This window comes from Triturus cristatus, chromosome 4_2 (genome assembly GCF_964204655.1).
Source record: "Triturus cristatus chromosome 4_2, aTriCri1.1, whole genome shotgun sequence".
Lineage (NCBI taxonomy): Eukaryota > Metazoa > Chordata > Amphibia > Caudata > Salamandridae > Triturus > Triturus cristatus.
Window position 1 is genome coordinate 207,611,664 of NC_140586.1, and position 72,089 is coordinate 207,683,752.

The following is a 72,089-nucleotide window of genomic DNA, read 5'->3' on the forward strand; positions in this document are numbered from 1 at the left end:
ACCATATACTCTTAAAGTGCCTTATAATCTTAAACGGTTATGGTAACTATGGTTTGGCTTTATCGAAACATGTCGTGTAAGGTGTCTAACACTGTGGAATAATACCCCCATACCATTTCTGAACATGAGGATATTATTCCCCCCTTCTAGAGGGAAAGACATGTTAAAATCATACTTTACTGTTAGCCTCTGACCAAAGCCTCAGCATCACAAAATGGATGCTGCTGCCACGACACAAGTCTGACCTCCTGCTGCTGGGAGTGATCCCAGCCAGGGAGGCCTGGACAATAGGTTTCCTGCTTGGGGAGGTGCTAGCACCTCCCCAGACAGCCTTTAGTGTATTGGGGCAGGGTGGTCTGAAAGGAATGAGACATGCCTGGGGCACACAAGGTGTTCCTTGCATAGTCCAGTTCAAACCGGCGCTGGGGCACTCCAGCCCCAGCTCTGGCGCGAAACTGGACAAAGAGAAGTGGGTGTAACCACCCCCTCCCAGGTCCCACCCATAAGGCGTGACCTAGCAGGTATCCCAGCCCCCCAGATTAGTATAAGAGTGGGAGTTGGGCCCAGGACTTTAGATTATCCTGAACCTGCAACTTGAACAGAAACTCTGGACCTTCGACATTCGACGAAAGAAGAAGACTGAAGAATCTCCCTTGTGGCCAAGGAGTGGCTACCCTGTGCAAACAGGAACCATCAAGAGACTACCCTTTGCTTTGCTAAAGTTCTACGAGGGACCGACTGCAGAGCCCGACCAGAGCCTTGACTTCCAGACTTCTCCGACCCTGATCCACATCCACAGCCGAGCTGAGATCCGTGGAGGCGACGAGAGACGTGGGACCGGCTACCTGGGAAAAGTGGCTAGTATCTTCAAGCGCAGCTTCTGAGGCACCCTCGAAGTTGTGCACTGGGGATTGAGAAGCCCCAACCCCAAGCACCATCTGCACCGAAGATCAGCCCCCCACACTCCACGAGTCCTGCGTGGGGCCCTTCTGCATTTTCCTGCTTGCCGCGTCTGTCCGGTTGCTTGCCCGCTGGCTAGTGGCCTTTGTGACGACGCATCCTGAAATCTTCACCGCTGGTTTGGCTCCTCCAGACTGGCTCCTGCTTCTTTGAAAAAGAGAAGCACCCCAGACCTTCCTGGTCTGCACCAGAAGCAAGTCCTCCGTTCTTCGTGGGTTCCGCTTGCCAAGGCTTGGTGAGTCCTAGTCCAACTTCGACGCCGCCGACAGCAAGAGCCTTCTTGGGACAGCTCGCCTCCTGGTCCTGGTCGTCCTCGACGTTCCCTGGTCCTCGTGGCTGCAGCGACAAGTTTCACCTTCACCTGCAATCTTCACGACATCGCCTGGTTCCTTCCTGGTTCCACGTGGTCACTGGCTAGTGACCTTGACTCTGTCCCTTCTACTTGCAGGTCTCCTCTCTTCTTGATCCCAGCCTTGGGATCCACCGGACACTCTTCACTGACTGCCTGTCAGAAACTTTCCTTCAGGCATCCATAGAAGTCCACGACGAAACCCGACGCAAGTTCAGACCTATGCATCCGCAGGCTGTGGGCTAGGTAACTTGGGTACTTCGGTGCTCACAAGGGTAGTGACTATCCTAGGGTCTAGTTTCCGAGTCTCGACTCTCTAGCTGCTTCAGAAGTGTCCTTAAACTGTTAATTTCTAACAACTTCTATTTCTATCGACTTTTACGCATTACGCGTGAGTGTTTCCACTCTGCACCTGAATCCCGTGGGCCTCCCACTTCCTAACTGTTGCTAGTGTAGTGTAGCCCCAGCGATTCCCTAGGCCTAGGCCTATCCTATTTCCGTGACAGTGGTCCTTATACCACTTACTTAGTATATGGTTTGCGTGGCCCCTAGGGCCTAACTGTATTACTTACCTGTGTGACTTAATGTATGCTTAAATAAGACTGTGTTGTACTTACCTCTAATCTCATAAAGAGTGCTGAGGGTTTGACTAGAATAAATACACTTTATTTTATATATATATATCTGTTGTGGTGTCCTTTCATTTGGTATTCAAGGGATTATATATGGTATCACAGCTGGCTTCACATGCCATTCAGAGTTTAGCCTAAGACTGCTCTTGTCCATGCTACCACTAGGATAGCTGGTCTATAAGGTTGACTTTACAACCAATCACCATAAGGGTATTTGGACTGATATAAGGTGTACACTAGAACTAGTGACATCATACATCAGGCCAACTTCTCACATTGGTGAGCAGCGGTTGGGATCTGAGCTTGCTGTTGTAATACCATTGTAATCTTGAGATACTAAATTGAAAGATCACACAGATATTGTCTAGGTACATATAACATAGATTATAATACTTAAGTCCTACTGGACCTAGTGGTTGTAGGTTGAAGGGAGTAACACACCCTGACTACAACTACCAGAGAGGTTTAGTAGAAACAACTAGTGTAGGTAGGTGCACACACCACACCCTCACTAGATCATGTCTCTGGGAAGAGATCAAGAAGATGCTCTCTCAGGAGGGGCAGATCTGCAGAAGACCTCCTCTAGATATGATACCCTAACTTTTCAGGAGATGAGACAATTGTGTACCTCCAGAAAGATAAAACAGGGTGCAAACCCTACCCTCCTTCAGCTAAGACAACTCCTAGAGGAGTATGATGCTCTTAAAGCCTCACAGGCAGGTACCCTAGGTACAAAGGAGGGTCTACCCACCACAGATGAGTCAGATGGGACTTCAGATGAAGAGGTAGACAGCCAGGGCCAAGTAGGAAGACTTAGCCAGGCTAACCTAAGCTTACATGGGAGTTTGCATGGGGTCCCCCCATACAGACCCCCAAGTGGGCTTACCCAGAGAAGCAGGAGGGACAGATCCCCTTCAAGGGAATCCATCCACTCCCATGTCTCTATCATCTCTAATGCTTCCTCTCATAGGGGAATGACTTCCCCTGAGAGAAAGGAGCATGAAGCCAGAATGAGGGAAGCTAATCTGAGGATTCAGAGGGAAGAACTTGCCCTTGCCAAAGAGAAGCTTGCTCTGGCCAGAGAACAAAAGTTAAGTGGGTCAGAACCCACTGGTGGCAGCAATATCCCTAAGGATAGAGGCAGGCACAATGATAATAGAAACCTGAGCAAGATTGTCCCTCCCTACAAGTATGGGGATGACATCCACAAATGGATAACTGCTTTGGAGAGAGCTTGCAAAGTACAGCAGGTACCCCAAAGTCAGTGGGCAGCTATCTTGTGGCTCTCCTTCTCTGAGAAAGGTAGAGACAAGCTCCTCACAGTTAGTGATGAGGATGCAGATAATTACACTGTCCTGAAGAGTGCTCTAATTGATGGGTTTGGCCTAACCACTGAACAATACAGGTTGTTGTTCAGGGATACCCAGAAGACACAGACTCAGGACTGGACTGACTTTGTAGATTGTGCCACTAAGGCTCTGGAAGGCTGGCTAATGGGAAGTAAGGTTAAGGACTATACAGGATTGTATAATTTGATCATGAGAGAACAAATCCTTAACAACTGTCAAAACCAGCTATTGCATCAACACCTGATTGATTCTGATCTGACTTCTCCCCAAGAATTGGGAAAGAAGGCAGATAGATGGGTCAGGACTAGAGTTAAGCAGAAAACCCAGAACCAGGGCGGTGATCAGAAAAAGGCAGACCAGAAGGGTAATGATCAGAAAAAAAAGACCAGAAGTCTTCACCGGGCCCCCAAAAGGCTCAGGGGGAGGGTGGTCCCAAAAAGGATAAAAAGAAAGAAGGCCAAAAGAAACCATGGTGCAACTATTGTAAGTCCAACTCACATTGGTTTAGTGAGTGCACCAAAAAGGATAAGCCCCCAGCCACCATTGCCCCTAAGGCAACTGTACCCCCTAGTTCAGCTGTAAGTGGTGGTTCCCAGCAAAAGGGTGTAGTAGGGTTAACCCTGGGAACTGAGGAGGATTCTGGCCTAGTCAGAATACCTACTCAGGCTGTTCTGATCTGTGATGCGGACTTAGCTTTGTCCTCTACTGTAGGCCCCAGTAACCTGGGCAAGTACAGACAGACTCCTTTTATCAACCAAAGAATGGCTCAGGCCTACAGGGACACTGGGGCTAGTGTCATAATGGTGACACCTGCTTTTGTGGACCCTGGACAGATCATACTAGGTGAGAATTACCTAGTGACCAACGCTAGCAATGCCACTACCTCCCATAGTGTGGCTATTGTTAACTTCTCCTGGGGAGGGGTAACTGGCCTCAAGAAAGTTGTTGTTAGTTCAGACCTTCCTGTAGAGTGTTTACTGGGCAATGATCTTGAAACTTCAGTTTGGTCTGAAGTGGAGTATAGGACCCATGCAGAAATGCTGGGGATAGATGCACATGTCCTTGCTGTGACCAGGTCACAGGCCAAAAAGTGCACCACTGAACAAGTGCTGGATCCTGAAACTATGGACCAGTCACAACCCAAGAGAAAGAGCAGTAGGGTTAAGGCTGTGCCTTCCCCCCTGCCTCAGGTGGTGGATCAGCCCTCCCAGGAGGATGATTCTGAGAGCCCTGAAGGAACTGTCCTAGAAGAACTTGAACCTGATCAGGTTGAGTTTCTTGGGACAGGGGGACCTTCAAGGGCAGATCTGAGGCAGGCTCAATTAGACTGCCCCTCTCTTGAACCCCTCAGACAGCTGGCTGCTGCTGAGGCTGCAGGGAATGCTCAAGGTACCCATAGAGTGTATTAGGATGAAGGGCTACTGTATTCAGAGGCTAGAGACCCCAAGCCTGGTGCTTCCAGGAGGTTGGTCATACCACTGAAGTTCAGAGGCTTCCTTCTTACCTTGGCCCATGATATTCCCCTTGCAGGACATTTAGGCCAGAACAAGACTTGGGACAGGCTTGTCCCTCACTTTCACTGGCCCCATATGTCAGAAGATACTAAGGAGTTTTGTCGCTCCTGTGTCACCTGCCAAGCCAGTGGCAAATCAGGTGGCACCACAAAGGCCCCCCTCATACCACTACCTGTGGTGGGGGTCCCCTTTGAAAGAGTGGGCATAGATATTGTAGGACCAATGGACCCACAAATAGCATCTGGGCACAGATTCATACTGGTGATAGTGGACCATGCCACCAGGTATCCAGAAGCTATTCCCCTGAGGACCACAACAGCTCCTGTTGTGGCAAGGGCCCTGCTTGGAGTATTCTCCAGAGTGGGCTTTCCAAAGGAGGTCATTTCTGACAGAGGTGCCAACTTCATGTCAGGATACTTGACTGCAATGTGGAAGGAGTGTGGTGTGAACTACAAGTTCACCACACCCTATCACCCACAGTGCAATGGGCTTGTTGAGAGATTCAACAAGACCCTAAAGGGAATGATAAAAGGGTTACCAGACAAGCTTAGGCGAAGATGGGACATCCTTTTACCCTGCCTTCTGTTTGCTTACAGAGAGGTCCCACAAAAGGGGGTTGGCTACAGCCCTTTTGAGCTTTTGTTTGGGCATCCTGTAAGAGGACCCCTGTGTTTGATAAGGGAAGGATGGGAGAGACCTCTCAGACAACCCAAACTTGACATAGTGGATTATGTATTTGGTCTCCGCTCCAGGATGGCAGAGTATATGAAGAAGGCTTCTAAAAACCTTGAGGCAAGCCAAGAACTCCAAAAAGCTTGGCATGACCAAAAGGCTGTGCTGACTGTTTACCAGCCAGGGCAGAAAGTGTGGGTGTTGGAGCCAGTGGCCCCAGCAGCACTCCAAGACAAATGGTCTGGACCCCACACTATTGTTGAGAAAAAGGGAGAAGTCACCTACTTGGTGGACCTTGGGACTCCCAGAAGCCCCCACAGGGTGCTTCATGTCAACAGATTGAAGGCATATGTTGACAGGGCAGACATGGGGCTACTCATGGCTACAGATGAGGGGCAGGAGGAAGAGAGTGACCCTCTCCCAGACCTGTTGATTCAGAACCCTGATGATGGCTCAGTTGATGGTGTGGTCTTTTCTGACAGCCTCACTGTCCATCAGCAACAGGACTGCAGGCAAGTTCTGCAGTCCTACAGACATATGTTCTCTCTGACCCCAAGTCAGACAAACTGGTGCACCCATGAGGTGGACACTGGTGACAGTCTGCCTGTGAAGAGTAAAATCTACTGGCAACCTGACCATGTCAGGGACTGCATAAAAGTTGAGGTACAAAAGATGTTGGAGCTGGGAGTCATTGAACCTTCAGAGAGCCCTTGGGCAAGTCCTGTAGTCCTTGTGCCAAAGCCTCACATCCAAGATGGTAAGAGAGAGATGAGGTTTTGCGTGGATTACAGAGGTCTCAATGCTGTCACTAGGACAGATGCCCACCCAATACCTAGGGCAGATGAGCTCATTGACAGACTGGCAGCTGCTAAGTTTTTGAGCACATTTGACCTAACAGCAGGCTACTGGCAAATCAGACTAGCTGAGAATGCAAAGGCCAAAACTGCTTTCTCGACCCCAGAAGGACATTATCAATTTGTGGTAATGCCCTTTGGTTTGAAGAATGCACCTGCCACTTTCCAAAGGTTGGTGAATCAAGTCCTTACTGGGTTGGATGATTATTGTGCAGCTTATCTTGATGATATTGCTGTCTTTAGCTCCACCTGGGAGGATCACCTGGTCCACCTGAGGAATGTTTTAGAGGCCCTGCAAAAGGCAGGCCTCACTATCAAGGCCACTAAGTGCCAGATAGGGCAGAGCAAGGTTGTATACCTGGGCCACCTAGTTGGTGGGGGTCAGGTTCAACCACTGGAGAGCAAGATCCAGACCATAAAGGACTGGACTCCTCCAACTACCCAGACTCAGGTCAGAGCTTTCTTGGGCCTGACTGGGTACTACAGAAAGTTTGTTAAGAACTATGGGTCCATTGTGACACCACTTAATGACTTGACCTCCAAGAAGATGCCAAAGAAAGTTCAGTGGACAGTAAGCTGTCAAAAAGCATTTGATGACCTGAAGCAGGCCATGTGCAGTGCACCTATTCTGAAAAGTCCAGACTACTCCAAAAAGTTCATTGTCCAGACAGATGCTTCTGAGTTAGGTGTGGGAGCTGTTCTTTCACAACTGAATGTAGATGGTCAAGACCAGCCCATTGCTTTTATAAGTAGAAGGCTGACCCCTAGAGAGAAACGTTGGTCAGCTATTGAGAGCGAGGCCTTTGCTGTGGTTTGGGCCCTGAAGAAGCTGAGGCCATACTTGTTTGGCACTCACTTCAAGATTCAGACAGACCATAAGCCCCTCTTGTGGCTAAATCAGATGAAGGGTGAAAATCCCAAACTTCTTAGGTGGTCCATTTCCCTACAGGGGATGGACTTCACAGTGGAACATAGACCTGGGACTGACCATGCCAATGCAGATGGACTCTCCAGATATTTCCACTTAGAACATGAAGACTCAACTGGTCAAGGTTAGTTTAATGTCCCTAAGTTTGGGGGGGGGGGGGGTTGTGTAGGAGAGTAGGGCCTGCTTTCTATGTTCACCCCCACTTTTTGCTTTTGCTTTACTGGTTTTCGACTTAGATGTGGCTGTGGGCCTGCTAATCAGACCCACAGCCCTGCTGTTCTCTCTCTAAATTGATACTATGTACTTTAGGTGCATAACCCATTTGGATAGGATCACCTTATTGGCCCCTGTACAGTGTACCCTAGGTACCCAGGGCATAGGTGTACCCTAGGCCTACCAGGGGCTGCAGCATGTATTATGCCACCCCTGGCCTGGCCTTCCATTATGACACAACTGGCTGATCACTCAGCTGGGGCAAGGTCGTGTAATCACCCCTTGCTTAGGTGTAGTATTCCTATACCTACCTTACATATAGACACATGTGTACCTATCAGCCACTCCTATGGCAGGCCTTAACAATCCTGGAGGCAGAGTGCTTGGTAACATGTGAGATGGGGCTCTAGCATGAGCTGAGCCTGTCTGCAGCTTTCGGAACCATGTCCTTATAGCTGTTCTATGATATAGCCTACCATATACTCTTAAAGTACCTTATAATCTTAAACGGTTATGGTAACTATGGTTTGGCTTTATCGAAACATGTCGTGTAAGGTGTCTAACACTGTGGAATAATACCCCCATACCATTTCTGAACATGAGGATATTATTCCCCCCTTCTAGAGGGAAAGACATGTTAAAATCATACTTTACTGTCAGCCTCTGACCAAAGCCTCAGCATCACAAAATGGATGCTGCTGCCACGACACAAGTCTGACCTCCTGCTGCTGGGAGTGATCCCAGCCAAGGAGGCCCCGACAATAGGTTTCCTGCTTGGGGAGGTGCTAGCACCTCCCCAGACAGCCTTTAGTGTATTGGGGCAGGGTGGTCTGAAAGGAATGAGACATGCCTGGGGCACACAAGGTGTTCCTTGCATAGTCCAGTTCAAACCGGCGCTGGGGCACTCCAGCCCCAGCTCTGGCGCGAAACTGGACAAAGAGAAGTGGGTGTAACCACCCCCTCCCAGGTCCCACCCATAAGGCGTGACCTAGCAGGTATCCCAGCCCCCCAGATTAGTATAAGAGTGGGAGTTGGGCCCAGGACTTTAGATTATCCTGAACCTGCAACTTGAACAGAAACTCTGGACCTTCGACATTCGACGAAAGAAGAAGACTGAAGAATCTCCCTTGTGGCCAAGGAGTGGCTACCCTGTGCAAACAGGAACCATCAAGAGACTACCCTTTGCTTTGCTAAAGTTCTACGAGGGACCGACTGCAGAGCCCGACCAGAGCCTTGACTTCCAGACTTCTTCGACCCTGATCCACATCCACAGCCGAGCTGAGATCCGTGGAGGCGACGAGAGACGTGGGACCGGCTACCTGGGAAAAGTGGCTAGTATCTTCAAGCGCAGCTTCTGAGGCACCCTCGAAGTTGTGCACCGGGGCTTGAGAAGCCCCAACCCCAAGCACCATCTGCACCGAAGATCAGCCCCCCACACTCCACGAGTCCTGCGTGGGGCCCTTCTGCATTTTCCTGCTTGCCGCGTCTGTCCGGTTGCTTGCCCGCTGGCTAGTGGCCTTTGTGACGACGCATCCTGAAATCTTCACCGCTGGTTTGGCTCCTCCAGACTGGCTCCTGCTTCTTTGAAAAAGAGAAGCACCCCAGACCTTCCTGGTCTGCACCAGAAGCAAGTCCTCCGTTCTTCGTGGGTTCCGCTTGCCAAGGCTTGGTGAGTCCTAGTCCAACTTCGACGCCGCCGTCAGCAAGAGCCTTCGTGGGACAGCTCGCCTCCTGGTCCTGGTCGTCCTCGACGTTCCCTGGTCCTCGTGGCTGCAGCGACAAGCTTCACCTTCACCTGCAATCTTCACGACATCGCCTGGTTCCTTCCTGGTTCCACGTGGTCACTGGCTAGTGAGCTTGACTCTGTCCCTTCTGCTTGCAGGTCTCCTCTCTTCTTGATCCCAGCCTTGGGATCCACCGGACACTCTTCACTGACTGCCTGTCAGCAACTTTCCTTCAGGCATCCATAGAAGTCCACGACGAAACCCGACGCAAGTTCACACCTATGCACCCGCAGCCTGTGGGCTAGGTAACTTGGGTACTTCGGTGCTCACAAGGGTAGTGACTATCCTAGGGTCTAGTTTCCGAGTCTCGACTCTCTAGCTGCTTCAGAAGTGTCCTTAAACTGTTAATTTCTAACAACTACTATTTCTATCGACTTTTACGCATTACGCGTGAGTGTTTCCACTCTGCACCTGAATCCCGTGGGCCTCCCACTTCCTAACTGTTGCTAGTGTAGTGTAGCCCCAGCGATTCCCTAGGCCTAGGCCTATCCTATTTCCGTGACAGTGGTCCTTATACCACTTACTTAGTATATGGTTTGCGTGGCCCCTAGGGCCTAACTGTATTACTTACCTGTGTGACTTAATGTATGCTTAAATAAGACTGTGTTGTACTTACCTCTAATCTCATAAAGAGTGCTGAGGGTTTGACTAGAATAAATACACTTTATTTTATATATATATCTGTTGTGGTGTCCTTTCATTTGGTATTCAAGGGATTATATATGGTATCACAGCTGGCTTCACATGCCATTCAGAGTTTAGCCTAAGACTGCTCTTGTCCATGCTACCACTAGGATAGCTGGTCTATAAGGTTGACTTTACAACCAATCACCATAAGGGTATTTGGACTGATATAAGGTGTACACTAGAACTAGTGACATCATACATCAGGCCAACTTCTCACACTGCGTATGGCCTTGGCTGTGCAAAAAGGAGGTTGGCTTCAGTGCTTGGTCTGTAGCCAGGCCCCCATCCTTCTCCTGTGCATCCTACAAGAATCTAAACTAAACAATACCCTTGATGGCTTCACTTTTTTTTATTGTGATACTCTGTAAATTCATGATTCCAACATTTGCAATTCACTCAAACTCACATACTCTGCAAAAGGGTGTCTGTTTCTTTAAAAAAATGGCAGATGCATGCTCTTGAATATCATGAAATTCACACCTTTACTGTACAGTAAGCATATTTTTTATTAAAATTCTTTCAATTTTTCCACCCCTAAGGGCTTATTTCTACCCCTCTGTGGTATTTAGAACCTGTCATCATGCCTCCCCTTCTTTCTACAAATTATTTGTTTTAAGGTACTGAATTCCTGTATTTTGCTAAATGGCAAGTTTCGAGAGGGCCCAAAAATATCGAAGCAGTTTATTAATAGCCAAGGACATTCTGGAAAGCTTCAAATGTGTTTGACAGACTCACATATTTCTTGTTTGCCAATTTAAATGGCTGAGTAATCTTTACATTTTAACCCTTCAGTGCACACCAGACACATTTTTCAAATGGTAATATCTAAAAAATGATTAAACAGATTTACACCAAACCACAAAAGCATGCTTTCTGAGTGAAGTTCAATTGTGAAGCTAAATTTGGTATAAAGCCATCCAGTGGTTTCTGTTGTAGCAGAGAGCAAAATTTCTTATGAAAGCATTTATGTGAAACCCAACTTTTTTTGGGACCCCTTTTAACTTTTTCCTCTTCATTAAAAACATCAGCTCAACCGTAAGTACCTCATAGTGATGTCAAGTCAAGAAAAACTTTATTGCGATTGTTTAAAATCATAAAAGTGCAGTCATAATATCACAATTTCCATGTTAAAGTTCATATTCCAGTTAATTTAAAAATACAGAGTGCCAGTGAATAATAAACAAGGTAGCAATGTGGTTTAGCAGTATTCTAGCCATACTTGAAACATAAATATCAATGCATAGTTTTGCTAATTAATTTCCTGCGAATTAACCACATTGCAAACAGAAATTTTGTAACTGAAACCACAATGAGTGGATTTGTGTCGCTTCTCAAAATCCTAAAAAAATCGAGATAGCTCCTAAGGCCCAGATTTAAACATAACTGAATAATCCATTTTTTTCGAATACCTGCATAGGCTGGGCATGATGTGACCATAACCCCTTAATGGCAAAATGGACCTATATTACAAGGTTAAACATGATCTAATCTGCATATAGATAAGATGATATCAAAACCCAAATACATTAAATAAAACTTATCGTCATAGCTTCACGCAAAAAACACAAGGATACGACTATCCCTTTCTATTCTCTTATTTCTTAGCCCTTTATCTGCTTAGCACATTCTCGAACCTTCCTTCACGTACAGTGGTCCTCTTCCTTACCACTCTCTCCATCACCCACCTCCCCCCCCCCCCCCCCCACCATTACCATCTCTATACATACTCACATTTTTCTTTCAGATCTTACCGAATCTTCCCTGCCTTCTCTTTTTTTTTGCTATCTAATTTTCCGTCTGTCTAGCACTATATAAATGCAATTACAAACTTCCTTTTACTCCCAACAGTTTGTCTGCTTTTTACAACCCCTCCCTCTACCCCCTGCTCTCCTATCTACCTTCTCTCCCTGCTTCTTTGCTCCATCCTAGTCGTGTCCGTCTTCCCTTACCATGAACATGCTCTCCTCCTGAGTCCTACCTCTCTTTCTTGCCTCTGTTCCACTCCCCGGCCTTACCCGCTCTGTACCTCCACAGAAATGTCTCATTGAAGTGAGGTTTCACGGCCGCAGGGGCCAGTGAGTCCTAACTGCGGGCGGGGCATTCTTCTGAAGGGGGTATGGGGCTGAGCAAACACCGTGGGGAGAGAGCAGAACAGAGGGGCCCTTAGAATCTAGAGCAGAAGAAGGGCGGGTGTGTTTATTCAGCAACAAAACTCCCATTATATCCAGAGGAAGGATTTCACGCTGGAGTCAAATGACCCTTCCCTGGGGTTCAACTCACTTTCTAGACAGACGACCAGCGCCCTATGCACAGACAGGGGACGTTTTAAAAATAAAGCCATAGAATACTTATATATATATATACACACGTACACACAAAAAGGCGGCACATTGTTTTTATTTTATGGAGCACAAACTCGACCCGAGCGTATTGAAGCGCTTTACAGGACCAGCAGTTGCATTCTTCTTTGTTTAATTTTTTGAGGCGCGGGAACATTAAGCGATTTGTCTGGAATCACATGATGTTGAGCCAATGCCGAGACTCAAACCTAACTCCTCAGTTCCGAATGTGGCAGCTCAGGCCATTACACCGCATCTTCTCCACATTATGCATAGGGAGCACTAACACAAGCTGCAACAGGGACATCTTAAGGATTTCGGGGTCCTGGGCCAAGCGTATTTTTGGGGCTCCTGTTTGGAACAGCTTTGAATTTATCATTCAGTTTCAGCTTTCATGCCTTCCTTGGCCAGGTCACTGACAGTGCACAGGCTCACTCGCCCAAAATCTTAATGTGTTTGCATCTAATATTCAGGGATAGTGACGTGTGTTTTCAGTATTGTGTAACCCAGCAGCAGCTCACTAATATTACTGCAAATAATCTCTGTGACACCCTCCCATTTCTCATATGTAAGGTCCTATTGTGAACTAAAAAAAACTTTTTATGGATTTTGCATGAACTATAAACATTTCTCTGCAAAATGTCTGTAATAGACTCCCACAACTCCCACGTTAAAAATAAATTAAAGGAAAATGGTATTAAAATATTAAGTTTAAGAATTATTCAAATTCATCAGGGAAAGACTTCAGAACAGAGCTGGCTCAATCAGGGGGCCCCTCAAGGGCCAGAGCCCACTTTGCCTATGCCTTAATACGTCTCTGTGCTCTTTGAGTATTGTTGCAAGATCAAGGAGGTCACAAAAAGCCCACTGCCTATGATTCCTATGGCCTTGATTCCTGGACTGAAGGGAGGTCTACATTTTGCTCTTTCGCCACTGCAACCAATCTTGTAGAACTGTCTGAAAATACTATGCTAGGCTCAACTTTGTTGCTGTTCCACATTCTGTGGCTGCCCTTCTGCTCAAAATGAAGAAGAAACCTCTCTAAAGCTAGGTTATCCCAATAAGAGATTTTGTTATTGTCACTTACCATATTAGTTTGATCCATTGTCCTGCTTTGAATTCTGCCTCGCGGATACCCTCTTCCCAGGAAGGCGAACCCCATGGCTGCCTCTTAGTCACTGAACACTTGACCAAACTCCGAATTCATTTATCAGATGCACCAGTACTCAACTGCAAATTTTTCAATTTTCTTGATAGTTCTAGTCCTAAAAATGACATTGTGGATCTTGACGTTAGATCTACTGTGTATATACTACATGAATTTGTTGAAAGTCGATATATACTCCAGATTCCCTTGACCCAAGTTGATGAGCTTGTGGCCTTAACCCACATTTGTATTCTTGCCACAAAAAAGTTGGCAGCTATGTGTAGAGACATATACATTTGGACATTTCCATGTCTTTGTGTTGTTGTGGATGCAACAAAGTTCTTCATTTTTGGAGGGACCTCTATCAAAATTTGAATATAGGTGCACAAATGGTTTAATGTGCTCATGTTGCTGTTTAAAATGACCATTGTGAACTCTGTTGCTTATCAATCCACAGAAGATGAGGTTTCTTTTTTATTTCAAAATACTTTATTGATTTTCAAGAGGGAAGACAGAAAAAACTGCAACAGGGTTAACATAAGATATCTAAGGCAAAATTATCACATATACAATCATAAAGTGAGGTTATTACGCCTATATAGTTATCAAGAGACTAACCACAGTGATCAATAATAAAAGAAGAAAAGACAGGCAGAAAGGAAGGAAAAGGGAAAGAAAGAGAAGAGAAGGAAAGGGAGAGTGAAGGCTAGTCGAGCGATAACATTTATTTCCAAAATTCTATGCATATGTTGGCACAAGAGCAGTCCGATATTGATAGGCCTAACATAACAGCCTAGTACAGGTAACAAATATTAAATACAAATATTCAAGTGATACGTCAGTAAAGGCACATGATATGATTCAAGGGCATGCATTAGTGTTCATGGAGGTTCGTAAGAGTCTAGATAAGTGTCCAAAGAGTTCCACATCAACCTGGATGAAGGTTTCCACGGAGAGTTTTGTAATGCGATGTTATCTGCCCCTCTGAGGTGGGTGATCCAGTTTATCCAGCCTTTATAAGATGTCTTACTTGTATCCTTCCAGTTGGCAAGAACCATTTGCACCGCAGATGTTAGTTAAAGGTCAAGTAGAGCTTAATCAGAGTCAGTCCTTAAATCCGCGCTCAAGAAGGCCATAGGTAGGGTGGAGAATTCTTTGGCCAAAGTACAATTAAACAAACCAGTTAAAAAGGCACACAAAAGAAAATCTCAAAACGGCTTTACTAGTGAATACTGAAAAATAAGATGGGCTAAATCCCCCGTTTCTCGGTTACAGTTCCAACATGTTGCGTCCTTATGGAGACCTAATGAGAATAATCGGGCAGGAGTCCAAAATGCTTTGTGTAGCAGCCAATATTTGGTTTGGGAGAGGACCGGGCAGATCTTATTACGTGAGGCAGAGCTCCATAGTGTGGGCCATATCTAGTCATTTGGTGGAACCGAAGATTGTTGCCTCCAAAAGGCTATAGTCTTATCATTAAGTTTAGAGGTCTTCGGACGGAGGAGTTTATAAATCTGGGAGACCATGTGGCCCAGTTTGTTAATGTTTGTCACCAACAATGAGATTGATGGTTCGACGGTGGATAATTTGGTTTTTGAAAGGGCCGTTCTGATTTTCAAGAAGTTGTAAAATTCAATGTCAGCTAGGCTATATCTCGATTGGAGGTCCGAGAATGTAACTGGGTATGAGGCGTTTTCTAGTTGATAAGGGAAAGGATACCTTTTTTACTCCATGTGTCAAGGGATAGGCTTTTGCCTTTATACAATATTTTGCTATTGGACCAGAGTGATTCCATTTTAGTGCCCTTAATACTATTCTCCAGATTCTTATCAAGCCTAAGGAGTGCAATTTTTGTATTTTTAAAAATGGGCTTGGAGGTATGTGGGTAAAGCCTATTCGTTGTAAGGAGTACAAGAGGGCTTAGGTTATTGAGGATAGCCCTCTCCACCACTAGCCAGACCGGGGTATAGTGGGTAGGTGGTGAGATCCAATATTAGCCTTGTTTTGCAAGGAAAGCCAACTGGTATATTCTGAAATCCGCTAGATTTACCTCACCTAGAGTTTTAGCCAGTCTTCATTTTTTGATACTGATCCATGCTTTCTTCCCGGGCCAGAGGAATTTAGCGATAAGGATATCTAGTTTGTGATGGAAGTCATCTGTAAGGAGGAGCGGGAGCATACTGATGAGATAATTAACCATCGGGGTGATCATCATTTTAATAGTTTCAATTCTGCCCCACCACGTGATGAATTTTGGTGACCAAGAGTCCAAAAGATTCTTTAATTTTTCTAATATTGTTTTCTCATTCTGGTGTAGAGTATCTATTAAGTTACTACCAATTTCGATACCTAAGTATTTTATATAGCCTGTTTGCCATGTTAACCCCGACTCTCCCAAGATATCCCTCGTACAGTGGACATTTATTGGTTTGAGTTCCAATTTCTCTCTGTTAAGTTTATAACCTGAGTAGCAGGAATATTCCGTGATTGTATCCATCAAGGCAGCAATTGATGTCTTCAGTTGTTCTGTTACTATTAGTATGTTGTCTGCATAGGCGGCTACTTTTATTTGGACACCATTGATATCCACCCCCTTAATGTTCATATTTAATTTGATGTCCTGGATCAGGGGTTCCAATGCCAGTAAGAATAAGGATGGAGATAGTGGGCAACACTGTCTAGTACCCTTTTGGAATGGGAAGGGTTCAGAGAGTGAACCTTTAACGACAATACGGACTGATGGTTTCCCGTAAAGAGCCATAACCATACGTATATAATCCTCGCCTGAATTGAAAGAATGCATACATCGTTCCAAAAAAGCCCAGGAGACCCTATGAAAGGCCTTATCGGCGCCTAATGTGATAGCTACTGCTGGCTCTGGTTTAATGACAGCATACTCTAAGATGTTATGTTATGTTAAAAGCACTTTTATAGCGCACAGCTGCCCCAGCCAAGGGGCGTCCCGGCGCTTAAAGAAAGGTCCCAACACAACAAAGCTATACAGAGGCAGAAGCGCGCAGATCAACATACTAGAGTGAGGAAGGAAACAAATGCGTTTTGATGGCCCTCCTAAACTTCAGAAGCTCGTCCATTTCACGCATATGGGGTGGAAGAGAATTCCACAACTTTGCAGCCTAAACCCGGAAGGACCGGCCTCCGGCCCTGCATAGCCTAAACCGAGGGGTCACCACCAGGTTTTGACCCAGAGATCTAAGAGAGCGCGAGGGCACAACAGACGGGTGTTATCGTTAGACATACGTGTACGTAGGAAACCAACCTGGGAGTTACTTATGAGCTTTGGAAGAGCAGAGTTGAGTCTGACAGCTAAGATCTTAGCATATATTTTGCAGTCTAAGTTAATAAGGGATATATGTCTATAGTTTTTTGGTGATAGGTGATCCTTCCCCTCCTTCGGAATGACTATTATGTTCCACCACCCTGCTTGACAACCTCGCCACCCTCGGACTCAAGCAGCTGGTGACCACCCCCACCCACCTCGCCGGACACACACTCGACGCCATCTTCTCGTCCAGCAAAGACATCTCCTTTAGCCACGCCACTGGACTCCACTGGACGGACCACAGCTGCATCCACTTCACCTTCAAAAGAACCACGGTCCACCACCACCAGCAACAGGCCGCACGAAGAAGCTGGAACAAGATCACAGCCGAACAACTCACCACATCCCTGAGCCAGCACCCTCCCGCCAGCTCACCGAACCCCAGCCAAGCCGCCGACAACCTCACGAAATGGATCTCCACCTGCGCGGACGAGCTCGCCCCTCTGAGGACCCCACCCAGCAGACCCGGAAGCAAGAAGGCCCCTTGGTTCACCGACGAACTCAAGAGCTCCAAGAAGAACTGCCGAGCCCTCGAGAAAGCATGGAGAAGAGACCCAACGTCGGACAACATGACTACCCTCAAGCTCGCCACCCGAAGGCACCATCAACTGATCCACGCCACCAAGAAAACAGCATTCAAGGACCGGTTGGACAACAACGCACACAACAGCAAGGAACTTTTCAACATCGTCAGAGAGCTCTCCAACCCCAACGCCGGAACCAACGACATCACCCCATCGCAAGACCTCTGCAACTCCCTCGCCTCCTACTTCCACAACAAGATCGCTGACATACACAACAGCTTCAGAACACAACCAACGCTCCCCACGACCAAACCAACGCCCCCCACCACCACCCTCAACGCCTGGACACCGATCAACCTCGAAGACACCATCAGCACGATGAACTCCATCCACTCCGGTTCCCCAACCGACCCCTGCCCTCACCACATCTTCAACAAGGCCGACGCTGTCATCGCACCCCACCTGCGGGACATCATCAACACCTCCCTCAACACCGCCACCTTCCCTGAGAGCTGGAAGCACGCCGAACTCAGCGCTCTACTAAAGAAACCAACGGCGGACCCCACCGAACTCAAGAACTACCGCCCCATCTCGCTCCTCCCGTTTCCAGCCAAAGTCATCGAGAAGACCATCAACAAGCAACTGGCAGCCTTCCTCGAGACGACTGGTTCCCTCGACCCTTCCCAGTCAGGCTTCCGGGCCAACCACAGCACCGAGACCGCCCTCATCGCTGCCACAGACGACATCCGAACCCTGTTGGACAACGGAGAAACAGCGGCCCTCATCCTCCTGGACCTCTCCGCGGCATTCGACACTGTCTGCCACCGCACCCTAGTGCAGCGCCTCAGCAACGTCGGGATCAAGGAGAAGGCACTGGAATGGATCATCTCCTTCCTCACCGGAAGGACACAGAGAGTCCGCCTGCCCCCGTTCATATCAGAAGCCACGGAAGTCACCTGCGGCGTCCCTCAGGGCTCCTCGCTCAGCCCCACCCTCTTCAATGTCTACATGAGCCCCCTTGCGGCCATCGCACGCCAACACAACCTGAACATCATCTCCTACGCCGATGACACCCAGCTGATCCTCTCCCTGACCAACGACCCCGCCACCGCCAGAGCCAACCTACACGAAGGGATGAAAAACGTGGCCGAGTGGATGACGACCAGCCGCCTGAAACTGAACACAGACAAGACGGAAGTCCTCATCCTGGGCTCCTCACCTTCCGCCTGGGACGACTCCTGGTGGCCCCCTGCCCTGGGCAACGCACCCAAACCGACAGACCACGCACGCAACCTGGGCTTCATCCTGGACTCCTCCCTCTCCATGACCAGACAAGTCAACGCCGTCTCCTCGTCCTGTTTCAACATCCTGCGCATGCTACGTAAGATCTTCCGGTGGATCCCCACCGAGACCAGGAAAACAGTCACCCAGGCCCTCGTCACCAGTCGACTGGACTACGGCAACGCCCTCTACGCCGGTACCACCGCCAAGCTCCAGAAGAGACTCCAGCGGATCCAGAACGCCTCGGCGAGACTCATCCTCGACGTCCCCAGACGAACTCACATCTCCAGACACCTGAGAGACCTGCACTGGCTCCCGATCAACAAAAGAATCACCTTCCGGCTCCTCACCCACGCACACAAAGCCCTACACAACCAAGGCCCGACCTACCTCAACAGCCGCCTCAACTTCTACGCTCCCAAACGCCACCTCCGCTCGACCAGTCTCGCCCTCGCAGCCGTCCCCCGCATCCACAGAGCGACTACAGGAGGTAGATCCTTCTCCCACCTGGCCGCCAAGACTTGGAACGCCCTCCCCACCGAACTACGCCTGACCCAAGACCACCTCTCCTTCAGGAAGAAGCTCAAGACCTGGCTGTTCGAGCAGTAGCGGACCCCTCCCCCCCAGCGCCTTGAGACCCTCCGGGTGAGTAGTGCGCTTTATAAATGCCTTTGATTGATTGATTGATTATGTTAGCTTCCGACAGTGTTTGACGTGGTCCCTTTAGATGCTGTGTTGTTAAAAACTTGTTTCATGGTTGGTTTTAGCTGGTTTAGGAAGGTCTTGTAAAAAGAGGCTGTAAAACCATCCGGCCCAGGGGCTTTGTTGTCTTTTAATGATTTAACTGCCTTTTCAATTTCTGTGAGATTAATTTCCTGTCCTAACCTAATTGTATCTTCTCTAGTTAGCTGTGGTAAATTGAGTCTGTTGAGATATTTGGTACATTCCTCTAAGTTGAGGGTCTGATCATTTTTGTAGAGTTCCTGATAGAAGTCTTTAAAGGTCCTAAGGATGTCTCTGTGTTTGGTATGGGTTTGTTTGAGAGGGGCATATTAACAAGGGCTTTATCTCCGCTTTTTTGGCTTTAAAAGCCAAAGATGCGGAGATAAAAATATCGCCCTATCAACAACAGGGTGCTAACATGCAAAATCGCATGTTAGCACCCTTTTTCACTACGCTTCGCTTTGCATCTCTAATGAGCTGCACAGTGGGCGTTCCAGAGCAAAATAATAGGAGAAATGTCGCTAAGCGACATTTCTCCTATTATCAAGCTTCACGCTAACCCTGTTAGAGACAAAAAAAAGCAGCGCTAACCACAGTTAACGCTGCTTTTTTACGCCTGCTAATTTTCAGATTTAGCCATGTAATCCAATGGGAGGTGGATTACATGGCTAAATCCACCATGGGCTATCAACAAGGATATCCCTATCCTTGTAGTGTTATCACTGCATTACCAGCTATAACCTCCCAAAATGCTGCTATCGCTGGATTTTTTATCGCCTAGGCGGTTAGCGTTGTTAATAATGCGATAACCAGGCGATATTATCCAGCGATAGCGGGCGTTAAAAAAATTAACGCTAAGCGCCCGTAGCGTTAATTTTCCCTGTTCCTTGTTAATATGCCCCTTAGAGTCTTTAATGAATGAAATGACAAACTGGTTTCGTTTGTGCTTGAGATAGGAGGCAAGAAGTTTCCCTGCTTTATTAGCTTTATATAGGTTAAGGGCTTTATATTTATTAACCCACAACCCTGCCCTCTCACTTAAGATTTTGTTGTATTCGTATTTCTTTTGTGTTAGTACTGCGAGGATCTTACTATCATATAAAGCTGTAGCATGAGACAGTTCTAAGTTTTTGATCTCCTGTTCAAGCTAAGTTAATCTCAGATTTGTACTCTTGTTGATTTTTGTCTTGATTTCAATTATTGTGCCCCTAATGGTAGCTTTCAGTGCATCCCAGAGTGTATCAGTGCTGGTATCAGGATTGTCATTGTGTTTAAGGTAGTCTATTATAGCATCCTCGATCTTCTTTTTATCTACAGGATCCGAAAGTATATCGTTGTTAAAGCGCCATCTCTTAGGTACAGAATCATTGTGGCACCCAGCCAATTTTTGGCTAATACACGAGTGGTCAGACACTAGCCTTGGGGCTATGTCTAAGTGCTCAATTAGTCGTGTCTGAGAGCCGGAGATGAGAATATAATCTATCCTGGTGTATGAGTTGTGAGGATTAGAGTAGAAGGTGTAGTCTCTAGTGTCTGGATGTTGGAGGTGCCACGCGTCCTTAAGGTTAAATTTGGAGCAGATATTTTGGAGTACAGCATGTGAGTTCGTAGGGTGGTAATGACAGGTGGATTGCCTATCCGTTATAGGGTCTAATGGGATGTTAAAATCCCCTGCTACCACAATGAGGTCATCTTGGGGGAAACCTTCCAGTGTGTTGGATACCTCAGACCAAAAAATTGGATCATCAGCATTGGGGCCCATATATGTTTGCTACGTGAATTACATCCTCCCCCTTTCTCAGATGTGTGACCAAAAGTCTGCCCTCGTTATCGTGAGACTGGGAATCTAGCGAGATATTAGATTTTTTTGATATCAGGGTAATTACCCCCATTTCTTTTTATCAGCAGGAGAGCAGGCCATTTGTGAGATCCAGTTACCTCTAATGAGTTTGACATCGTCCAAAGACAGCTTTGTCTCTTGTAATAGAATGACATCACCTTTAGTTTTGGCCAGATAATCCAGAATTTTCCGGCGTTTAATTGGGTGGTTAAGACCTTTGACATTTAGGGACACTATATTTAGGTCAGTTGCCAGGGTAAGTGTGTTATTGCGGGCCATCAGATAAGAGGTTATGTAGTAGGTACATCAAGTATAATAGTAAGAAACCTAGAAGAGCTACCTGGACCCAGGAGGGAAAAGGTGACATTAGCTGACAACAAGCCCCGCCAACAGGGAACAAATCGGATGCATTATCCGGGTACTTTGTATACAGTCTAAACAATTTTTTGGATACTCTTGTGTGCCAGATCTCACTAGTTGTCTATGCATCAAGGAGTGCCAAGCACAGATTAGAGAAGGAAAAGAGGTGAAAAAGGGAAAAGAAGCTAGAAGATGGAGAAAGTAAAGACTGAGAAACCCCAAGGCGGATATCCAGTCATTACAGGGAGCATTCTGCAACCTCTGGAGTTTCTTCCTCCCCACTCACACTCCCCCCCCTCCCACCCCTCCCATCCCTGAAAACCTTGTGTGTAGCAGGTGTGACGGTAGGATCGTCATTCCGTCTCTCGGAGATTGACGGATTGTAGTAGGCTAAATCGTAAATCTCCCAACGCCTATACGTGACTTTGATTACAGCAAGGCACTAAAAGAGATGTAGATCCCATAGCAATGAATCTACAGACATTTGACATTCCAAATTACAGTGTACTTAGACATAGTTGATATGTAAAATTTGTAAAAAGATACGAGTATAGGCACATAAAATCTATGGCAACTTCACTTGTAGTGATGCCAGCATCACAGAGTGTGTGTTAACACGAGGTAGGTAATGGTTTAAAGCACTTAGCCTGACCGATGATGGTACGGATTCCTAGTTCATCCCGTGCTCAGGTCTGGAAAAGATCTCCTTTTGTTAGTGGCGGATTGAGAAGCCTCCATGTCCTGAGTGGTTGGGCCTTCCAAGAATGACGCAAGATTCTTAGGGTCGTTGAAGTAGTGATGTCTACCGCCATGGATTATACTGAATTTGGTGGGCCCAACGAAGGAGAACTGAATGTTTTTACTTCTGAGTTTGTCGCGTAAGGCAAGAAATCCCTTCCTGGTGTCGACAGTAGGCTTAGAGAAGTCTTGTGTGAAAATAATCTTATGGCCGTTCCAGATAATTTGGTGATTTTTACGTGCATGATTAAGGATAGTTTCTGTGTGCTGGGACCCCTCCAGGTAGGTCGCGCCCCGTCCACACAGCTCCACCTGCCCCAGCTGCCGCTGCTGAGGAATCGTAAGTTTGCTCATCTCCCGCCTACTGCATTACTGTATTGCCTGTATTCTCTCTGTTGTTTCTGTGACCGCTGTTTCTGTTTCCCCCGCTGCCTGCACGTAGTCCTTGCCCGTTTCTCTCCTTCTGTACCCCTCGTTACCCTCGTATGTCTGCCCGGTTTTCCTTCCTGTACCCCTCGCTGCCCCGTGTCCCTCTGCCCGGTTCCCTTCTGTTCCCCTCGCTGCCCCCGTGCTCTCTGCCCGCTTCGCCTTCTGTTTCACAGCCGCCCCGTATTTCTGTGTCCCTTTTGCCTTCTGTTCCCCTCGTTTTTATTGATTCTGTGTCCTTGCCTCCTGTGCCACTCATTCCCCCTCGTTTATGTGCCCCTTTTTGCCTTCCGTGCCACTCGTTTTCTACTGAATTTTGTGCCCTTTTGCCCTATTCTGTGCCCTTTTCCTTCTGTTCCCTCCGTCGTCCCTCACCGCCCCCACCGCTGTGTCCCCTGCGGCCCTGCCCCCCTGACTGCCCACTGCCCATTCGCCGCCCCTGCCTCCCGCCTGCTCCTCCCTCCCATCTCCCCATATATGCCGGTCGCTGTGCGGCCGCGCCGCTGGCGCGGAAAAGGCGCGCCTAAGGCAAGCCCATCTGCGCAGTCCGCGCCTGGACCGCGCCCAGCGCCCGAACCCCTGGCTCCCGCTCCTGCCACGAGGACCGGCCGGCGCCGCTACGACCCAGCACACTCCACGCCCTCTACGCCGGACAGACCCACACCTGCTTCAAGGCTGCCCCGAAATGCACACACGCCCCCTTCACCTGCCAGAACTGCAGCTACACCAGCCTCAGAACCAACGAACCACCCACCAAGAATGACCGCACCCACTCCGCACGCAAATACGCCGTCGAGCTCTGGGATCTGCTCGACACAACATCCCCAGACGTCGCCTTCCTGACAGAGACCTGGTTGAACGACTCCTCCACACCCGACATCGCCATAGCCATCCCAGACGGCTACAAGATCACCCGCAGAGACCGCACCAACGGAGTCAGAGGAGGAATCGCCATCATCCACAAGAACAGCATCAGGGTCGCAACCAGCACCGCCGACGCGCTCAGCACTGCCGAACACATGCACTTCCAGATCCACACAGACCCCAACTCCACCCTCAGAGGCACCCTCATCTACCGACCCCCGAACCCCGCCCCCAGTTCAGCGACTCCATCGCCGACTTCATCAGCACGCACGCCCTGACCTCCACCGACTACATCCTCCTCAGAGACCTGAACTTTCACCTTGAGAACAACAACGACAACAACTCCACAACCCTGATCGACAACCTCGCCAACCTCGGACTGAAGCAACTCGTCACAACGCCTACCCACTCCGCCGGCCACACGCTCGACCCCATCTTCTCCTCAAGCCCGCACGTCTCCGTCAGCCACACCACCGAACTCCTCTGGAACGACCACTGCTGCATCCACTTCACCTTCCAGAAACCCACCACACACCACCGCACCCAACAGATCCCCCGCCGCTGCTAGAGCGAAATCACCGAAGACCAACTACATGCTAACCTCGCTCTCAGCCCACCCACCGAACCCTCCAACACCAACGATGCTGCCCACAGCCTTAGACGCTGGATCGAAGACTGCACCAACACCCTCGCCCCGCTGAAGAAACCCCCCCACAGAGACACCAGCAAGAGGGCCAGCTGGTTCACCGCAGAACTTCTAGCCTCCAAGCAAGCCTGCCGGAAACTAGAGAAGAAATTGCACAGCAAAAAAACTCCTGACAACTGCGCAGCACACAAGGACGCCATCCGCAACCACCACCACCACCTCATCAGGGCTGCCAAGAGAACCTCGTTCAAAGACCGCTGGGACAACAACGCACACAATAGCAAGGAGCTCTTCAACACCGTGAAGGAACTCTCCAACCCCAGCTCCAACACCAACAACATCCCGCCGTCACAAGCCCTGTGCGACTCCCTCGCCACCTTCTTCCACCGCAAGATAGCAGACATCCATGACAGCTTCAACACCCAGACAGACCCAACAGACAGCAACACTACAGACCCTCCGCATACCATCGACCACGACCCCCTGCTAGCCTGGGCCAACGTGAGCATCGATGACACCATGAGCACAATCCACTCCGGCTCCCCGTCAGATCCCTTCCCGCACCACGTCTTCAACAAAGCAAGCAGCTCCATCGCACCCCACCTGCGCAATGTCATCAATCTCTCCCTCAAGACCGCGACCTTCCCAGAGAGCTGGAAAGAACCTCCGGCCCATCTCTCTGCTCCCCTTCTCGGCCAAGGTAATCGAGAAAATCGTCAACAGACAGGTAACCCGATACATCGAAGAAAACAGAATCCTGGACCCTTCTCAGTCAGGGTTCCGCAGCAACCACAGCACCGAGACCGCCCTCATCGCCGCCACCGACGACATCAGGACCCTGCTGGACAATGGCGAGACCGTAGCACTAATCCTCCTAGACGTCTCCGCCGCCTTCGACACCGTCTGCCACCGCGCACGCCTCCACGCCGCAGGGATCCGAGACAAGGCGCTGGAATGGACCACCTCCGTCCTCTCCGGCAGAACCCAGAGCATCTGCCTCCCCCCATTCCAGTCCGAAGCCTCCGAGATCATCTGCGGCGTACCCCAGGGATCCTCCCTCAGCCCGACACTGTTCAACATTTACATGGCCCCGCTCGCACACGTCGCCCGACAGCATGACCTCAACATAATCTCCTACGCCAACGACACTGAACTGATCCTCTCCCTCACAAAGGACCCCACCACCGCCAAAGCCAACCTCCACGAAGGAATGAAGGCTATCGCCGACTGGAAGAAGACAAGCTGTCTGAAGCTGAACTCAGACAAGACGGAGGTCCTCATCCTCGGCTCCATCCCCTCAGCCTGGGACGACTCCTGGTGGCCGGCGGCACTGGGAGCAGCCCCGACACCCACCGATCACGCACGCAGTCTGGGAATCATCCCCGACTCAACACTTTCAATGACCAAGCAGGTCAACGCCATCTCCTCCTCCTGCTTCAACACCCTGCGCATGCTCCGCAAGATCTACAGATGGATACCGACAGATACAAGAAAGACAGTCACCCAGGCCCTCATCAGCAGCAGACTCGACTACGGAAACGCCCTCTACGTGGGAGCCCCGACCAAGCTCATCAAACGACTACAACGCATCCAAAACGCCTCGGCACGACTGATCCTCGATGTACCACGCCACGGCCACATCACCCCCCACCTGAGGGACATGCACTGGCTCCCCGTCAGCAAGAGGATATCCTTCAAGCTCCTCATCCACGCACACAAGGCACTCCACAAGACCGGCCCAGCCTACCGCAACAGACGGCTCTCCTTCTACATCCCCAACTGCCAGCTACGCTCCGCCGACCTCTCACTTGCCACCGTCCCGCGCATCCGAAAAACAATCACCGGCGGAAGATCCTTCTCCCACCTCGCCGCCAAGCACCCTCCTACTGAGCCTACGACAGACCCAAGACCTGCTGACCTTCAGGAGGATGCTCAAGACCTGGCTGTTCGATCAGTAGCGCTCCCCCCCAGCACCTTGAGACCCTCGCGGGTATGTAGTGCGCTTTACAAATGATTGATTGATTGATTGATTGGTTTGCAAATAATAGGCCGGGCTGCTTGCCTTGACATGGATTTAAAAGGGGGTATTCTGTGCGCACGATTTAGTTCAAACTGACGGTCGAACTTTAAGTTGGTAAGCGTAGGGATACAGTCCTCAAGAAAGGCTAAACATGAGCCTGCTGAGTCTTCCGAACCCTCCTGGACCCCAAGTATTCAAATGTTCCCACGCCGATTGCGGTCTTCAAGATCCACTGTTTGTTTTTGTAGTGTTGAGGTAAGTTTTGTTAAGGCCTTCACCTCCTGCATTGAATTGAGGGAGATATCTTCTATGTCACTAATTCTTTGCGCGGCCACTGATAGCATATTATTAACTGTGTTTAGGTCAGCCCTGACGGCCGCTATTTCAAGTTGAATAGCGTCAGTGGTTTGCTTTGTGGATTTAGCTAAGTCATGGACATCCGCCAGTTTTTTTAGAATCGTGTCTAGGGTTCTGTTAATGTCCGGTTTCATTCTGAGTGGAGAGTCCGAGAGTACTGGGTCTCCCTTACTCCTTTTTTGCTGATGTAGTTTAGATTCTTTGTCCGCCATTATTTTGTGGGATTTTTTTGTGGGATTCCTGAGTGAATGTTGTGCTTCCAGAGATCCTTCTGCTTGTATCCCCCAAGCCGGGACACCGTGATATCGTGGTTCCCGTATGCTGGCTTGCGTTCTGTCACGGGCTAACCCTTATCTACCAAGGCCCTTGGTGGCTTTTCCTGCGGGTCACTGCCCCGAAGCGCTGTGGAGTTCTGTGGAGTTTAACATGATTGGGTATCCTTTATGAGAGATAAAATGTGGGTCGCTTGAGAGATTAGCACGGAGATGTCAATCTGCTACAAATTCCAGGCTGTTATTGTGTAGGTTCTTTTGCGCTGGGCAGGAGAGCGTCTGTTTGTTGAATTTTGCCCTTCACAGTTGCACACTTGCACAGTTGTACCCTTTGCTTGTTTAAAACTAACGGCTTGTTGGCTGGCGCTATGTAGCTACACAATCTAATTATTGGTGGCCCGCCCCACACTGCTGGAGACGTTCTCTGTATGTGTGGCTTGATTTACTGCGGGCTGGCATTCAAGTGCATACCAAGCACTAACTAGGAGTCAGTGTCAATTAGCTACTGCTTCTTAGGTTTCCGGGACAACAAAGAGCCAGCCTGCTGTGCGCCGGTTAGACAGCGTCTAGACTTCTACCCTCAATGCAGTCGCTCTTGCGTAATGCCAATACTCCGATGGGGTAGACGCTCAAGATGTCATTATGGCCGCCATGTTGGAATCAGGCAGGTTCGCGCCGATTCAAGAAAATAAAAATAGCAATACTTTATGGCATTGACATATCTGCTTATAGGTCGCCCGTATGTTAATAAAGCAGGCGGTCACTTACGTTGTTAGATGAGCTGGCGTATCTGGAGGCAGCCACCATTTTGTAGAGACTCAGTTCTCGCCGAGCGGCCATGCCAATTTCGTTTTACGCTTGAATTGAACACTCAGTAAACATTCATTGATCTCATTTTGTGTGGCTATCACTCTGCTTACAATCCTGGTTAGCCTGCATCAGTCATCCGCATTTTGTTTCGGTGCAGAGCTCACAGCTCGTAAATGCCATTTTGCCTGCCACTTTCATGACTTCGGGTGAAATTAGGCTGCGAGTAATCGGACACTTCCCTCGGGTGCCCAATAGTTACTAGCTGTAGTGCTCGCTAAAGTGGCGATGTCGTTCCCAAGCACTGGTCAGTTTGGTGAGAGGCAGTCTATATCGGTCCTCCGTCATCCATACTAGCCGCCGTTGCTGAAACCAAGCCTGTCTTGCATCAATCACTCGAACCCCGCCAAAATGAGCTTAATAGATTTAGCGTACCTTAACACTCTTTGGTAGAGGCTCACGCTCTTCCGGGCGTGTGAGTTTGATGGTGATGTGATGCGCTTTCTGTTGGGTTCACTTGGTTTCAGTTTGTGAATGCCGAGTCGACGCCATTTTATTTCCCGCGTCTCGCTCTTATTTCCGAGACATAAGCTCGAATTTCTTCCTCCTTAGGGCACCGGAGGTCATCGCAATGGTATCCTCACTGGCAGTGAACCTTCTGATGGCCAAATCTCCAGTCGCTGGGATCCTCTCGTTCATTTACTCATCGGGAGATCAATGTTCTTTCTCCGATCCGACGGAGCGAAGGAATCAGGCAGCCATTAGCTCTGCCGTCCAAGCCATGCCCCAATACAGTTGTTTGACGAAGAACGGACATTAGTTTCCCAGGTAGGACACACTTGGGCTTATATTTAGGTGTACCTCTTTACTGTACCAATGAAAATAGCTGTGGACACCCACATATATATAGATAGGGCTCCGTTAATACCCTGATGAATGCCCCAGACCGATTAGGCTATACAATATGGGCAGAAACATGTTGGTAATTTGAACGATGGACTAAAGTCATCATTCTCTAAGGGTCCATCACTGATTTTGTTTTTAGTGTACCTAAGGTCTCACTCATAAAGTTGACAGCCGAGGAACCTTAAGGTATTTTTAATTGATCTGGAGCCCAACCTTATCCTGTAAGTTTTATGTAAGAACTACCTCCTATCGCCAAGTCTTTGCGGAGGTAGAGTCCGCTCTGGTAGTACCATCTTACCAGGGTGGGGAGAGGATGCCTATGATGAAGCATGACAGCATAAAGTGTGTGAGGCTTCCTCTTCCATTAAGGATGGCCTCCTTGTTTTGAAGGGTTTTATGCGACCAATAGCAGGTAGCTTCTGATCCCAAACACGGTTCAGACTGTATTCCTATTAGGCAACCCACTTCTTGTGTGGTTATTTAGGAGTATCCCATCCGCCAAGATCGTAATGAGGCCCTTATTCTCATCAGTGAGTGCTACAGGTGGCGTTCTGGCACTAACGAGGTGAGTACGATGGGAAGTACTCATACTTGGAGATGACTTGCACCAACATTTGCAGAAGGTTGGTTTCCCCATGGAATCAGCCCAGACAGGGTTGCACAGTCCACAGGGAGGGATTCTGAAACAGATGCCGCAAGGAGGTATTGAGACCCCCTAAATTCAGCTCTGTGCCCAGCGGCTGGTTAATGCCTACCGCATAAAGACTACAGGTGCCTGGCAGTGGGATGATTAAGCCAGAGCTGCCCCCGGCCTTCCTTTATGGCTCCACTGCTGGTCTCTCCAAACATCTTCACCAAGCCTATTGTGATACGGGCTGTTCGGAAGCCGCCGCTTCCGTGCCCTTCAAGATGGCGGCAGCCGAGTTCCATGGAGGGGACTGTGGCGGTCTAGTCCTCCAGATGGGGGCGGATCGCTCGGCTCGCGATAAGACGGGCGGACGAGAGGAGGGGGGAGAAGCGGAGGAGGAGAGAACAGCGAGTGAGGAGACGACAGAGAGCGAAGAAGCGGAGGAGTACGAATCGGCGGCAAAGACAGCAGCGGACACCGAGCAGCCCCAAGGGAACAACCGGGAAGAAGCCCCGACGGGCGGCGAGGCCCCAACCGAGATCCCTGCAGAGTCCAGCCATCCCTCGGAAGGAGAGAACGCCAAGACTCCCAACGCTACGGTCCTGGAGGACTGTGGCTCCAGGTCAGTGTCTTTCCTGAATTATTTCAAAGTGCTGACTGGGAGGGTGAAAGCTGGGAGACCGAGTAAAACAGGGCACTAGTCAGAATACCCCACTCCTCACACTCCCTACCCTCACATACCGTGGTGACAAAATGGTGAAGGGTCAATCACACCCATTAAGAGTCTAAAGGTCAAAATACTGACGGGAGGTTGTTCTTTTCTGTTTCTTTACATACCGGGGACGCCAAACCAAACCGAGCAAACTATAAAGGAATCGCCTGGAAGCCTTCACGCAAGAGAGACTTATGGAAGTGGCCACCGGAACTGTTTTGTTGCTTCTCTAATGTCCTGGATCGTTAATGTTTTTCTGTTCCTCCCTTCCCTATACGGACTCCTAAGTTACTATACCCAGACCTTGTCCATAACCTCAATAAACCACCAACCTACTTTATTCCGTGTCTATTCAGTCTTATCTCGTGTAGTCAGAGTGCAGGTGTGGGTCCTGAGAGACCTACAAACTTACAGTGGTGTCAGAAGTGGGATAGTCATCTGAGGCCTTAAGATGACACAACCCGTAACCCTCCAGGACATCATCACCCAGTTAGCTGAGGGACAGAGACATTTGCAATTAGTCCTGGAGCAACAAAATGAAAACGCCCAGAAGGAAAGGGAGTCTTTTCAGACGGCTATGACAGCACAGGCCGCCCTGTTAACAAACAACCAACAGGTGCAAGACACCGCCATACTGAGACTAACGGATGTGATAGCCAACACCCGGGTACATCCCCACGTCCCTGGGAGCGTCTTACAAAAGTTCCAAGAGGGTGAAGACCCTGACTATTTCTTTACGAACTTTGAAAGAGTAGCAACGACTGCTGCCTGGCCTCCAGAAAGGTGGGGTCAGTACATCGCCCCGCTCTTGTCAGGCGAACTACAGGCAGCCTACCAGGCGGCCAACACCGCGGGTGTCACCCCCTACCAGGACATTAAGAGAGCCATCTTGGAACGACTAGGATGTGATACCGAATATTACAGAGCACGATTTCGCAAGGAAAAATGGGCGACCGGAGACAATCCCAGAGCTTTGTTCTATCACATCAAAGATTTAGGAACCCGTTGGCTTCAACCCAGTACTGCCTCTGTAGAGGAGGTGGTGGAGAAAGTGTTCTTGGAACAATACTTGGATGCCCTACCCTATAACACGAGAGCTTGGGTGAAACAGCATCCGGCTCTAACTTCACAGACAGCCATCGAATTAGCTTGTGCATACCATAGGTCTCCGGACTTTAAAGCTCAAACAGCCAGAGCCCCGTTAACCTCCCTTAAACCCCTGTCCAAACCCTCCAGTGAAGGAGATAGGCGACCCTTGCCCGTAACAAAGCCAGTTCCCAAACCGTCTCCAAAAGCAACTCCCGCACATCTGGGGCCCCAATGTTTTCGTTGTGCTGAGTGGGGACACATAGCCCGGAATTGCCCCTTGAACACAGATCACGCAGAGCCCATGGAGGTGGGGTGGTCCCGCGGAAAGGTGTTAATGACAGGAGGCAGTAGACAGAGGTATAAGAAATCGGTCAGGATAAATGGGAAACCAATAGACGCTTTACTAGATACCGGATGTCACCACACCGTAATAGCCAAAGAAGTACTTCCGGGGGCAAAAGAGTGTGATGGGGAGACAGTGCTTGTGTCCTGTGTCCATGGTGATGTGAGGGCCTATCCCTTAGCGGAGGTAATGTTAGAGATAGATGGTTACCCACAAGTGCGAAAGGTGGGGATGGTACCGGGACTTCCAGAAAAAGTTTTGTTAGGCACCGACCTTCCTCTTTTTCATGAGTATTTAACCGGACTTATGCAGTCAGGAGAGGAGATTGACTGGTTACAAGAGGCCCCGTTCTGTACTGAATCCATAATGAGACCCCAAGACAGGGAAAAGAAATCCCGTAGCGAAAAAAGAAGAAATAAAGAACAATACACTCGAGCCTGTTCTAGTGTATCCTCATGTATGCTTTCTTCCCCAGACGACAGCAATACCCCCGCCCGCAGCTTCCGAACAGCTCAGAAAGACGACAGCACCCTGGTACAAGCCTGGAAGCATGTTCAAGAACCTGACCCCGACAAGGTAGGCCCTTATTTTTTTGTAAAAAATGGTCTGCTGTATAGGGCCGTTGGTGGTCCAGGTCGGAGGTATGAACAGCTGCTGATACCAATAGCTTTCAGGGAACAAGCCCTGCAATTAGCTCATAGTCACGCAGGAGGGGGTCACTATGGTCAAGAACACACCCTAAAACACCTGTTAGAACGATTTTATTGGCCAGGAGTATATCAAGAAACCACTAGATTCTGTGCAACTTGTCCTAAGTGCCAAATGATCAATCCTTCTACAGATAAAAAGGTACCTTTGTGTCCTTTACCCATCATTGACGTGCCTTTTCAGAGAGTTGGTATGGATTTGGTAGGGCCACTCATAAAGTCAGCAAGGGGACACCAGTATATTTTGGTCCTGGTGGACTATGCTACTCGTTATCCCGAGGCCATTCCTCTCACTAGTATGACCACGATAGCAGTAGCTCAGGCTATGATTTCTTTCTTTTCCCGAGTAGGTTTCCCGTTGGAACTGTTAACAGACCAGGGAACTCCTTTTATGGCCAAATTAATGAAAGAAATCTGCAAATTATTAGGGGTGCGCCAAATCCGAACCTCAGTGTATCACCCCCAGACGGATGGTCTAGTGGAACGGTATAACCGAACCATCAAGACCATCCTGAAGAAGCTGATTGGAGACACAGGAAAAGACCGGGATCGGAAATTGCCTCTGGTCTTATTCGCCATCAGAACACACGCGCAAAAATCAACAGGATTCATTCCTTTCGAACTCCTGTTTGGACGTACTCCTCGCACGTTATTAGAAATGGCAGCAGAGCAGTGGACTGAGGAGGAGGATGAAGGGAAACCTCTTTTAGGGTACCTCAATACCCTGAAGGAAACCTTAGCGAATCTGTGGGACACCGTTCATCAAAACATGGAGAAAGCACAGGCTAACCAAAAAGAGCAGTATGACCGCACCAGCAAAAGGAGAGAGTTGAAAGTGGGAGATAAAGTGTTGATTCTGTTGCCTTCTTCAGAAAAGAAACTGTTGGCAACATGGCAAGGACCGTATACAGTGACCCAGAGAGTCACTCCGGTCTCTTATCGAATAGCGGTACCCCACACCAATAGCCCAGGACAGACATATCACATAAATCTGTTGAAGAAGTGGGAGGAGAAGGAGGCCGCTACCAGGGATGATAAGAGGATACAGTCAGTATGCCAAGTAACCATAAACAAACCTTTGGATATATGTCTGAAACTCGAGGGGAGGTTCAATGACGAGATACCCCAGTTGGGATCTAGGCTAACTCCTGAACAGAGAGTGCAAGTACACGAGTTGTTGGATCAATACCCCGGGTTAAGTTCTGGGAACCCGGGCCGTACATCACTAGTAGCACACGACATTATCACTCAGGAAGGAATGGTGGTGAATCTAAAACCATATAGGATACCACAGGCTAGGAGAGGAGCTGTAGAGGCAGAGGTAGAGTCCATGCTCAAAGCCGACATTATCGAACCCTCACACAGCCCATGGCGTTCACCCATTGTGTTGGTGCCTAAACCTGATGGAAGTCTCCGTTTCTGTATAGACTTTCGCCAGGTGAACGCACACTCCAAGTTTGATAACTACCCAATGCCCCGGGTTGACGAACTAGTCGAGAGGTTAGGCGAAGCACGAGTCATGTCCACCATCGACTTAACAAAAGGGTATTGGCAGATCCCTTTGACAAAGTCAGCCAAAGAAAAAACGGCGTTTTCAACTCCATCCGGTCTCTATCAGTTCAAGGTGATGCCGTTTGGTCTCCACGGAGCACCTGCAACTTTTCAAAGACTGATGGACGTTCTGTTAAAAGCACATCGGGACTATGCCGTCGCCTACTTAGATGACATAGTGGTATATAGTCCCGATTGGGACACACACTTAACCCATCTCAACAATATCTTCAAAACCCTGAGGCATGCAGGGCTTACTTTAAATCCCAAGAAAACCACACTTGGGACACACCAAATAGAATATTTGGGTTACACAATCAGGGACGGTACGATTCTACCGCAACACAACAAACTAGAGGCTATACAGAAGATTCCCCGCCCTTACACCAAGAAAGACGTTCGAGCCTTTTTGGGGTTAGTGGGTCATTATCGAAGATTTATTCCACATTTCTCCGAACTGGCGAGTCCCCTCACAGACCTACTGAGACGCACAACCCCAAAGGCCAAAATAGACTGGGGGAAGAGGCAGGAAGACAGTTTCAATACCCTAAAGACCGCTCTATGTAGCGCACCTGTTTTGTCTTGTCCAGACTTCCATAAACCCTTTGTGTTACAAACAGACGCCTCGGATAGAGGGGTGGGGGCTGTACTATCCCAACCTAATACCCAAGGGCTTCTACAACCTGTGTTATTCCTAAGTCGGAAACTGTTCCCCAGGGAGACCCCATATGCAACCATGGAGAAAGAATGTTTAGCCATTAAATGGGCCATAGAGTCCCTGCAATACTATCTATCAGGGAGACATTTCTTTCTGCTAACGGACCATGCTCCCTTAACCTGGCTAGCCACGAATAAGGACACCAACGCCAAAATACTAAGATGGTTCTTAGCGCTACAACCTTTTTCGTTTCAGACCATACACATTCCGGGAAGGTTGCAAGGCAACGCGGACTATCTCTCCCGATTTCCCGTATCTGAATGGCCCGATCGGCCATCCCGAGGAGAAAGGCAGTGTGATACGGGCTGTTCGGAAGCCGCCGCTTCCGTGCCCTTCAAGATGGCGGCAGCCGAGTTCCATGGAGGGGACTGTGGCGGTCTAGTCCTCCAGATGGGGGCGGATCGCTCGGCTCGCGATAAGACGGGCGGACGAGAGGAGGGGGGAGAAGCGGAGGAGGAGAGAACAGCGAGTGAGGAGACGACAGAGAGCGAAGAAGCGGAGGAGTACGAATCGGCGGCAAAGACAGCAGCGGACACCGAGCAGCCCCAAGGGAACAACCGGGAAGAAGCCCCGACGGGCGGCGAGGCCCCAACCGAGATCCCTGCAGAGTCCAGCCATCCCTCGGAAGGAGAGAACGCCAAGACTCCCAACGCTACGGTCCTGGAGGACTGTGGTTCCAGGTCAGTGTCTTTCCTGAATTATTTCAAAGTGCTGACTGGGAGGGTGAAAGCTGGGAGACCGAGTAAAACAGGGCACTAGTCAGAATACCCCACTCCTCACACTCCCTACCCTCACATACCGTGGTGACAAAATGGTGAAGGGTCAATCACACCCATTAAGAGTCTAAAGGTCAAAATACTGACGGGAGGTTGTTCTTTTCTGTTTCTTTACATACCGGGGACGCCAAACCAAACCGAGCAAACTATAAAGGAATCGCCTGGAAGCCTTCACGCAAGAGAGACTTATGGAAGTGGCCACCGGAACTGTTTTGTTGCTTCTCTAATGTCCTGGATCGTTAATGTTTTTCTGTTCCTCCCTTCCCTATACGGACTCCTAAGTTACTATACCCAGACCTTGTCCATAACCTCAATAAACCACCAACCTACTTTATTCCGTGTCTATTCAGTCTTATCTCGTGTAGTCAGAGTGCAGGTGTGGGTCCTGAGAGACCTACAAACTTACACCTATTTAGAAGTTGTGGAATTGTTGACTGTGGGAAAACCAGTTGTAAAACCATCTTTATCACTTAATACTCAGTATAGCGTCTCCTACTTGAAAACATTGCAGGCTCCTTTACATAAATCAGTTATAGCTATTAAAAGTGGAATTACAATGTATTTTTTTGCTATAATACCACTCTCCTACATGATGCACCATGCCAGTCTTATGCCACCAACCACTTATTGTGACCAAACTTTGTGATCCTGGGCAAACCACTTAACCCGCCAGCGCCCTTCTTCGATCAAAACCGGAAGGGCTCACCAGCAAGCAGAATATCAGTGTAAAAGCAGCACTCTGTAGATCTGGATATTTGCATGTGCAGCTGTTGCTCAGTTTCTCAACCACATCCACTTCCAGCTGCAGCTGCCCAGTAACGGATGCTGTACATTTCTGTACCCTGTGAATCCGCTCCTTAGGGGCCAAAGGTCACTTAGAAATCTCAGGGCAGTGAAGGTGTGTTGCCCACACAGCAATGCCACTTGATCCCTTTGTGGGTCTCATATAACAGACCCAAATAGCTGACTGTGCATGGTGGCCATGTGTTTGTATTCCTAAATGCTTATAGTTCTGTGGAAAGGGGATTTCAGATGCACACAATTTCGAATGTCCTGTAACTTATGTGCAGAATATAGAGATAAAGAAAGAGTTTCAGAGTGCTGCAATATGGAGAAAGCGGGCGCTCTGTGGGTTCAGCACCTGCTGCATAGAGCTCTGGTGCCTACTACAAAGACTTTTCTGTAACCTGCAGCTCTTAAGAATCAAATTTAAGAAGGGCCCAAATAGCCTGTCATCCTTTTGAAGTTGATGAAATGAGTGTCATTACATTGGGTAATAGTTACAGGACAACGACAAGTTCTGCAGCAGCATGATTTATATTGATACACAGGTTAGTGGTGCTACTGTTACGACAGAAAGAACGATAGGGTAATTTCAATCGGGCTGTCGGGCCAGACACAGTACAGAGTCTGCCTTGGTAGTAGTAACTGGTAACATCAGAATGTCTTTGGACAATGGTCAAGCAGGACGTCTGGTGCTGCTTGACCTATCTGTGGCCTTCAACACCATTTCCCACCGGACCCTCCTTGGGAGACTCCGGGACATCGGCCTCCGAGGGAATGTGTTGAAATGGTTGTCTAACTTTCTGTCTGATGGAACCCAGACGATTAATCTTAGTCCCTTTTTGTTCCAAGACCACAAGAGTGACCAAGGGAGTACCTCAGGGCTCCTGTTTTAGCCCTACTTTATTTAACATCTATGTTACTCCCTTGGCGGGAGTACCGAGGAATCTAGGATTCACTCCTATTTCCTATGCTGCTGATACTCAGCTCCTACTCTCCTTCGACAAAACTAATCCCAATACTCAGGCCACCTTTTCGGAGGGCATGAAGGTAATTGCAGATTGGATGAGTTACAACTTTCTCAAGCATAACGCAGGAAAATCTGAGATTATGCTGTTCGGGGAAGCAAAGTTGAGGTGGACTCCAAGCTGGTGGCCAGAGGAATTGGGCCCCACTCCGACTCCAAAAAAGGTGGTCAAAAACTTGGGCGTCTGTATAGATCAGAAACTAACACTAGGAGAGCATGTCGCCTCCACTGCGAGGGCATACTTTCACACCTTCAGCCTACTTCGAAGAGTCTTCCCCTATTTACCCTCTTCTACATGGAAAGTATTGATTCAGCCATTCGTGTTAAGCCGCCTGGACTACTGCAATGTCCTGCTGATCTCAGCCAACAAAGTTTCCCTAAATAAGCTGCAGGTTGTCCAGAACACGGCGGCCCGCCTGGTTGCCAACGCCCCTCCCAAAACGGGCTCCATCCCCCTTTTACAACAACTGCATTGGCTCCCAGTGCGGAAGCGGATTAAATTCAAGATCTGCTGTATGGTTTATAAATCTCTGCATGACATGGGTCCCTGCCACCTTTCAGATAAACTTGTAAGGTACCTGCCTTCTAGATCCCTTCGGTCAGGATCAAAATCACTACTTTGCACCCCATGATTTAAAAAAGCTCGCTTGGGTGGTAAAGCCTTTTCCCACCTTGCCTCCCAACATTGGAACCAACTCCCCATTCATCTACGACAATGCCCCGACTACCTGGGATTTGGAAAACTGCTAAAAACCTGATGTGAGTCTTCTTGGTTGACGGTAGTAGTCACAACGTGGAGATACCCCTTCTTGGGTGATTCGGGCGCTTTATAAGCTAATAAATATCAAATATCGGGGTGAACTGAGGTAAACCCCACGGCATCCCTTGTACAAAGGACCGCCCCACGTTAGAGATCTGGAACAGAAAATGAAGCCCTTTGCTAAAAATATCTCAACCTCTTCAATGTCCCCAAAATAAACTACAAAACCCAAGGCGGCAGGAGCCTACCTGTAAGCCACAACTCCACAACCCCATGGCCTTCAAAATGTGAAAACCTCCCTCCCTATTCTACGTATCTATCCACCCCTCTCCAGAACACATTCTTGCAAAGGTCTGGCCTAAATAAGGTTTATGTGGTGTGTCTGTTCGAGTGCAGGGAGAGGGATGTGTGTCTGTGTGAGTGGAAGGTGAATGGTGTGTGTGTGTGAGTGCAGAGAGACGTGTACCTGTTAGAACATAGTGTGTGTGCAGGGTGTTAATGTTCTCCATGTGAGTTCAGGGTAAGCAGTGTGTTAAAATGAATGCAGGGTAAGTCGTGTACCCAGTGCTTGATTTGTAAAATATTAAGTGGCAGGGCTCTGACTAGGAGACCACTGCAGCATGCACCAGCCGTCGCCCTTGTCCAGGCTGCCAAAACAACTACTAACCATCTTTCTTGCATATAAATGCGACAGTTCAGATTATACCAGGTCCCCAAAGCTAAAGGAATCGCTCTGGAGGCAGGTATTAGCAACTTTAATGTATATTGTATTCCGAAACAACCGTTGTTCTGCTGATCTCTAAATTAGATGAGCAGCGCCACCATGTGGTAGACTGTTCTATGTATGGTGTTGACAATTAGGTGCCGGTGCCAAGCACCGGAAACTAATTAAGTGCCGGTGCTTAGCACCGGAAAGCCCCGGCTCAAATTAAGCACTGGGTGTACCTATTTGAGTTCAGGAGCGCATCTGTATGAGTGCAGTTAGCTCTGAACCCGTGTCAGTGTAGAGTGAGTCTGAGTGAGTGCAAGGTGAGCGGTGTACCTATCTGAGTTCAGGAGCACATCTGTATGAGTGCAGAGTTAGCTCTGAACATGTGTCAGTATAGAGTGAGTCTATGTGAGTGCAAGGTGAGGGGTGTGCCTATGTTGGTGGGATGGGTGTGCCAATGTCAGTGCAGGTTGAGCACTATTCAGAAGTGAGTGCGGGGTGAGAGGTGTGCTTGTGTGAGTCTAGGGCTGCATCTGTGTAAGTACAGGGTGACAGGTGTGCCTGTGTGAGTGATGCGTCCCTGCGTATGTAGGTGAGTAGTTTGAGTGCAAAGTGAGAGGTGTGCCTGTGTGCGTGATGCGCTCATGTGAATGTAGGGTGAGTAGTGTGAGTGCAGGGTGAGAGGTGTGCCCTTGTGAGTGTAGAATGAGAGTTGTGCCTTTTTGAGTGCAGGGTGAGAGGTCTTCCCAGGTGAATACAAGGTCACAGCTGTCCCCATGGGAGTGCAGGGTAAGTGGTGTGCCATTTCAGTATAGAGGTGCATCTGTATCAGTGTTTAATTTGTAAAAATAAATAAGTGCTGGCCTCTCTTCAGGAGGCAGCTTGCACACACCCATTTCTCCTTTTGGCGCCGCCTAAATCAGAACCAACTACTGAAAGTGGGGAGAGGATGTGGCGTAATGACCAGAGCTGCCGACAGAGCTGGGGGACCAGGTTCGAGTCTCAGAGTTGGCTCAACATCCTGTGATTCTGGGAAGATCACTTAATCTCCCTGTGCCTACCATAAAATAATGTGTCCTTAACTTAACTGGTGCTCATGAAAAGCAAGTGTTGATGATTAACTGCCGGTGCTGAGCACCGGAAACTACCAGCTCAAATTAAGCACTGATCTGTATGAGTGCAGGGTGAGCGGTGTGTCCATGCACATGCAAGGTGAGCAGTGAGTGCAGTACGAGGGGTGTGACTAATGGAGAGCACTGTGGCTATGTGAATTCAGCCTGAGCGATATGTCAGTGTGAGTGCAGAAGGCCGGATGTGTCTATATGTCTGTAGGATGAAAGGTGTGTCTATGTGTGTACAGGGTGAATCGTGAGTTCATGTGAGGGCAGGGTGAGCACTGTGCCCATGTGAATGTAGAGTGAGGGGTGATTGGTATGTAGGGTTGAGTGGTGTTTCCATATGAGTGCAAGGAGAGAGGTGTGCCAGTGTAACTGCAAGGTGAGAGGAGTACCAATGTGACTGCAGGGTGAAAGGAATGCTACTGCAAGTGGTGTGCCTGAGTAGTCTGCCAGTGTAAATGCAGAGGGAGAGTATTGTCGAGTGCAGTGTGAGCACTGTGAGTCCAGGGTGAGAGTTGTGAGTGCAAGGTGGTAGATGTTGCCCTGTGTGTGCACGGTAAGCAGTGTGCCCATGACAGTGCAGCGAGGAGTGTGCCTCTGCCAGTGCAGTATGAATGGCGTGCTTGTTGCAGAGCTGTGTGGCTGAGTGAGAGTGCTGTGAGTGGTATGCCAGTGCATGTACCTGGGGGAAATGGTGTGATTATGTGAGTGCAGGATGAAAGCTGTGCATGGTCAATGGTGTACGTGTAAGCACAGGAAAGGAGTGTATCTGTATGCAAACATGGTAACAGTTACGCCTGTGTGACTGCATGTTGAGAGGTTTGCCCATGTGAGTGCAAGGATAGAGGTATATCTGTGCGAATGCAGAGCTTCACCTAAATGAGTGCTGGATGAAGGGTGCTTCTCTTGTGAGTGCAGAGTGAGTGTTGTGCTTGTGTGAGTGCAGAGTGAGAAGTATGCAGCTGTGTGTGAAGGGTTGTGTCTGCATGAGTGAAGCATAAGTTATGCCCATGTAAGTGCAGGGTGAGCAGTGTCCACTTGTGAGTGCAGGGTAAAAGATGCACCCATGTGAATACAGGATGAGAAGTTTGCATGTGTAAGTCAGGGCCGGTCCTAAATCGGATTGACCAGGACAGCGCCTGGGGTGGAAAGAAAATTTGGCGGGGGTCATTGCAGTGTTATATCAGGAGGTGTGAGAAAGATGGGAGGAGGGCAGTGTAGATGGGGTGCTAACAATTACGCTAAGGTACATTAAGGGCTGATTACAAAGTCTTTAACGGGACCCAATTTAGATGGAGTGGGATGGACGAGCTGCTGTTTGTATGACATTAAGTCAGGCAGCTCGCTGCTGCACCCCTACAAATATTGGCGCCTGGGCCCAGCTTGCCCATGCCCAAGGCTTGACCTGGTATAAGTGCAGGGTGAGCAATATATCTGTGTAAGTGCAGAGGGAAAGGTTTGCCCACGTGAGTGCAGGGAGAGAGGTGTGCCAGTGTGAGTGCAGGGTACATATTAGGGTTGCTGGAGGGCAGTGTGACTGTGCAAGTGCATGGTGGCTGTGCACATCCCTAAGTGAAGGTTTAGTGGTGTGCTTGTTGGGAGGGAATGCGGCTGTGAGTGCAGTGGAGAGGTGTTTCGTTATGACTGTATGGTGAGAGTTATGCTTGAGTGAAGGCTGTGTAAGAGCTTTGCCCGTGTGGGTGCAAGGTGAGTTATCTGTCTGTGTGAGTGCAGGCTGCGTCTCCATAAATGCTGGTGAAGGGTGTGTCTGTGAGTGCAGGGTGAATGCTGTGCTTTTGTGAGTGCTAGGTGTTCTGTGTTAAGTGCAAGTGTTATTCCATGAGTGGAGGGCAGGAGTTGTGACAGTGTGAGTGCTGGGTAATGTGTGTCCTGGGTGTGCAGAGGTGTCTATATAAGCACAACATAAGAGTTATGCCCATTTAAGTGCAAGGTAGGCAATACCCATGTATGTGTGCCGATAAAATGTCAGTCCAGGGTGAGATGTGTGCCTCTGAGAGTGCAGGGGGGCCTCAATACTGTAGTGTGTGAGTGCTGGGTTTTGTCCGTATGATGGGTGTTCCCGTTAGTTCAGGGTGAGTGGTGTGCCTATAGGGATGAAAGGTGATCAGTGTTCCTGAATAAGTGTAATGTTATGTTATGTTATGCCGGGTATTTATAAAGCGCGCGGCTACTCCCAAGAGTGTCCCGGCGCTGAGAGTAAAGAACCCACATCCAAACAGCATAACAGATGAGACACACACAGCCTACCGAATAGATTACAGTTGAAATAACCAAGTCTTCAACATTTTTCTAAAAACGAGCAGATCCTGAGCCTGGCGAAGAGACAGGGGAAGATTGTTCCAAAGGCCGGAAGCAGTCGCCTGAAAAGAGCGGCCGCCGACCCGCGCAAGAGTAACTATCGGCACGGAGGTCAAGAGCTGAGACGAAGATGTCAGAGTGCGTTGAGGAATATAGCGAGGGGTCCTATGTCTTAAGTAGGGAGCTCCAATCTGATTGAAAGCTTTGAACACAAGAACCAGGGCTTTAAAATAGATTCTCTTCTGAACTGGCAACCAGTGCAGGGACACCAAAAGCGGAGAGGTCCGAGTAGTAGAAGGGGCCAAAAAGATGGCCCTGGCCGCCGTATTTTGTATCACCTGCAAACGAGAGATCAAGTAACTGGGGAGACCCAAATACAAAGAATTAGCATAGTCCAGGCGTGAGGTGACCAAAGCCTGAACTATGATTCTTCTGTAAGGGACAGCAAGCAGAGGGAGGAAATTCCTCATCATGCTTAACATCCCAAAACACGTCCCTGCCACTGACTGAATCTGGGGTTTCATAGAAAGCGAGGAATCCATCTTGACTCCGAGATTCTTGACCACGGTCACAGACGACCCGGGAGGGGACAGATCACGCGGTCACCAATTAAGCCAGGTCTCACAAGGGCGGTGGCCGAAGAAGATAATCTCGGATTTGTCCGGATTGCATTTCATTTGGTTCTCCTTCAACCACGAGAAAACTTCTGAGAGGCAGGAATTTATTCCAACGCCGTCGAACTCTTTGCCCTTCTCGCAGGTAAAGAGCAGCTGAGTATCATCAGCATACGATACTATCTTTGCCCCGTGTTGTTCAGCGAGACAGGCAACCGGGGTCATATACAGATTGAACAAAGTAGGGCTCAAGATAGAGCCCTGTGGGACCCTGACATTCAAAGGAGGAATATCAGCTGCAAACGGAGGGGACCATAGGGTTTGAAGACGGTTACTGAAAAAGGACCTGATCCAACTCAGAGCCGTCCCACCTACGCCCCCCTCGGCCAACCTCTGCAACAGTCTGGCATGGGGCACGATGTCAAATGCCGCGGAGAGGTCCAAAAGGACCAACACCGCATTGCCACCCCTGTCAAGGGTGGTTTTAATCGTCTCAGATGTTTCTAAAAGGGCTTTTTCGGTGCTGAAGTTAGCCCTAAAGCCAGACTGACTAGGGTGCAAAGGATGATTAGACTCGATGTACTCCGTGAGAATGGAGTTAACGTGTTTCTCCAACACCTTAGCAAAGAAAGGAAGTAGCGATAATGTCAGTGGTATGTGTGTGTGCATGCAGGTTGAGCAGTGGGCAGGGATAGAGCGGTACATAAAAGGCAATGCTTGCTCTATAAATAAAGCACTGGGCAAGACAGTGCTTACAGTGCAGGAGATGAACAGTACTGCATGGATTACTGTCCTTGCACAGTGCAAAGTGCATACATGCCAACATTTGGAAAGCAGAACGAAGGCAATTTAAAGAAGTTAAAGTGGGACTTATTTTCCCCTTGGCTTGCGTTGAAGTGGGAGCAAGTTCAGGTGGGAGAAAGTTGAATTGAAGTCATTTTTGGCTTGAAAATCGTGAGTCTCCCGTCTGAATCTGGCCCGTTGGCATGTATGAAACAATGACAACATCCTACAATTTTTCGCTTTTCTTGCTGATTCCTGCTCAGTGGGGACATGGTAATATCAATTTTCTACATGTCTCACTCTTAAATATGGTGTGGGCTAATGGGTTTCTACAGGAATGACCTACTAATAATTAAAAGGTAGGTTTTGCCTGTCAAAAATGGTTATTATGACAAGTCGAACTGCAGTGTTATACTGTAACTGTCAGGCTAAACAGGGTAGGCCTGTAGCCACCTTTGCACTGATACTGTAGTGGATGGCAAAATATGTGCTCCAGTCCACAATTGGCATTTACTTTGGCAGATACACTTTTTACAGACAAGTTAAATGTGCCAAACGGGAAAATGCCAATTTAAACATGGTTTAAGGTGAGCACAGCCACTTTACTATTTAGCACGGGTAAAGTGCACACTGTTGAAAAGCCAGCAAAAGTATAGGGACCAGCAAAAGGTGAAAAAATACAGGGTGACCGGGTAGAAAGCCGGATTAACACCTCGTTCCCTCGCTATGCAATCATTACACATGAGGCCACCAAGCCTCCAGACACCACCAGCCCATGTATTAAGGGCCCTCTCCCTTACCTCTTCAAGTTTCAGCGGTGTCTTACAGACACCAGTTTGCGGTGTGTGCGGTGCACTAACTTCAGCGTTTATTTCATCTTTAATTCCAGGGATCGCTTTCCATAATGGGTGCATTTTGAGCTCTCCACTTGGTGGGGCCGGCAGGGCATTGTTGGATTGAAGCCCACAGTGTTGGGCTCAGAAGAAAGCCTGAGGTCAAGCATGTTCTGACAGGGTCAGGGATCGCAAGGAAAGGAAGCCTGTGCTCAGCGGGATGGTGATTGAGGCCCGGCATCTGCAGGAAGGATCACATTCTGAGGTGGGCAGAGACTTTGTCGCCAGCCAGGAGGCTGGTAAGCGCTCTTTTGGAGCGATCAACAGTTGACTTAACCCGTTAGGTGCTGAGGATAGCCTGGAGCCATCCTCGACCACAGTGATCGTGTGCTGGCACTCCCCCCATGGGCCCCCTGTCACATGCCTCCATTGAGGGTGGACCGACCGCCAGCATGCGCTAGGCGTGCCAACGTCATCAGGACGTCATCAGATGGTGCCGGGGACGCAAGAGGACCTGTATTAAATGAGTTATTCTCTGGCGGGGGTGCAAAACAGGCATAGGGGGGAAAGAAAAGGGTGTTCCTTTCCATCCGCCTATAGTGGATTCCTACTCCATGATCGCAGGTGGGGACACGATTGTGGATCAGGAATCTACAACAGTAGACCACCAGGGCTTTGTTTTTTGTTGGGGGACTGGCCCCTTGGGCAAGGGTGGCTCCCCATGGGGAATAATTTTATGCCCATATTTCAGCCCCGAGAGGTAGTTTGGCCATTTTGTACAGACAATCTGCCCCCCAGAGGGGTCGAAACCCACTAGATGCTGGGGATTTAATTTTTGTGATTATTGCGGGGAGTGACCGGTTGGGGAAGGGTCGCTCCCCTGGGAAATATTTGGTTTTTATTCCTCGGCTTCAGGGATATTTTTTTTTGTATTCTGACCTCCCACCCCACCCCCAGAGGGCAGAACAGGCGTTTTAGGTCAATCTGCCTAGGGGAGGGGGGGGTTGCAGAAGCCCAACAGACACCAGAGAAATATGCATAGAAGGGAACCGGCCCCTTGATGGATTCATTTTCCTTGATTCTGACCCGGAGGGCTGATTGGCTGTTTTTAGGCTGATCTGCCCTCTGGGGGGGTGAAAGCCCACGCGACACCAGGGAAATATGCATTGAAGGGAAGCTGTCCCTTGGGGGATAATTGTTTTTGTATTCCGCCCCCACCCTCAGAGGGTATGATGGAGTAAGGATTCGAGGAAAAGAAACTTGCTCGGATCAACCTCTCATTAATTGGTACTAATAATAAGAAATAGTTGATAAAAGAAAACTAACATACACACAACATTTACATATGGGAAAAAGAGCTTTTATGCATGCTTAAATAACAAAGAAAATTGCTACGTAACTGAAATCCCGCTTGAAACCGAAAATTGTTTTGCGCATGTGCGAACCAGAACCGCGCAAATAACCATGTTATTAACCAATGTGGGAGGGAAACTCTCACGCATGCGCAAAGAGTTACTAACTGCAGGTCTCGAGGCACCGCATGCCTGGCATATGCTTGCCTGAATTTAAAGAGAGCTGTCGCTGCAAATGCCTTTGCTTAACACAGAAGAAAATAACATGGGATAGAGTAGAAATGGGTGGTGAACAGTGATAATAACATATTTGAGAAATTATCATCTGTTTATGATTCCTTTATTAAATAGTGTGCGTTTGGGCCTTATGTATTAAGGCAAGGGAAAAGATGGCGGTTGAAACGTAACACAAGCTGAGTCTGTGCACTGAAGTTTTGAAGTGAGCCGCTGACCGGATCATTGACAGGCTGCCAAGAGCCAAGGACAGATGCCTGGGAACTCTCTTCAACTGTAGAACTACATATGAATTTGTATCTAATCTGTTATTTTAGATGTATGTGAAGGGTATTGGCACTTTAAAATGAATACATTAAATGGGAATGGTTTGTTTAACAAAAAGTTCATTAAGAAATCGAGAATGACAGCATGAGGTGATGACTTCTCCCCTGCCAATCACAATCCATGATCCACTGAGACATGTAACGTTTGAGGGTGGGACATGCAGAAATAAAGACTATAACTAGAGTGATTGAAGTTAAGAAAGGGGTTGACGTCGATGCTGAGTGAGGTGTGGGCGAGAGCTGCTCTGGAAGGAGGAGAACAGACTGGGAAGTTTCAATCCTAAAAGACAACCTGATTAGAGTGAAGATTTTGCGGAAGAATATCGAGCAGGGAGAGAGTGTAAGAGAGGGATGAGCTCCGGTGCGTCGGGGTTCTAGAGAAGTTTAGTAAGTATCATCCTGTACTGCACCTGTCCTATAGTCTTTTTCACCTGATTTTTAAGTCACGAGACCCCCACCAGTCCTTTGGCCAGAGGGTTGGGTTTCCCCATTTCACCATTTGGTAAATATTATTCTGTCTTAAATTTGCATACCTTTTGCAAATGTATGATTTATTATGGTGCCGATTACGATCCGGTAAAAAAATTCCCCGTACGACTCGTATCCGGTCTTTTTACCGTACGAATCGTACAAGTGCCGTACAAACTGCCAATTACGATTCGCATGGGAAAAAGACCATACGAATAGCATTGGGAATAATTCCCCACACGTCCTCGGGTCGGAAAATGTGTCCGACACGTCCCCGGACGATTTACCGTACAAATGTGAAAAGTGAAGTCCGACCGCGGAATCACGATCCATCCCGTGCGTCCGATGTTATAACCGTATGGAAAAAACACCGTCCGCACCGAACACCCATAGCAACCATGGAGACATGTGCCCGCATACGCACCGACCCCCCCAGCCCCCGTACGTTCGAGTCGTACCCCCCGTGTATGTACACCCGTGTACGTTCGAGTCGTACCCCTATCCGTGTATGTACACCCGTGTACGTGTCGTACCCCCCGTGTATGCACACCCGTGTACGTTCGAGTCGTACCCCCACCCGTGTATGTACACCCGTGTATGTGTCGTACCCCCCGTGTATGTACACCCGTGTACGTGTCGTACCCCCCGTGTATGCACACCCATGTACGTTCGAGTCGTACCCCCACCCGTGTATGTACACCCGTGTACGTGTCGTACCCCCGTGCATGCACACCCGTGTACGTTCGAGTCGTACCCCCACCTGTGTATGTACACCCGTGTACGTGTCGTACCCCGTGTATGTACACCCGTGTACGTGTCGTACCCCCCGTGTATGCACACCCGTGTACGTTCGAGTCGTACCCCCACCCGTGTATGTACACCCGTGTACGTGTCGTACCCCCCGTGCATGTACACCCGTGTACGTTCGAGTCGTACCCCCACCCGTGTATGTACACCCGTGTACGTGTCGTACCCCCCGTGTATGCACACCCGTGTACGTTCGAGTCGTACCCCCACCCGTGTATGTACACCCGTGTTCGTGTCGTACCCCCCTGCATGTACACCCGTGTACGTTCGAGTCGTACCCCCACCCGTGTATGTACACCCGTGTACGTGTCGTACCCCCCGTGTATGTACACCCGTGTACGTTCGAGTCGTACCCCCACCCGTTTATTTACACCCGTGTACGTGTCGTACCCCCGTGCATGTACACCCGTGTACGTTCGAGTAGTACCCCCACCCGTGTATGTACACCCGTGTACGTGTCGTACCCCCTGTGTATGTACACCCGTGTACATTCGAGTCGTACCCCCACCCGTGTATGTACACCCGTGTACGTGTCGTACCCCCGTGTATGTACACCTATGTACGTTCGAGTCGTACCCCCACCCGTGTATGTACGACCCGTACCCTCACCCGCGTATGTATGGAGCGTACCCCCCACCCCAACAGTGTAAGTACGACCCGTACCCTCACCCGCGTACGTATGGAGCGTACCCCAGGCCCCAACATCACCACCTTCACACAACATCGCGCATGTACGAGTCGTACCAAGCCAGACACAAGGACAGCACTGTACAACAAAATGGCCCATGTACACACCGTACACACGCTAAAAACGCACGTACACAACCAGGACAAAGCAAAACAACACAAGAATACACCATTCAAATGGCACAAAGCCACAAAACATGTCCAACAAGCACAAAAACAACACATTCACTGACCTGCAACTGCCAACATCCAAAACAGAGGCCCAAAACACAACCACTCCTTATAACACACCCACCCAAAGTTCAAACACAGGCACACTCACCAATGGACCAATAAAAAGGGCCCACACACACAAACCATGAGCCTTTGCAACAGACTCACTGCTGCCACACCCCACAGACAACCTACAGCACCATACTAGAACCTTTACTACACCTTACACTTGCACACCTTTACACACACACCTTCACAAACACCCCCTCATCACATTCACACACACACCTGCACAACCACACCCACAACCATCCACACACCCCCCCCCACCATCCACACCCACACCCCTCACCATGCCCACTAACAAAGTTCACTAGCCGAGAGTTGGAGGTCCTTGTCGATGAAATCCTCAGAGTTGAGCCACACCTCTTTGGAACATTGGTCAGACAGACCAGCATTTCAGGAAAAACATCCATGTGGCAGACGATCGTCGATGCTGTGAATGCTGTTGCGGACACCAGAAGGACCAGGCATGAATGCCAAGCCAGGTGGTACGATCTCCGGAGGAGGGTCCGAGCCAAAATGACCGACGAACACAACCAGGCCAACGTCACTGGAGGAGGGCCGCCCCGCAGACGCGTAGAATACCATCCCTGGGAGGAGAGGGTGATGGCCATACTGCCGGTGGTGGCAGTGGACGGATTAGACGGACTCCGAGACCCGGGTGAGTACACAAACAACTCACCTCACATGGGGGGAACGTCATCCACAACCAAACTCACAAACAGGCACGCAACCACCCCAAGCTATGCATGACTCAACCACACTCCATGAACACGCACATGCCACTGGCGCCACCATGCCCCATCCACCCAGCTGGACAATGTCAAGTCACAGGCCACAGAAAACACCAACACATGACACGGTAAGCCAGATGGCGGGAGTGTGGGTCCCAAAAATCACATAGTGCAAATCAGAAGCAGACAACAATGCCCCCTGCCCATATGGCCTAGGTCACAGCCAGACAAACAGTGTGTCCCCACACAGGAAAGACTCGCCAGCAAATGGCGGACGCCTTGCATCAACACATGGGGGTGACGGCACGTTCTTGCACATGACAGCAGCTAATGAACAGCCAACACTGTGAAAGAGTGGCAGCACACACCACCACAGCAGCAGTGCAGACACAGACACTACACCCAATGGGTGCCTGGAGATCAGAAACAAACTCACATCAACAATCCAAGGGCCATTCAAAGATCTGCTAACAGTGTGTGCCCAGGAAGCTGGGCTGAGGTGACAGAGGGTGACACACAGAGGGAGGGAGAGGGGGACAGAGAGGGAGGGAGACACAGGGAGACGGACAGAGGGAGGAGGCTGACACACAGAGGGAGGGAGAGGGGGACAGAGAGGGAGGGAGACACAAAGAGACGGACAGAGGGAGGAGGCTGACACACAGAGGGAGGGAGAGGGGGACAGAGAGGGAGGGAGACACAGGGAGACGGACAGAGGGAGGAGGCTGACACACAGAGGGAGGGAGAGGGGAACAGAGAGGGAGGGAGACATAGGGAGACGGACAGAGGGAGGAGGCTGACACACAGAGGGAGGGAGAGGGGGACAGAGAGGGAGGGAGACACAGGGAGACGGACAGAGGGAGGAGGCTGACACACAGATGGAGGGAGAGGGGGACAGAGAGGGAGCGAGAAAGGGACACACAGGGAGAGCAAATCAGCCTTGTGGTGTGTGGGAATGTCTGCTCGTCAGCAGGTGGACTGCGTGCATGTAGACAAGGGTGGCCAGTGCCAGAACCCCCCCTCTTCTCCATGGCAAAACACAGGGCCATGTCACAACCTGCACGAGCACAATGACAGCTACCTGCATCATATAAGTGTGTGGAACAACTCCATGTGCACACGTACAGTGCTACACGGAAGGCGCCAATGCATGGCTCGCCACACCTGCCCACTCCACTGCTGACTGCAGTCACAATTGACGCAGCAAGTAAGACTGTGCCACACATAGGTAAAGTCGCAAAAGCTGTGGCCAAGGGACATACCCATGCACAAGTGCACTGTGAGTGGAATGCAAGACATATCCAAATTCCCAGAGGAAATGTGCCAACTTAGAAACCAATGACACATGGATGTTGCATGGAACAAAAATAACATTGTCTCTCTCACACACAGGTCAACGTCGTGGATCACCCCCCAACACTGGGGGGGAAGACTCACAGGACCCGGCTCGGCGGGATGACGGACCCACCGGCAGCGACGACTCTCACCACTCTGTGGACGAACCCGACCAACCTGGCCCCTCTGGTGTCCAACGACCTGCAGCACCTGCGTCAGGTACAACTGGGCCAACCACCACCCCCACTCCTGCCATATCCCAGTAGACACCCAGGATCCCTGCCCCACCACCACAATGCAGCCAAGCTGGCCAGGAGGGACACGGTATCCCGGGCACCCAGGAGGAGGCAGGCGACAACGCCAATGCAACCCCTCAGGGGTCCCGGAGACCCGATGTGCCCACAAGGGCAGGCCAGGTGCAAGTGGGCAGGGGTGGTGGGAGTGGAGGACGGCGGAGGTGCGAGCCTGACCGGTTGGCTGGGGAACCGGTATATTCCCATGTCCGAAACATCCTGGACACATACCGGCAGGACACCACGGGCATGGCCCAGGTTGTGTCCATCCTCGAGGAGATCAAGACCCAGCAGGCCCAGCAACATGCGGAGCAACATGCCTGTCTACTGCGACACCAACGGCGGATGGAGGACAGACAGGCTGAGCTCGTGGCGGTGTTCACGGGAATTCACAGTACACTCCGTCGGATGGCCGACAACATGGGCAACCCTCCCTGTGCCATCAGGCGTAGAACATCACCACCCACAGGGAGGGATCAGGAGGAGGAGACATCCGACGGAGCATCCCAAACATCGTCACGGCCTGCTTCTGAGGGTCCCCGCAGGAGGGCGGGTCGTCCACGGAAAAGACCGTGAGGGTCGGCGCAACAGCACCATCTCCCAGGACACCTGGCCTGGCACCTGGCCCACTGGAGCAACAGCAGCACAGCAGCAAAAGACATTCTCTGCCACATGGACTTGCTGGTCACTGTCTGACCAATGTTGACAAAGACTGTGGCATGGACTCTGAGGATTTCAAATGGCAAGGACACCAACTCCCCTAGTGAACTTTGGATTCCACACACCCGGAAAGCCCCTCATGTCAAACCCTCCCCCCCCCCTACCCCAACCAAAATAAAAAGTCACACCATAAAGAGAAGATGCCTACTGATTGCATTATTACCTTACATGTGTCTTGTAAAGTCTAACCATGCCTGAGATCTCATTTGACTTCAACCATCCACACCCTGGGGCCTGAGTCTGGCACAGGACACACATGGGTCACATTGTATTAGGCAAGACAGACATGGTGCACCATACACACCCGTGATGGGCCCAACAAGCTGAGGGGGTGGCCGCACAACCGTACCATATTGAGTACAGCGACAGCCATGCGCAGAGGTCAGGGATCATGTGGAGTGTCATGTGGGGCACCCAGGTATGTGTGGACAGGTGGCAGAACCATGTCCTGCAAGCTTGCGTCAGGTGGATGCAGAGAATGGTGGCCTGGCCAACGTTGGATGCATGGGGATGGCACATGTCACAATACCCACACAGTCATGGACATCATGCACAATACACAGTCTAATCCCACACAAACAGCTTGCATCTTGCTACTCTACACATAGACACATAGCCACTATCACGTAAAACCATGCCAGACATGCCGGATGCACCATGGCAACACACCAGCATTGACTGAGAAGAGGCACCTTGGAGGCATAGGGACACCTTTATTAGTCATGTATTCGGGATTGCAGAGGCAACTCGGAGTACACATGAACGGGTCATGTGGAGTAACATGTGGGTCCAACACTGGCACCCCCCTTCTGCAGCAAAAATGCGTGATAGCCATGGAACTGGCACACAAGTGTCGGCTAACAGCTAAACACCCCCTGCTGCTCACGGAGAGACTGCCATACACCATTGATGTCAAGCCAATGCAAACCGTATGTGTCCGAGGGCAGTGTAACACACATTGATGCCATCATCACATTCCACAATCCCATCACTGATGACTGTCAACAAGTCTGACCATCAATTCAGGTGTACCCAGCTGCATGTAATGTGTACCATGGTGATGCGACATGTCTGCAGAGGAACCAAACATCGACAGGGGCAGTGTGCATACATCGTAAACAACTGCCACACCCAATACACCCCTGATGCATCCCTTACCCTAAGGAGACTTCCAAACTTGTCCGTGCGTGTAACGCTGAGTCAGCACACGATGACGTGTCCATGAGGAATAGCAGTGCCACAACAATGCAACCAGCAGACGGCATGCGCAAGTACCTGGGGATGAGAGACACACAAGAAGTCAGCCACAAAAAGCACAGCCACTTGCATGTGCATGTACTCGACACATGTAAGGATGACAACATGCCAGGTCACAATTATGACTGGGGAAATACACATCACTGCCACCATCACTCCAGTGACACATCCACACACACCTCTGACTCACGTGGCAGACATGCAGATGGACACACACATCGCAACACATGCCACACGGGGACCAATGCGTGCACACACAGACACTGGTACTCACCACTAAGCAAAGAAGTCGCGTATGAGCCGAGTCCGGATGTCCTCTTGCGGAACCACATCCTCCACATCACTAGCCCCATTGCCAAGCCCTTCGTCCTCCACGGGTGGATGGTCCTGATCATCTTGATCCAGGATCAGTGGCACAGCTTTCTCAACTGCCATGTTGTGCAGCATGCAGCAGACCATGAAGATTTTGCAGACCTTCGCCGGGGCATATGGGAGGGCGCCGCCGGTCTTGTGGAGGCATCGGAATCGGCTCTTCAGGAGGCCAAATGTCCTCTCTATCACTCGCCTTGTCCGGCCATGGGCGGTGTTGTAGCGGAGCTGGGTCGGCGTGATGGGGTTGCGGAGAGGTGTGATCAGCCATGGCATGTTGGGATAGCCAGCGTCCCCTACATGGAAAGCACATGGACATAAGTAGGACAGGAGAAGCGGTCGTGCTGGAAGTCTACGCAAAATACAGGACAGACAGAGTGTACCCACCAACAATACATGCTCGTTCGTTGCGCAGCTGCGTCATCATTTCAGGCACCCTGCTACGCCTCATGATGTAGGCATCGTGTGCTGATCCTGGAAAACGAGCACAGACATGTGAAATCACCATGTTGGACAGACACACCACAAGGGCATTGATGGAGTGGTAGTGCTTGCGATTCCTGTATGCTACCTCCTGTGCCTGTGGTGGTACCAAAGCCACATGTGTCCCATCTATGGACCCAATGACATGGGGCATCCCTCCCAGGGCATAGAATCCACGCTTGACACCAGTCAACATTTCAGGGGTTGGGAAATGGATGAACTCATCCAGGAGAAGCAACATGGCCTTTAAGAAATCATGCAGCACACGGCAGAACATGCTCTGGGACATGCCACCAACATGAGCTATGGTATTTTGAAAGGTACCCGTGGCAAGAAAATGTAGGGCTGCCATTACCTTCAGCTTGAGTGTCAGTGCCGTAGGATACCTGTGCAGCGGTTGCAGGTGTGGTGCCAGTCTCGCCGTCAACTCCAGAATCAACGGTTGGGGGAAGCGGTAGCACCGGATACAGTCATTCTCCCGCATGTCAGCCAAGTCCGGAATTGGTCGGGGAAGAGGCGGCGCTCTGCAGTAATTTGGAAGTGACAAGGAAGAGTGAGTGCACTACAACAACAATTTATATGTACTGAGCACATGTTAATCTGTCAATACACATATGCGACATACGGAGTCAGGTATGTGCCACATGCCCTGGACACGTATGGCTGGCAGGTGACACTCCTACCAAGACCCAGCTACACACGGAGATTGTGAACCTCCACATGCCATGGCATGGGATTAGCTGTGTCCCAGTGTAAGTGAACAGCCAGACGCAAGACAGGAGTGACATACATCCACACATCAGCAGAAGTAGGATGTCGATTGCAGAGACTGGTAGCGGAACACTAGAGCCACAGGTCACATGACATTACACTAGGACAGCCCACACACCTTGCCATGAAGGTGTACATGTGATGACTCACCACACATTCATAGAGAGGATGCAGACATGTCCTTGTTACGCTACTCTGTGTCCCATGCATACATAAGCACCTCACATCCGATACCACATGTGGCCTGGTGTGCGGAACAGTGTGCCATGTCCATCTACACACAGACACATGTTGGTTGCTGCAACAGCTGTTGCTTTTGAGGGAGCTCCAACATCAACCTACTGGGAACCCCCCACACATACATGACATAGTCACATCGTGCACCGTGGGTAGTGACATGTCTGGTGTGGTAACCCCTGTACCGGGCCTCAGGGGACACTTGCGTGTGTTGTTGACCGTGCCATGCCAGTGACGCTCATCCCAAGTGTGCAGTACGACATGCACACATGTCAAAGGAGTCAAGGGCATGCCTGGCACACATTGCACCGTCACACATAACATCTGTACACATCTCATCATACATCTGGTGCCTTCTCCACTCAGGAGTAATGTGCCACATCACAGCCTTTCACACCTGTGCCCCACACATGTAGTACTGCCCAGACAATGCCTTGATGTCCATCCATGGACAAGTATGTCAGCCCTATTCCTTCCTGTGTGCTGCCTGTCACCACTGTGATGTGTGAAAGGCACCGTACTTTCGCTAAGAGGGCCTGTGTACGTTCCCTATCACTATGGGAGTGCTGCCGTATGTGTACCCATAGTGATAGTGAGCGTACGCACGCGTGTACGGTCCGTCTCACTATGGGTGTTCTCGCGTATGCGTACTCATAGTGATAGTGAGCGTACAGGCGTGTGTACGGTCCGTACCACTATGAGTACGCATACGCGAGAACACCCATAGTGGTACGGACCGTACACACGCCTGTACGCTCACTATCACTATGGGTGTTCTCGCGTATGCGTTCTCATAGTGGTACGGACCGTACACACGCCTGTACGCTCACTATCACTATGAGTACGCATACGCGAGAACACCCATAGTGATAGTGAGCGTACAGGCGTGTGTACGGTCCGTACCACTATGAGTACGCATACGCGAGAACACCCATAGTGGTACGGACCGTACACACGCCTGTACGCTCACTATCACTATGGGTGTTCTCGCGTATGCGTACTCATAGTGATAGTGAGCGTACAGGCGTGTGTACGGTCCGTACCACTATGAGTACGCATACGCGAGAACACCCATAGTGAGACGGGCCGTACACACGCCTGTACGGGCCGTTGCTATGCATTTGGGGTGCCCTAGGGCCCCGGAACGCACCGTACCTGTGTGTGAAGCTCCAAATTACATAGGGGACACATGAGGGACAAGTATAAAGGCCTACATGCATGCTGGTTGTCATGGATACCAAGTTTAAAGTTTGAATTTTTTGAAGCAGGTGCACAGCAGTAGTCAGTTTGAATGAATCTACTTTGTTGCAATGTGCTTCTGGAGTTGACATCATGCTGAAGAAAAAAACCACAATAAGAACCCACTGACTGTGCTAGGTTTGAAGGGATTGGAGGAAACATAGGATGCAAATGTGAGTGACCAATCACTCTGTACTCCTGTGCATGAAACAGGCCAGCAAGGCAGATATAAGGCAGCCAGGTCCCATGAGGGAGCACTTGCCTGCACATCTTTGTATTCCACGACCCAGCTGCTGCTACTGATTCCCTGGAACCATGTCAAGGTCTGTGGAGAGGTCACAGCCTTTCACCCTGGAGGAGAACCTGGCTTTGCTGGATGTGATCCTCCCACAGTACCCCATGCTGTATGGGCGACCAGGGTATCAGGTGAGTGCAGAGTCCACTAGCACAGACTGTGTCCCTTTTTTGTGAGTGTGACTTCTGGCATTGTGTCCAGGTGTGGCACACATGCTATGTACTGTAGGGGGGGTCCCGGGGGGGGAATGCCTGATGTCTCCCAGCCAGTGCATGCTGTGGTGCATGTCTGCCGTCCTCACTTGCATTGTGTTTACTGTGACAATCACTGCATGGTGCATGCCACATTCTGCCTGTCTTGTCCTCCTGGGAATGTAGCCTCTACAGTCCTCATGTGATTATGTGGTCAGCCCAGTGTGACAGGTGACTGTACCCACAGATGGCTGTTAGTTCTGTGTACCTGTGCTGAGAGTGTCCACATGATGTGTTCCTACCCTGGACATCGGTGTGTGTGTAAGTCCCCTGTCATGTGGGTGGGTGCATATGTGGAGTGTAGCACCCGGGCTGCATGAGGGATGGATATACCCTTCCCATCTGATGTGAGCAGGGAGCAGTGCTGTGTGTCTGACGTGCAGAGCCAGCCCCACACCTGTGAGCCCCCCCCCCCGTCTAGTGGCACATGTGCAGAGTGAGTTTTGTCGCTGCATTTGGCAATGGCAGGTAAATGTCCTGTGCCTGTGTGTGTCTGTGTACTCTGCTGCGGTAGCGTCAGTGGCCTGTGGCATGTGACTGCTTAGAGGTGCTGCACATTATCCTGGTGTAGCTTGTGATGCACAGTGTGAGCCTGGATCATTGATTGTGTCGTTGCCCTCATTCCACCTGTGTACTTTCAATGGCACGTACTGCTTTTGCCCTTCCCCAGAGGATCATGTCCCTATGACAAAGGTGCAATGCGTTGGATGCATACTATGCCTTGTTGTAAACAGCAAATTTGTTCTAATATGTCTCTCTGTGACATGTGCCTGGTGTATTGATGTAGTGTCACTTGTTCATCTTCACAGGTAGGCGCCTCTGCCAAGAAGCAGATATGGCTGACCGCCGTCAGTGCCGTGAGGAGTGCGGATGGTCGCAAGCGGCGCCTGGCCCAGGTGAGGAAACGCTGGCAGGATATCCGGTGCTGGACGCGGAGGATCGCACGGGTCCTGCTGGGGGACTCACCTGAGACACATAAGAACCGCGGGTGCCGCCGTCTGACCCACATCCACAAGCGTGTGCTGGCAGTGGTATTTCCAGACTTGGAGAGGCGCTTACAGGAGAAGCAGCAGCAGGAAGGGGGTAGGTACATGTGTGTTTGTTGTGTGTCACCAGCATTTGTAAGTGCACAGTTGCATGGATACACTGCCAGGGTTTAAAGGTGCTTTGCAGATCCAGTTACCCATAGTATAGCTGTGCTCTCCTGCCTCCCTTCCCCTCCTTGCAATGTGTTCCCTGGTCTGTGTGTAGTCACTCCTTCACAAGGTAATGTAGGCTGGCGCTTTCTCCACGTGAACTATGCCTTTAGCATCATGTGTGGGGGTGGTGTGTAACAGGTTTGGGGACCTTGCCTGAGCCCTGTCCAGTTCAGTACATGTGGGTTCAATGTCAGTTGGCACTGATGCTGAGTCCAGACATGGGAGTTAGTCTCTCAAGTGTCATGCCTTACAGCGCGCATGTCCTATGTTGTGGCCTGTGACATGATGTGCATGAGTGTGCGATACGCATAGTGCAGGGATGGTGGCGTGTGTTGCAGTCATTCCCATTCAGGACCATGGAGTTGTGTGGCCACTACTGTCCCCTGGGGCATATTTTCCTAGGTGTCATGTGTGTCATCACAAAACGTGGACACTCTCAGTGTCTACAGCATAGGTTGTGCTCTGTGCCATTGTCCCCTTGCACCATGTATATTGACGTGAAATGTAGTACAAGTGTCCACTGTACAGCCTGACCTGATTTTCCTTGTTCATAGTCACAGTGGCCAGTGCCTGTGTGTCTTGTTACAATCATCTGATGATGGCCATTTGTACATGATTATTTGGACAGGCGCACCTTGGGAATTTGGCGTCCAATCTTGCATTTATGCAGCCCCTGTGTATTTCACCCAGACTAAGAGATGTAAGTGCCACCTGTGTCTCAACAAATTGTCTCATGTAGGGGGTGGTTGGTGCGGGCCAAGCCTACATGTCAAAACCAGAATTCTCCTTGCTAGGTCTGGCCAGTGTGTGATGTTTGTCTGGACATACACTCAAGGTGCAGTGAGCCAGTCATGGTGGGCATGTTTTCAGTATTACCTATGCAGCATGTGCCTCAAGTTCATGGATATGGTCCCTCCTCATCCCTATTTTCGGCAACGCTGTGTGGTGCAGATGCAGTGCTGGATTGTCCCCAGGGCCTGGCTCCTATGTCAAACTCCATTTCATGTCATTTGCTATTGTGTCATGCTCTCCATGGATTTTCATTGGCATGGTGGGTCAACCAACTGTGTGTTGCATGCTCTACATCTGTACCTTGTTTTGTAGATGTCACTGATCTTTCTTTGCAGGCTATGCACTGTAACCTATGTAGATTGGACTCATGTGACATATGTATACAGGTGTGTGATTAATTGCTGTCTCTTCACCTTGCCCACAGCATCGTCGGGGGACACGGAGGGAGACATGAGCACAGACGGAGCGGAGGGACCGAGCACCAGTGCCAGCGTTGACATCGTGGCTGGCACATTGAGTGGTACTGAGGTGGAGGAGAGTGAGGCCGAGGACCTGTCCACTGGCACGACAGAATATGAAGCTGACGGGTCCGAGGATGATCTCTCCGAGTGGGCGGAGGCTGTACCAGCAGCTGACAGCGGCACAACATCGCACCCCGCCCCCTCCATTGCCATCAGCCGCCTCCCACTTGCTCGTGTCCCTTCCCAGCGTGCCCGGTCACCACATGTCTCCTTCCTGCCAGGCACCGCACCCCCTGCCCCTGTCTCCACTGCTGCCGCCAATGCCGAGTCTGTGGACATCCAGCGGCAGTTGCAGGTTGGTCAGGCTGCGATCCTTAATGTCCTCCATGGCCACAGCCAAGTGCTGCACAACATGGAGGCATACTTGGAGGGCATTTTTTCGTCGCAGGCTGACCAACGCCAGTTGCTGAGGTCCATAGACTCGACACTGACTGCAGCAGTGGGTCTCCTGCAGCGCTACGTCCCACCCCCTAAACCTGCCCCATCCACACTTCCCACTCCCATGCCTGTCCCACTTACACCCAGACGTCAGCATGCACCCACCACAACAGACACAGGCACCACACCAGCAGGGAAGGTCATACGCACACCTCCTGGCACGCACACACAGGGTGAGGTAGGCACACCCACTGGGTCGGGGGGAAAACGTAAGTCATGCAGCCAGAGTGGGAGTCCGCATTCCACCCAATCCACTCCCTCCAAATCCCCTCCCCTCAGCTCTCCTGGCCACATATCCGGCAAGGACTCCTTCATGGCCGCTCTGTCCCTGAGCCCCACTGTGACACCACCCCGCAAGTGGTCAAGGGAGTCCCCGGTCAGGGTGGTTGAGTCCCCCTCCTGTCCGCACCCTCCCCCAGTGGCGCTGCGACCCATCCCTCCGCCCCCCCCCCTCCTTGGGGCCTGTGGTTCCTTCGGGTGCAGGGGAGACGCTGGAGGACCTTGCTAAGGTATGCAGCGTCATCCTGGCCTCCGCCTTTGGCCCTGCCCCAACCCCTGTGGTGGAGTCCTCCATCCCTGCACCCACGACGCCTACCCTTCGCCCTCATGTCCCTGCGGTGCCTGGTCCTTCCCCCCCACATGATGCCCTCCCCGCTGTGGAAAACGAAGGAGTCTGACTGTGCAGGCAAGCTAGGGGACACGCGTCCCACTGTGTCCCCCATCCAGCTGTAACTCATGGACTGCCCTATGGGCTTTGTAAATATTGAACTTGATCCACACACACATTATTTGGAAATGCTGAATAAAGCCTTTATTTTTTCCTTAGAACACTACTGCTTTTGTGGTGTTGCTGTTGGTGGGGCTGCTACATGATTTTGGGTGGTGATCATGTGTTGGGTGTGTGGGAAATGTAGTAGTGTGCTGGTCATAGGGGGGACCCTGGTATCTGTGTGCCATCACAAGGTGTTAGCTAGGTTTCTCTGTTCATGTAAGCAGTTACTGCATGCTGAAATTGTCCCAAGGTGTATTCCTTCCTCTGTGTACCCTGACATCTTCCCTGCAGGGTGTTCCCAATATTTAGCGCTGAGCTGTGTGTACATTAGCTGGGTGTGTGACGGACCCCTTCAACTTTGGCCATGCATGCAGAGCGATGTCTCCACCTGCATCATTCGTGGCATCCTTGGTGATCACTGTACTTGTGTATGTAGTCTGTTGACATGACTTCATGTGGACATGTTCCCTTTTAGGCTGTATGCATGTGTGTACTCCCAGCCTCGCACACATGTGTTACATGTACTGCAGGGTCTTTGTGCACTTGACTGACAATTGTGGCAATTGGATCTGTGGGTACTCCACCCTTATTTTTTTCCATGGGCAATGCTGGGGGCCTCTGCACCCACCCCTCCTGTCTCTGGGCACTGCTGGGAGGACTCTGCACACACCCCTCCTGTCTCTGGGCACTGCTGGGAGGACTCTGCACACACCCCTCCTGTCTCTGGGCACTGCTGGGAGGACTCTGCACCCACCCCTCCTGTGTCTGGGCACTGCTGGGAGTGATAGGCACACACCCCTCCTGTGTCTGGGCACTGCTGGGAGGACTCTGCACACACCCCTCCTGTCTCTGGGCACTGCTGGGAGTGATAGGCACACACCTCTCCTGTCTCTGGGCACTGCTGGGAGGACTCTGCACACACCCCTCCTGTCTCTGGGAACTGCTGGGAGTGATAGGCACACACCCCTCCTGTCTCTGGGCACTGCTGGGAGGACTCTGCACACACCCCTCCTGTCTCTGGGCACTGCTGGGAGGACTCTGCACCCACCCCTCCTGTGTCTGGGCACTGCTGGGAGTGATAGGCACACACCCCTCCTGTGTCTGGGCACTGCTGGGAGTGATAGGCACACACCCCTCCTGTGTCTGGGCACTGCTGGGAGGACTCTGCACACACCCCTCCTGTCTCTAGGCACTGCTGGGAGTGATAGGCACACACCCTCCTGTCTCTGGGCACTGCTGGGAGGACTCTGCACACACCCCTCCTGTCTCTGGGCACTGCTGGGAGGACTCTGCACCCACCCCTCCTGTCCCTGGGCACTGCTGGAAGGACTCTGCACCCACCCCTCCTGTCTCTGGGCACTGCTGGGAGGACTGCACACACCCCTCCTGTCTCTGGGCACTGCTGGGAGGACTCTGCACACACCCCTCCTGTGTCTGGGCACTGCTGGGAGGACTCTGCACACACCCCTCCTGTCTCTGGGCACTGCTGGGAGTGATAGGCACACACCCCTCCTGTCTCTGGGCACTGCTGGGAGGACTCTACACCCACCCCTCCTGTCTCTGGGCACTGCTGGGAGTGATAGGCACACACACCCCTCCTGTGTCTGGGCACTGCTGGGAGGACTCTGCACCCACCCCTCCTGTCTCTGGGCACTGCTGGGAGGACTCTGCACCCACCCCTCCTGTGTCTGGGCACTGCTGGGAGGACTCTGCACCCACCCCTCCTGTCTCTGGGCACTGCTGGGAGGACTCTGCACCCACCCCTCCTGTCTCTGGGCACTGCTGGGAGGACTCTGCACACACCCCTCCTGTCTCTGGGCACTGCTGGGAGGACTCTGCACACACCCCTCCTGTGTCTGGGCACTGCTGGGAGTGATAGGCACACACCCCTCCTGTCTCTGGGCACTGCTGGGAGGACTCTGCACCCACCCCTCCTGTCTCTGGGCACTGCTGGGAGTGATAGGCACACACACCTCCTGTCTCTGGGCACTGCTGGGAGGACTCTGCACCCACCCCTCCTATTTCACGATATGTACGCTTAGAACATACACGGGTATGGGTTCGCTCCATGCATACGAGGTGGGGGTACGTGTCGTACATACACGGTTGGGGTGGGGGTACGCTCCATACATACGCGGGTGAGGGTACGGGTCGTACTTACACTGTTTGGGTGGGGGTACGCTACATACGTCCGCGTGTGAGGGTACGGGTCGTACTTACACTGTTGGGGTGGGGGTACGCTCCATACGTCCGCGGGTGAGGGTACGGGTTGTACTTACACTGTTGGGGTGGGGGTACGCTCCATACGTCCGCGGGTGAGGGTACGGGTCGTACTTACACTGTTGGGGTGGGGGTACGCTCCATATGTCCGCGGGTGAGGGTACGGGTCGTACTTACACTGTTGGGGTGGGGGTACGCTCCATACGTCCGCGGGTGAGGGTACGGGTCGTACTTACACTGTTGGGGTGGGGGTACGCTCCATACGTACGCGGGTGAGGGTACGGGTCATACATACACTGTTGGGGTGGGGGTACGCTCCATACGTACGCGGGTGAGGGTACGGGTCGTACTTACACTGTTGGGGTGGGGGGTACGCTCCATACGTACGCGGGTGAGGGTACGGGTCGTACTTACACTGTTGGGTGGGGGTACGCTCCATGCATACGCGGGTGGGGGTACGTGTCGTACATACACGGTTGGGGTGGGGGTACGCTCCATACGTCCACAGGTGAGGGTACGGGTCGTACTTACACTGTTGGGGTGGGGGTACGCTCCATGCATACGCGGGTGGGGGTACGTGTCGTACATACACGGTTGGGATGGGGGTACGCTCCATACGTCCGCGGGTGAGGGTACGGGTCGTACTTACACTGTTGCGGTTGGGGGTACGCTCCATGCATACGGGGGTGGGGGTACGGTCCGTACATATGCGTCCCCACGCTATGTGATGCTTGTGCGGGCCATACCCAGGCCTTTGCCACGTGGGTACAGCCGACCCGCCATTGTTGGGATGACGTAGGTGTGGGCGGGGTACGACTCGTACCCACGCTCTTAAGGCGTGGGTACGGGACGTAAATGTATTGTTGTGTTGCCGGTTCGCGTCGTCAAGCACTTCCGTTGTGGCAGTCGCTGGCTTTGCTGGACACGCCCCCACCCCCTCGTAGTGACCAGGGCCTGGGGGTCAGGTATGTCCAGGGCATGTGTGCTGTGTGACTTTGGTGGGGGTTTTGTGGCCTGCCCCTGGTCCTGCCCCCCCCCCTTTCCCCCCTCCCTTTGTTGTTCTGACCTTCTGCGGCGTCTGCGTCTGAACCTGTAGAGGAGGTCGACTGCTATGAGGGCCGGGATGACACGTAGGTTCGGGTCCATGTCTGTCCGTCGTGTACAGGTACTCCTTGTTCGCGTCGTCCTGATTTTCCGGCAGTTTTTGGCAGCCGGAAAATATTCACCGTGCGGGATGACGTTGGTGCAAATTGTGATTCCTGGTTCGTGAATGGCAGGCTGCGTGCGTCCCGACGTCACGTCGGCGCTTTCCCGGATCGCATCTGTATGTTTATTTTCGTCGGTCGGGGTTTTGTACGATTCGTACGGAAATGGTGTTTCCGTGCGAATCGTAATTCCATGTTTGTATATTTTGACGACCGGGTACGCGTCGGACGGAGAATATGCTCCGTCCGACGGTTCGTACCCGGTTTTTACCGGATCGTGATCGGCACCTATGTCTTTTGTCTCTTCACCTATCACTTCTACTGCATTAAACTCTTGAATCAGTCTATAATTTGAATGTAATTTGATAAATGAATTATTAGAGTTATTAGATAAAATTCATTTAATCTTACCCGGAGTCTGTGATTATTTTATTTAGAGTTATAAGATAGCTTAATGAATTTGTTTATATCACCATCAACTACTCGACTAATGGTCCATTGACCAAAAGAAGAGTGTTGATCTGTGAAGTTTAATTAGACATTGACTAATTCAGATAAAGGTGAAAATAAAACTTGCCCCAGCGAAACAGCCAGGAAACTTGCATGTGTTTATGGGCTCATTTTGAGTAAGTTGTTGATTGCGAAATGTTCATCCTGGCCTTTCACTGGAGCCGTTTTTCTGGTAGCAGAGTGATGGTTATTATTGATTAGTTTGGTGATTATTGATCATTGATTATTTATTTGACTAATTGACTATAAGTTTAACACAAAGAGTTAGTGTCCTGTTTCATGTTGTCTGGAAGCACAAGCACAGAGATACCTGGGAATCCCGGGAATGGAATTTAGAAGATTGTGGTAAATGGAAAACACATTGCAGAAGGTTACTCGTCTGTTGTCATAATACTGAGAAGCTACGCAGGGCTGGCAGTATTATATTAGGGACTATATCGTATAAGAGTAGAGTGTGAATGACAGCAGATGGCCCGCCTGTGAAACTTTGGCCTTACCCAAAGGAGGAATATCCCTAGAGGAGTAGCAGGCCCTCCCGAGCTTAAGTGAAGGGTAAACAGTGGTTTTTACTCGTAGAGACAGGAAGGAATTTTTCACTTTGTAGTGAGTGAAGAAACTATCTTTGGTTTAGCGGAGCAGACAGAGTAGCGATGTTTTTATGTTGGTACTAACAAGAATTTTTAAGAAGAAAAACTAGAAAATACATTGTTGCATTACCTTGTGAAGGGAGGGTCAGTAGTAGGAGCCATACTGACGTCCCAAGAGTCCGCGCTGGCATTGGTCAGACAAGTGGGTGCGTTGTAAGCTCTGATTGGTCAGTAAACAGGTAGCGTGCTGGTATTGGGTGAAGAAGGGAATACGTAGTGAGCCCTGATTGGATTGTTAGTGTGAGTCACGCAGGCATTGGACGAGTGTTGGCTAATAGGTTTAGTGAGAACACGGAAGAGTTTTTTGGATTTTGTCGAGGGAATTAGATAAAAGAATGAGAAAAATAAGTTGATTAATGAGATCAAGAATATCTTTAGGAAGGACAAGCGCATAGTAACTAGGGAGGGAATTCTTATGCGACCTCCTAATATGCCTGCTTCCTATATGAGGATGGAAAGTGGATATCGTACGTGTGTATGGTTGGAAAATTGGTTGGAGTATACAAAAGATGATGGTGTTTTAGCTTTCCCTGAACATGGTACATTTAATGTAAGAATTCTTCAGAATTTGAGAAATAGGATAAATTTGTTAGAACCAAATCCTAGGCTAACACAGTATGAGGCTTTGGAAGAATGGGAAGTTGAGGCATTTGAGCGTGAGAAATGAGGAGGAGGTATGAGAATTAATAGAGTATTTTTACCGAGATACCCATTTGACACTCGAGGAGATCAAATGAAAAGATGGAGAAGAGCTGTAGTAACAGAGGGTTTGTATCCCGTATTGATGCTGAAGATCAAGAATGGAGCAAATGTAAAGAAAAAAGCAAACACCTAGGTGTGACAGGAATAGGATGTGATGTATCTGATGATGAGTTATTGGAGGATATTTTAGTAAAAAGTCCTCTGCCTTATCAGGAAAGTGCCAGAGATGCAACTCCATGTGCCCCCATGATGGGAACTCCATTGGTTCCACAAGTTCTATATGATCCAACAGTCATTCGAGCATCACAAGAAAAAGACAGTGATGCATTGAACAAAACCAAGGAAGAGATAATTCAGAAAATAAATCAGTTAGGCTTAAATGCGGAAGCACTGACAGTACCAGTAACTATTGGTCCTGTTATTCCATTATATGATGATAAACAAGGTACACCAAAATCGCAAAATGTGGTAGTCTCACAGAATAGTGCTAGAAAGGAGATAGTAATGTTAGAAGATCAAACTAGTGAAAGTGATTCGAATGTTTCATTATTGGATCTCCCAAATATTGAGACGGTGACTGAAACCCCAAAGAGAATTTCACCCATAGATGCAAGGAGGAGAGTGTCAACTGTCACTCCAGTGGCAGGAAGCTCTGCTGGATTTTCTCCTGAAGATCTGGAGGAATGGGCAAGAGGATTAGGAAAACAGAAGACACCACCAAACACTTTAGATTTAAGCAAGTTAAGGGTAGATTTAGAAGAAATTATCATTGGTGCAATAAGTCTTGACAGATTAGGTTCATATGGAGATAAAGAATTGTTATTTCTGTGTGAAAGTATAACTTGGAGGACAAAGAATTTACATGAGAAAATAGCGGAAGTAGCATTAGAATTTGGAATACATATAGAAAGGTCAAAGGTACTACAAAAACCATATAGATCAGAATTTACTGACAAGGACTTAGAAAGCTTGTATGCGTCAGGAAGGAGGTTACAAATAAAGGAATTGATACATCTTTTGAAGAAATGGAGAGATGTAGATCGATGGAGAAGTAGAAGGACAAAGAAAAGAGAGGATGCAGTTACAAAAGAGGTATCTATATTTCCGTTGAGAGAAGTAGAAAAGGTTGAAAGGATGTGTCCGATGAGAGAAGTTCCAGGTGGTGGTTATGTTCATGTTCCATGGAGCCGACATGATATTTTGTCCTTTACAAATGATTTCCCAAGATTGAGAGAAAAACCAATTGAATAGTACAAGCAGGTAGAGAGGTTTGTCAAAGTTTCAAAGGTTTTGTTGAAGCATTTGAATGGTCTGTTTGACATAGTGGTACCAACTGATTTGTGGACACAATGTAAAATTACAGTTGATTGGCCAAATGAAGAGTATCCTAGAGACGCCAAAACAGGTGCATCTTCAGAGGAAGTAATGAAGAAATCTAATCAAGTAATTACTTTTCTAAAAGGGAAAATTCCCCCTAAAGAAACAGATTGGTTTAAAATAGACAGACCAACTCAAGAACCTAAAGAGTCAGTGCATGCGTATTATGAAAGGCTGCTGCAGGTGTTTAAGCAGTATAGTAGATTTGAGAACATTGGTGATAAAGATATGGGACATTTTGTATACAGATTTGTCTATGGACTAAGATCAGAAATTAGCCAGATGATTCAGCAGCATATGCTGTGTTGGCAAAGCAAGCCGATCGATGATATTCTGAAGTATGCAAAATACTGCAGTGATGACTGATGCAAAGCATACAAAGTTAAAGGTGAAAATGATGTGGGCACAAGTGAAGATAGCAGAACGCCAATAAGCAAATTCTGGTTTTCAAAATGATAATCAGATGAATGGACAGAATCAGAATAGTCAAGTCTCAAATGAAAGCAAGGGAAAAGGACGAATGAGTAGAGAAGAAGCGAGAAAGAAATATCCTTGTCATGGGTGTAGAAATAATCAACAGAATAATGGGGTAAATCAAATTTTAAATACACAGATGCAGAATGAGTTGGTTGTGAATCAACAACAACAGCAGCCGATAGTTACTCCTCAGTTAAAGGTGCCACAAGCCCCTTTAACCAACAATGTGAATGCTCAGGTGCAGAGATACAGTGTGAACACAGGATTCCGTGGAGAAAGTGGTAAGAATACACAGACTGCTCAACAATATTGGATGCAGAGTGATGCGAGTGAATTGGGGATGTCGCAATGACGGTGCCTGAGGGGGGAGGAGGAGTGCGCGCGCTTGGCGCATCCTTGGCGGTAGATCAGTCAGGTCCATTTATTGATGGAAAGGTTGAAGGAAACAACATCACTTTCCTAGTGGATACCGGTGCTACCTGTTCTACTGTAAGAACAGCGGAAATCCCAAACCTACCCCTCTTGGGAGAAACCATCCAAGTTGTAGGAGTCTCAAATAAGCAGATTAGTACCCCAATCACAAAACCAATAGAAGTGTATATTAGAAATTTCAGAGACATGCATCGATTTGTGGTATGCGACTCGAGTCCAGTAAACCTATTAGGTAGGGACTTGTTGTGCAAAATGAACTGCACCATCTTTTGTACGCCTGATGGTGTGGCTTTCCAAACACCGGATGAAGATGTAGCTTTCAAAATGATGCTAGCTAAACAGGGAACAGAAGTGGATGAGATGTTTTCACTTCTTACTGAAAGTGATTTGCCAGACAAATTAAGAAATACAGTGAGGTCAGATGTGTGGGATTTTACAGGAAAAGAAATTGGTCTACTGGCAAAGGTAGACCCCATCAAAATTATGGTGAAGGAAGGTGCAATATGCCCAAATACACCACAATACAGAATGAGCCCTGAAGTAAAAGCAGGAGTTGCCCCAGTAATTGACCAAATGATTGAACAGGGAATTTTAAAGAAATATTGAGCAGTTCTTGTAATTCGCCAATCATGGGACTTAAAAAGGCTATTGGAAAATATAGAATAGTGCAAGATTTGAGGAAAATCAATAAAATAGTAGTACCTTGTTGTCCTGTAGTACCAAATCCTACAGTGATTCTTTATCAGTTACCATGGGACGCTCATTGGTATACTGTGATTGATTTGTGCCAAGCATTCTTTTCACTTCCACTGCATCCGGATAGCCAATATATTTTTGCTTTCCGGTTCGGAGACCGTGTCTTGGCATTGTGCAGAGTTCCTCAAGGGTACACAGAAAGTCCGTCGATATTCAATCAGATTTTGAAAAAATGTTTAGAGACCATGGTTATGCCAGGAAACTCAGTCTTTTTTTTTTCCAAAAATTCTTTTTATTGGCATTTAGTAATATAAACACACATTTATCATGTTTCGCATAAATGACTGTAACATATAAGTAGCAAGGTAGACCATCGTTGGTATCGAGATTACGTTTTACATCTTGGTCGGTGTGAATGTGGTCTGTGATGTAGCAGGTCTGTGCCAGTTAAAGAAAAACCAGGGGGAGAACTGAACTGGGGAGTGCCATGGGGTACTTAGTGTTTGGGTTAGGCGTATACTATGAGTCCGTTATTGCCTACTCCATCATGCAGCTACTATTCACCTAGGAGGAAGTGGGTATGCGGGCTGATATGGAGTGCTGTTGAGCGTTCCTGCCGGGGGAAGATGGACCCGATGGATCTAAGAGTAGCGCGGAGGGTTGCGAAGGGGAACCTCCTATCCTGGGAGCCTGTGCAGTGTGAGGTTGTGTGGTGCCGGGGGTATTTAAGTCAATGGCCAGGGTCTCCGGAATCTGGGACTGTCTAAAATGGTGCAGCAGGAGCGCCCATTCTAGGGAGATTGGGACCTTACGAATACCTTTGGCTTCTTCCTCCCTGATTGCATCTTCCTCGGCCGCCGCCCATTTGAGAACCGCCCCCACCCATGCCGCGATCGGAGGACCTGATGGGGTCCGCCAGTGCATGGCTATACAGCGTTTGGCCAGTAGGTGGGCTAGGAAAACAAAGCGCATTGGTATTTTGTGTCGTTTCCTCCGTCCCAGAATGCCGAGTGCACAGCCCTCCCAAGTAGTCAGATGGGACAGCCCGGTGAGATCCCTGAGCGTCGAGTGGATAAATGACCAATAGGTCTGAATGCCCGGGCAGGTCCAGAACATGTGGGAGAAGGCTGCATCCCCTGCCTGACAACGAGGGCAGAGGAAGGTCGTGTCGGGGTAGAAGCGTTGAAGGCGCGCTGGTGTTAGGTAGGCCCTATGTAGGATGTGAAATTGTATGTTCTTAAACCGAGCGTTCCTGGAAACTTTTTTGGGGAACTCTATCGCTCTGTCCCACTCGCTATCATGAAACGGTCGCCCCACTTCCTCCTCCCACAGGGCCCGTAGAGATCCCAGTAGTGGGGGTGTCAGTTCTCTGATCGATTTGTATAGCCATGTGGTGAGATGGCGACCCGATCCCATTCGCAAGATTGTGTGGAGAACGGGGTGAGTGGGAGGTTCCCCCAATGTGAGATCGGAGTATGGTCGGTAGCAGCCGAGGAGTTGTCGGTGAAGCAGGAACTGTCCTGGGGGTAGGTCATAGTTGCCCATAAGCTGTCGGTGTGGCTGGAGCTGTCCCCCTTCAAACAGTGTCTCCGCCTCAGTAATGTCTCTAGACGTCCATTCCCGAAGCATGGCAGAGGTGAAGAACCCCCTATGTCTGGGCCAGCCGACTAGTGGCAGTAATGGTGTGTATGGGGGGCAATCTGTCACCATGCGATGTATACGCTGAATGCACTTCCGGGCTATGTCTACTTGTAGGTGGTAGGTATGCACAGGGCGGGATCCTGGTAGAAGTAGGCGACGTAACTCTGGCATGGGTATGCGACCCGTGATTGTATGTGTTTCGAGTGTATATCTGTCTGCCGTCCAATATGAAAGCCACTGGAACTGCGATGCTAGAAAGTAGGCTTCAAATGATGGCGCACCGAGCCCCCCTTGTGTCGTGGGCAACTTCAGCTTTGCTAGCGCGATCCTATGCCGCCCCTTACCCCATATTAAAGAACTGAGGAGTGTATCCAAGTCCCTGAAGAAGGAGCGAGGTGGGATTACTGGGAGGTTAGTGAAATAATATAAGAGCCGCGGGACCAGAATCATCTTTGCCAAAGCTACCCGGCCTATCGGGGCCAGCGGGAGGCTCCGCCAGAATCCGATGGAGGACCGTATCCCTGCGAGCGCCCTGCAGTGGTTGCCCTCGTATAGGTCGACTGGGAAGTGATATAGACGAATCCCGAGGTATCGAGGGCCCTCTGCTTCCCACTGTAGTTTTCGGTCCCCGATCCAGACATCCTAAGAGGGGGTGTCCGGGTGGAGGGGGTATACCATCGACTTGTCCCAGTTCACCTGCAAGCCCGAGGCCTCCGTGAACTCCGTCAAAGCGGTCTCGAGTATGGTGAGATCCGCTGTCACATCTCGCAGGTATATGAGGAGGTCGTCTGCGTACATGGATACACAGTGCGTAACGTCCGCTAGTGGAATACCCCAGGCTTGCCCGTCCCGGCGTAGCCGGATAGCCAAGGGCTCCACTGCGAGCGCGAATAATAAGGGTGAGAGGGGGCACCCTTGTCGTGTGCCCCTGTGTATTGCGAATTACGGGGAGATGTAGCGACTGAGACGGACCCGAGATGTAAGGTCGGTGTAGAGCAGGCGAGTGTAGGCTAAGAGCTTGGGACCCAGTCCCGCCCGTCTGAGGACGGCGAAGAGGAACTGCCATGTTAGGGTGTCAAACGCCTTCTCAAGGTCCAGAATTAGGCACGCCGCCCGAGGGTAGCGATCGCCCAGTTGGTCCTGGATATGAAAAAGGCGCCTGATATTGTGAGAGGTGTTCCTTCCCGGGACAAAACCACATTGGTCAGGGTGGACCAGCGGACGTATGATTTGCGAGTATCTGTCTGCTACAATTTTCCCCAGGATTTTGCAGTCCGCCGTAAGTAGTGTGATGGGGCGATAGGAGGCTAGGAGTTGGGGATCCCGGTCAGGTTTCGGGAATTTCACGATCACCGACGCTCTCATGGAGCGGGCAGTTCACCAAGTTTGAGTGCCGAGTCTAGTACTGCTGAGAAGCGGGGAATCAGCAGAGGGGCAAAGGTGGCATAGTATTCGAGTGGGAACCCGTCCAGGCCTGGGGCCTTACCGCAGGCCAGGGCTCGTATCGCGCTTGTAATCTCAGTGGCTTGTATCGTGGCATCCAACCCCTTCCGGTCTGCAGCCGAAATCTGGGGGAGGGATAGAGGGTCGAGGAAGTGGTCGACGGCCCCTGGAACCAGAGATGAGGGGGCCGTGTAGACCGCCGAGTAATGGTGATAAAAGGCCTGGATGACCTCATCCTGGGATTGCACCAAGGTGCCCTGGGAGTTTATGATCGCAGTGATGGGCCGGACTTCAGCATCTTGTTTGGCGAGCCATGCCAAGAGTGTGCCCGTTTTATCACGGTCCTTGTGCATTCGGGTTGCATAAGACCGAAAGTTATGGCGTCGAAGATCCACGCATGCCTCCTGATATGCCGATTTGGCTTGGGCGACTTGGGCCGCCGTCACCACCGACTGATCTGCGGCTTTCGTGGCCGTGGCCAGTCGCTGTTCCGCCTTCTCTAGGGCTTGCTCCAAGGTATGTCTTATCCCAACCCTCTGCCGGATACATTCCCCGCGAGCTACCACCTTGAAGCTATCCCACTCGACCAGGGTAGATGATGCAGTCCCTGTGTTATGCGTAAAGTACTCTGAAATGCTGCTTTGGTGTTCGTGCGTGAAAACCTGGTCTGTGAGGCATTCCCGTGCTAAGCGCCATGTGGGGACCGGGGGGCGCGGGGGTCTCCATTGGAGACTAAGCAGGTGCGCATCGTGATCCGAGACGACTCTACCCAAGTAATCCGAGTAGCATATTTGCGGGAGGAGCGTTGTGGTGCAGAGGAATCGGTCAAGTCGAACTCGCAGGTTGTGTGGGATGGAGTGAAAAGAGTAAATACGGGTCTGAGG